This window comes from Akebia trifoliata, chromosome 12, assembly GCF_017979445.1.
Source record: "Akebia trifoliata isolate Shusen 1 chromosome 12, ASM1797944v1, whole genome shotgun sequence".
In the NCBI taxonomy this organism is placed as follows: domain Eukaryota; kingdom Viridiplantae; phylum Streptophyta; class Magnoliopsida; order Ranunculales; family Lardizabalaceae; genus Akebia; species Akebia trifoliata.
In genome coordinates, this window is record NC_141386.1 from 35813811 (window position 1) to 35870169 (window position 56359).

General features: G+C 34.3%; 5 protein-coding genes and 1 non-coding gene across 6 annotated transcripts; 4 read left to right on the forward strand and 2 right to left on the reverse strand.

The window, feature by feature from the left end:
- The first annotated feature begins 5678 nt into the window (after positions 1–5678).
- Positions 5679–12701, forward strand: IQD21 (IQ-domain 21). The gene is given in 6 exon segments (XM_086419209.1): positions 5679–5981; positions 6077–6187; positions 9214–9510; positions 10993–11212; positions 11215–11336; positions 11965–12701. Coding segments are annotated over 5 exon segments (1335 nt in total). The 5' UTR covers positions 5679–5981; positions 6077–6112; the 3' UTR covers positions 12586–12701.
- Positions 12702–23060: 10359 nt separating this feature from the next.
- LOC147389941 (Integrase-type DNA-binding superfamily protein) lies at positions 23061–23728 on the forward strand. Its single transcript, XM_086418770.1, has one exon. The coding sequence runs from the start codon at positions 23078–23080 to the stop codon at positions 23660–23662; it is 585 nt and encodes a 194-aa protein (XP_086274896.1). The 5' UTR covers positions 23061–23077; the 3' UTR covers positions 23663–23728.
- Positions 23729–28945: 5217 nt separating this feature from the next.
- On the reverse strand, positions 28946–29017 carry TRNAQ-CUG (transfer RNA glutamine (anticodon CUG)). The gene has a single exon. It is a non-coding gene; the product is annotated as a tRNA-Gln (tRNA).
- Positions 29018–35044: 6027 nt separating this feature from the next.
- On the forward strand, positions 35045–39438 carry LOC147389943 (auxin response factor 9-like). The gene is made up of 14 exons (XM_086417575.1): positions 35045–35514; positions 35600–35715; positions 35848–35943; positions 36028–36084; positions 36169–36321; positions 36403–36487; positions 36883–36973; positions 37067–37231; positions 37332–37445; positions 37550–37622; positions 37710–37863; positions 37957–38537; positions 38636–38823; positions 38940–39438. Exons 1-14 carry the CDS (start codon positions 35472–35474, stop codon positions 39085–39087), a joined length of 2064 nt encoding a protein of 687 aa, XP_086273701.1. The 5' UTR covers positions 35045–35471; the 3' UTR covers positions 39088–39438.
- Positions 39439–39745: 307 nt separating this feature from the next.
- On the reverse strand, positions 39746–42598 carry LOC147389944 (putative E3 ubiquitin-protein ligase RHA4A). The gene is made up of 3 exons (XM_086417576.1): positions 42262–42598; positions 41623–41708; positions 39746–40334 (listed from the first exon to the last, which is right to left on the reverse strand). The coding sequence occupies exons 1-3, from the start codon at positions 42481–42483 to the stop codon at positions 39878–39880; spliced, it is 765 nt and encodes a 254-aa protein (XP_086273702.1). The 5' UTR covers positions 42484–42598; the 3' UTR covers positions 39746–39877.
- A 9255-nt stretch (positions 42599–51853) lies between these two features.
- Positions 51854–55893, forward strand: LOC147389945 (Translation elongation factor EF1B/ribosomal protein S6 family protein). Its single transcript, XM_086419016.1, has 2 exons — positions 51854–52383; positions 55459–55893. Exons 1-2 carry the CDS (start codon positions 51988–51990, stop codon positions 55696–55698), a joined length of 636 nt encoding a protein of 211 aa, XP_086275142.1. The 5' UTR covers positions 51854–51987; the 3' UTR covers positions 55699–55893.
- Positions 55894–56359: the final 466 nt, after the last annotated feature.

Consider the following 56359-nt stretch of genomic DNA (forward strand, 5'->3'; position numbering starts at 1 on the left):
AAAAAAGAAAATATAAAGAAAAATTTCATTCGAGGGATATTGAACCTCGTAAACAATCAATTCGAGATGATGAATATCAAAATCCAATAAGATTTTTAATAATAATTTCTCTATTTAATTTCATCAATCTCAAACGGAATTTAAATACAAAACACATACTATCATAACTACCCTCTAGCTCATCCATTCAAGTAACTACATCCATAACCCACATAACTCAACTTCACCCCTAAAAAAAGGTTATGATCCCATGCATCCAACTTAATTTAAACTATTCTACTACTATAAGGAATTAATTCTATACATTGTAGTTACTTTAAATTATTCAACTACCACTCCTACAATTAGGCACGTAACACATATGAAGAATTGAAACTCGAAACTTATGTATAGCCAGTAGGGGTGCACGTTGGATTGGGTAAATCCGAGATCCGAACCAATCCGAAGCTTTTGGATTAGATTGGTTCGGACTAAACACACCCACGGTTCGAGTACGGATCGAAGAAAAAAAAATCCGATTAATTTGGTTCGATTTCGGATTAGGATATAATAGAACCGAACCAATCCGAAAACTGAACCAATTATATATATATATAGGGAGCGGTTCAACAGCCCCTTATGGTGCCCCATATGGTGCCATGCAGTTTTTGTAAATCACTTTTGATGGGGTTACAAGTTTTGGAATAGGCTGATTTTTTGTGAAGATGATCTCTACGGTGAAGAGCATCCTCACAAAAAATCAGCTCATTTTGAAACTTCTAACCCTAGTTTACAAGTTGAAGAATCGTGGACCGTCCAATTTTTGTAATTCACTTTTGACGGGGTTAGAAGTCTTGGAATGAGCTGATTTTTGATGAGGATGATCTCCTCATCATAGAGATCATCCTCACAAAAAATCAGCTCATTCCAAAGCCTGTAACCCATGTTTTGAAAAATGCATGGCACCATATGGGGCACCACAATGGGGCTGCTGAACCGCTCCCATATATATATATATAAAATTATTTAAAAAATAAAAATTTCGACTTTTTATTTCTTTCTTCTTCTTCCTTTTAATTTTTTTAGTATCCCAAAGTTCACGTTTAAAAAAAGTCCTACTTGTTTTTAAGGTTTGAATATTGGAGGAGATAGAATGCTTGGATTGAGGAATAAGGTATCTATCTTCAATAAGTATGAGAACCGAGAACCGATCCGAACCAATCCGAATCAAGATTGGATTGGATTGGTTCGGTTCTATAGGGTAATTGGATTGGTTCGATTTTAAATTTGTAGAACTGATCATGTTTGGTTCGATTCCAATTTTGCCAAAATCCAAATCAATCCGAACCATGTGCACCCCTAATAGCCGGGACTAGGGTGGAACATTTATAGGGATTCTCATTTATGCGTTTCGATGGGATGATCGTTAGGAATCTTTTTTCCACCCATTTCTTTTCAACTGTGCGTTTGACATAGTTTACCTCAAACCATCGTTTATTTGAGATATGACCGAAAGTGAGAGGTCGGTTCGTCATTTTGGACATTGTTGGGTATGGTGTCGGTGACGTGACAGACGAACAAAATAATTAGGACTAATTAATAAACGTGAAGGACATTAAATCCCTATTTATTCTAATTTTAGGTGTATAATGCCCTCGTTTGACGTTTGTTAGTTGATTTGACATCCTTTTTCTTCAAAGTCAAGATCGAGATGATCATCTTCAATAATGGGGCAGACTCAACCACAATATCTTTCACATGAGCTGCTATTGACACCTCATAATTTACTTATTACACACCAACTTAAAAACTAAGTATATAATCATAAATAAGCAAAAGTTGGGGTGCCAATGGTAACTCTCTTTTTAGATTTCTATCTTTTTTTTTAGGTTTAAGACTTTATATGAGCCTAATCATAATTATAAACAATTATTGACATTTTTTTTTTGTTGATAAACGAGTATCCTTATAGACAACATATCAGACTTATATTTGGGCTTTATTTAATCCATAAACCATGGTCTTGTCCAAGATCTAGTCCCAGGGCATGTGCAACGCCCGCACATCATGTGCACCAGGTAAGTGAAGGTGGCAACAACTACTGACATTGTTTAAATGAGTGTTATAATGTTCTGCATTGTTGATTAATAACTTGAGCCAAATCTTTATAATGTTTGAATTGTCTGTTTTAATCTTTAAATGGGGTGTGATAAATAATTTAATAAATTGAGATGTGATGTAAAACTTGATAAGCCAATAGCAGCTCTTAAATATTAGGGTCGACCAAATTTTAATTTTTGAAAAGATATCTTACAAAATATTTCCATTCTTAGCAAGTCACATAATATACAATAATGTACATAAAAAGTCCGATATCTTAAATTGATTTAGATATCTCAACTCCCCCAAGCGAGAGCGCAAAGTTTCAATCTATTGGTAGTAGATAGAACACGTGACCTCAAAGTTGCTAGCTAATTTATTAACCAACTGAGCTATAGATTTAAATCCGAGTGCGACAAAGTGATTGAAAGATTTTCTCAACGAAGTAGAAATTACGTAATTTTCGAAGGGCTAGCATGGTTGGACAATGGGTACTGCCCCATATTTGTAGTCGATCCAACAGAGTAGCCATCTTCATATCACAACAGGTGGGTTGGCTAAGTCATCCATGGAAACTGGAATTGGCATAAGGTTGTCGATGAGTCAGGTCTTGGCTTGTGTCGTTATGGACCCAAGTTGGGTTTGTTAAGGTCCAATTATATTTAGGTTTGGGCTAGTCTCAGACTTGGGGGCTAGACCTAGACACGTTGTGTGGCCATTCTTCCGCTTATTTCTTTGGAAAATGCTGAATTGGCTTATTTGGACACTGTGCTGATGTGGCAAATCCGTAGAGAACCATAGATTTTTCACCTGGTATGATTCTCTGCACATTGCCACATCAGCACATTGTTGAACCCAATGTCCAAGGAAGTCAACACAGGACGACTCCTCTTTTTTTTTTTTTTTAAAGTTTATACTTACAATGTATTATAGTTGGCTAGTGATAAATCGACTTGTTAAAAAATACGTGGCCTGTATGCAAATGACATGCCAAGGGCATAGAACCGTAGACTGTGTATCTCGAAGAAAATGATCTATGGTTCTGTGCCCTTGCCATGTCATAGAATATCTTTAGCGCATTGATTTATCACAACTCATTATAGTTATATTTTAATCATTTATATAATAAAATAATGTTGGTTAATTTCTCCGAGCACATTGGGCTCAATGTTGATTTGGTTGGGCTTGGTTAGTGTCCGTTCATGTTCTTTTGGATCGTCTCTTAATCTATTAGGATCTTCAAGTTGAATATTTCTTTTAATTGGATTTTGTATTTAGCATTCGTAATTGAACCCGTGACCTCTAAGTTTCATTACTGACTTATGGATCCTCAAATTGAATTTATATATATAGAAAATAACAATAAATATCCTTAACCAATTAGGGTTAGCCCGACATGTGGAAGCTCTGGCTTGATCACCAGTACATCCCTGTACAGGACTCCACCAAATATAGCACCCCCATGGTGCAGAATTTGGTTGATCAATTAATAAGAAATTCTGTAATTGAGTGATATTGGTTTTGAAATCAACATCATTCATAATGTGAGAGGCAAGGATTTTATGTGGTATCTCATGATTACACGAAGTAGCTGACATCTCTACATTAAGATGATGGACCCCTTCATGATTTATTTTCTTATTTTATATTAGATTGATGGTTGTTGCTTATAACCATATCTTACCTTAAAAAGAATAAAATGATTTTTAATACATAATTTTTTTTTTGTTAATTGTAAGAGGGGACAGAGGGCTCAATGGGCTTTAAGACCCATCCATGAGTAGAGAGCTTTTCTTGGGTAATACCAAGACAACTATTCTTATAAGAGCAACTCTAAGGCACTTGGGCTCTCGCTCCATATTCTCCTCTCAATTGTTGTTATATATATAAAGCCAAAGCCTTCCAAAAGAGTTCCAATGCATTTAGGTTTTGATTTTTTACTTCAAAATTTTCTGGAGAATGAAAAAGGGTGAGAGGCAAAAGAAAATAGTGGATTTCTCTCTCTCTCTACTTGTTTGCAATAAAAAATGATGGTAGTTGTAACACATATTACTATAATTGAATTGGTAGAGTCATTTAGAGTGAAGATCTCTTAAATAGGTAAAATGACTCTCCACAATAAAATACCTAAGAGAGACGCCTCACAAATATGCCACTTTGTGTTGTAGTTGCTCTAACAATCTAATTATGGAATTAAATAAATGTCTAGGAGTTGGGGCTTCACCAGCAATCCCTTTCTTATAACAATCCAATCAAGAGTAAGGTTAAGAGGTGTGGTTTTGGTGTTCTAAGAGATGTAATTTCCTTCATTTTAAAAGAAGTTAGGTCCACTTCAGTAACACATCTTGTCTTGACAAGCAAAGGAGGTAGATTAAATATGAAGAAAGGTGGCTTCACCAACCTTATCAAAAGAAATTAAACTCTAAAAGACTCCTCCCTCTCCTAATACACCTTTCCTTGCTTTATTTTCCCTTTGAATACAAGCAACAACCCCTCTTAAATCTTAACACATCTACCCAACTTAAATCTTCCCCTTTCTCCTAAACCTAGACTGATTAATAGCCGTAGGATCTTAGAAGCTTGGGGAAGACTTAAATTCACAGCTTAGCTAGCACATAAGTATTTTTGTGGTGGTCCTCTATTGCCTTCAATGGAGGGCTCCAATAAATTGACTACACTCACTTTGTATTTGTATGGTTTTTTACTAAAGATAAAAAATAAAAATAAAAAGAATTAATCATTTTCTGACACCCCCTCTGGCATACACCCCCATCATAGAATTGTAGATCATTTGCTTTAGGATACGTAGAACCATAACTCTTTTTCTTGTGTATCCCAAGGCAAATGATTTACGATTTTGTGATGGGGGCATCATATTATCGTGCCTCAAAATAAAATGTTACCTTAACGTAGAATCATATATCTTTTTTTTTTGTGTATCTCGAGGTAAACAATCTATGATTATGTGATGGGAATGTATGTTAGAGGGGGACTTCAGATTATCACGACTCAAAATAAAATGTTAACCCCTCCCCTCCTCCCCCTTTCGGATTTTGAGTTATTTAGTTTTGTACCTAAGCATATAGATTCAAGCTACAACTTCTTACAATAATTACGTCACACCAAATAATTTTAACCCCTCCTATACATATATCGCCCATTGGATATAAAAAATGGTTCATATTCAATGCACCAACTTTTTTGAAACAACGCACCCAATTGATAACAAGTTATTGAGAAAAAGAATTTGAAGGTTCAATAACTAGTTACAGATTGAAAATCAATCGGTTTGATAAGAGATCATTGAATGGACCCATTAAGTATTATTATTATTTTTTCGTTTAAGTAGGGTTCTTTAGAGAACATGTGGGGACAAGAGTGTAAAGTCATAAATTACTTATCAACAGGTCCACAAAAAAGTCATTTGATCAGACGGTTGGGGTGTTCCAATCTCGACCGTTCATTATATGATAAAGAGAGGCAGAGGCTAATGTTTTTGGAAATATAACAAAAGATTGGGGGGTGGTTTATGTGGTCATTTTTTAGTAAAATTTACCCAAAAACCGAAAACAGAACACTCCTTTGGTGAAAGAGCTGAGAAGCCGATAAATAAATAAGACAAGTGTCAAATAATGATTGGTCAAAGCCAACTGTAACTTGTAGGAGGTTGAAGCTCCGTGACTACGATAAATTCGTTCGGCGACTGTACAGGGTTGCAGTTACTACCTCCCCAACACTCCCACCTCCCACCTCCCATCCCCATTTTGCTCACAAACTCTCTCTCTCTCTCTCTCCTCTCTCGCTCTGTCTCTCTCATTTTATTTCACAAACCGATTTCAAGTTTTAATTCCAAAATAAGAGATCAAAAAGATGTAAAAGGCATCTTAAATTTCTTCTCTGAGGTTAGTTCGCTTTGGGTTTTTTTTTTTTTCTTTCTCTTTATTTTTCTGAGATTTTTTCTTGATCTATTTTAACAATTTTTTCGTGAATTATGCAGATACTCTTAGAGATTTTGTTTTGTTTTTGGGCACAAATGGGGAAGAAAGGGAGCTGGTTCACGTCGGTGAAGAAAGTTTTCAAGTCATCTTCTAAGGATTTGGACAAAAAGGTAATTTCTTAGAAACAATCTTCTTTGTGCTTTGTCCCTACATTTAATCCAAATAGTTTTTTTTTTCCCCCCAAAAATTACTAATAATTAAAAAAAATTTAATTTTGGATCATTAATTAATCAACTGTATTAGTATTAGTACATTGATACCTCGAGATTAAGTACATTTTACTGGCATTACGTGGATGGCACGTGTTACACATTTGGAGGACACGTACCAAGTGATGGTGTGGAAAGGTGGGTGCGATAAACTCATTTTAATGAATTAAGGTAATTTTAGTACAAATAGTTTCTATAAGGATCTATAATTGGAGTCCAAATTTTTAAAAGGTTCATAAATTTGCAATTCGATGGTTCTTTAGGAAAAATTCCTTAAAAGAAGTTCTACTACTTTTTAAAAAATTAAAAATATTTCAAAAGAAATTTTTTTCCTTAGAAAATTAATATTTCCATATTTGACCTTTTTAAGGTAGTACTCAACACCACGGGGAATAGTAGGATTGAGCCCTGTATGATCACATGCAAGCCCATTCATAATGTTTGACCACCAAAATTCAATTTATTGATGATTAGGTTAATTTGATTAAAATGATTTTTTTTTTCTCCTTCAATAGAGGTCTGCCTATGTGCACTAAATGTTCAATATTAATATCTTAGTGACCATATCTTTGTATTATAGGTGACGCTTCCTTCCCCGAACTTATGTGTCAAAATCTTTAGGAGCCATTACTTTCTCAAACCGAATCCATATTTGGGCTTTGCCCAATCCATAGACCATAGTCTTGTCCAAGGACTAGTCTCTAGACACGTGCAATGCCCGCACATCACACACACTAGTTAAGTGAGGATGCACCCTGTAGGTGGCCCCAGAGGAATTAATGCTCGTATTGGGTATCGAACTCATGATCTAATACTTTGCCCATCTTGTTAATTACTTTTTTTTTCTTTTTTTAATTAGATTTTGAATTTTATGTTGGATTATAATAAATTTTGAGTGATTATTGTAATGAGGATGCAATGTTTATAATTTTTTTGGAGTTATAAAATTCATTGAAAACCTTTTGCACAATAAAATTTTAAGTGTGGATACAATGCATTAAATATCAATTTAAGAAATACCACGAGGACTATGATATCATTAAATAAATGTACATAGATTTGATCGGTACAATTTGTTGGAATTAATTCTGGGATCAATAGATGAGTTTGTTGACATATTGAAATGCAATATTTAGGGAACAAGTTCAATTCCAGCTTTACGATATCATATCGTAGTAATTTTGATTTAGATTCACTAAATACTTATGAATGGGGACATCATAATCATTTCGGCCCACTGGTTGATGAATCTTCGGCTGTACAAAGATGGTTTGATTGGTGATTTTAAGCTGTAATCCGACATTTTCATCGAGAACTTTGTCTGATGCTCATAAGTCAATTACGATCCAAGCGAGAAAATAAAAATATCTGGAATCTAACTGGTATAATTCATCAAATAGGCTGGTTTTTGTTGTGTAGTTGGCCAAATGTTCATTTGTATCAGTGGGCCCAAAAGAAATGTGCATCTTAACTATCTGGGGTACAGGACCTTCAGTCCCCTCGTAAATAATTCAATTGATGTGATCTCCACCTATTGTGTGGGGGAACAAAAACAAAAAAAAAAAAGAGGTAAAAGCTGATGGTCCCCGATCTAATGATCCAACTTGGTGGACAGTTGAGTAACAAAAGATTTACAAGATATATCACATCATTGGTCTTGGATCAACATGTGCATCCTAATGTTTGTTCTCTATCATAGCCAAGCTGGACACACATAAGGCTAGGGAACGAGGGGAATTTTTTTTTGTAAAATTATTAAAAATAACTACTTATCTTTAGGGAGATTTAGAGATGCACCCTCCATTTTTGTTCAATATTGATATATCCCCATATTTTGAAGCTGATTATACGCCCCTTGACGTTCGTCTTCTCTAAACTATTAGAAAATGACTTCATCATCAATCATTAGTCAAAAACCCTTTCTCAACTTCAACCTCTTTAGTAAAATCTTTTATCCTAGCCTTCTACTTTAATATTTCATCTTTTATAATGTTCGAATCTCAAGAAAGTAGAAATGATTTTTGGGGAAGTCTTTAAGATGAATGAAATTTTGGATAAAAATTTCATGGGTTTTTTTTATTGAAGATTAAGAGATGAGATTGAAAACTATGGATTGAAGACAAGATTGAATAGGGTAAAGATAATTTACCATAGAGATTGAAGAGCATGAAGATGGTGGATTTTCTATAGAAAAAAGAAATCAAGGATTAGGATGAAGATGAGGGTACGTAAGTAATTTTACACTAGTCTTTCATATTAGATAGAGGTTAAGGGGGTGTGCCATCAGTTCAAAAACATGAAAGAGGGGTATCTCTAACATTCACCAAAATGTGGAGGGGCATGTCTAAATCACCCTCATATGTCTTTAACTCTTAAATAGTTGTATAATAGAGAGATCTTATTGGCACTAATAACACACCAATCCTTTTGAAATTTAGCAGTTGTGAACATTAGATTAGTGTGTTATAAGTAAAAGTTGGTGTGATAATATAAATTCTCTAATAACAATAAGAAGGGAAAATTAAAGAAAGAGGGTTAAATATTTTAATATTAAAAAAAAAAAAAATCTATTTTTCCAAAAATTACCAAAAGCGATTTAAGTCATTGGACAGTCCAGCGTTTTAATATGTTTTATGCATTACTTTACCAAAAATGCCCTTCAAATGATTAAAGCGCTGGACTGTTCAACATTTTAATGTGTTTTATTACTCCCATGGACAGTTAAGCAAATTATTAAAACGCTGGACTGTCCATCGGCTTAAATTGTTCTTGGTAATTTTTTTTAAAATAGATTTTTTTGTAATGAAAATAAAAATATTTAACCCTCTTAATAATTTTCCCTTTTAATAATAATATTCTATTGATATTATTATTATTAAAGATGATACATTGTACTAAGTGACAAGAACAAATTATGTGATTAGCAGAAAGAAAATGAAGAGATATGGCAGCATGACATGCCGGAGATAGTGTCATTCGAACATTATCCAACCGTGGAAACTTCTCCAGACCCAACAAATGAAGAGAGCACCGTGCAGTCTCCGGTGACAGAAGAAGATAGAAACCATGCAATTGCGGTTGCGGTTGCAACAGCAGCGGCGGCAGAAGCAGCGGTAGCAGCTGCTCAGGCGGCGGCCAAAGTGGTGCTTCTTGCTGGTTATGGACACCACTCCAAAGAAGAGAGAGCTGCTACTTTCATACAATCCTATTACAGGGGATACCTTGTGAGTCTTTTTTCTATGTTACAACCTAGTCTGCATTGCTCACATTGCCCATTGTTTAATCCATTTGGACAATTTAGTTGGTGCATTAGTTGACTACACTTAAGGATTTTGGTGGAGTGGAGCATCGATGCCATGCCAAAATGGGAGATCAACCAGTCAAAATTACCTTAATTCTTCGTAGATATCAAATGATTAGAATTTGTCCGTGCCCACAACAAGGGCATCCTCTTTGGGATTAAGGGGGTAAAAGATGAAAAATAATAAAATGGGTTAAAAGATGATTATCGAAAAGTTAGAGGGGGTGAAAAGGAAAGTCAATAATGTAAACCCTACAAAAATTGTAGTTAGATGAGATGTTTATCCTAACTGGATGAAAGTTTATCCCCACAAAAAAGTGGACCCTAAGTTGTGTTTTATTATAAGGAGAATGACTTTGAATGACTTTTTATTGAGAATATGTATCGAACAATCCCCTAGTAAAGAATTCGGACCATTTAAGTCCCACTTAATAAAATATTAGTCTATTAAGGATCTTTTGAAGAATTTTTTAAGTAAAATACCCGAAATACCCTTTTAACAACTTTACAAAGTGTTTGATCTAAAAAATATAGGGAGTCAAATAAAAAACTTGACCAATTTATTTAGTTATTAATATTTTTGTGAAAACTAAAAATAAATATTTTATTTATTAAAAATTAAATTCAATATAATTTTATTGACTTATTTGTGTTGACTTGCTAATGTTTGAGTTGAATTAATTCGATGAACATTCCAGTTGGGTTTTAAAATTATGTTTTAATTATTTAAAATTATTTATATATTTTAATAAATCTAATAGACATAGACCAAATCAGTTTGATAATAATCATACTCATCTCCATCATCTATGTGATTTAAAGATTACTAGTTTTTATAAGTGAAACAAATTTTTATTTATTTAAATTTATCTATAAGAGATGACCATAGTTAAGGGTATGTCATTAAATATAAAACATAAGAGTAGCTCAAATATTCTCAAATAAACATGTTTCTTTAAACTTAAAAAAACATTGATAGTGTAATTATGGTATTTTCATTTCAAAAATCCTTTTTAAACTAATATTTGATAATTTGGGTACTAAAGAGTCCATATTTTTTTAGAAGGGACTTTTTGGTACATATTTTCAAAAAATAGGTCTTTGCGGTCATTGTCCCTTTATGATATAGATTTGGGTGCTCTAGGTAAAAGTTGATGTGGCAATATAGTTCAATTGATTCTAATGATAATTTTCCCAAGTAGTTCTCATTAGGAAATGTCTTTTCATCTCAACCTTACTTTGACACTTTTGTGTCCATTGTCTTTAGACCCTAAAACAGTCATTTACCATTATATTGGAGATCAAAGTTGGAGGTTGAGGAGTATATTTTTTTTTATAAATAAAAATAAAAATTGAGGGATTAAATTAAGTGATAATATATGTAATTAGAGGTGATAATATGTAGGCCAGAAGAGCATTGCGAGCATTGAAGGGACTGGTGAGACTACAGGCATTAGTGCGGGGACATAACGTGCGGAAGCAAGCCCAGATGACTATGCGGTGCATGCAAGCCCTTGTACGCGTGCAGACCCGAGTTAAGGCACGGAGACTTCAGCTAGCTCACCAAAAGCTACAACAACAAAAGAAACTAGTTGTTGAACAAGATGACGACGAAGAAGAAACTAAGGGACGATGGAGAGTTGGGATGGGAGACACCAGAGCTTGGACACTATCAAGGAAATTTCACAGCGGAAACATGATGCCATCATCAAACGCGAGAGAGCCCTTGCTTATGCTTACGCCTACCAGGTTAGTTTCTCTCTATTAACTAACTGAGAGATTTTTGCTTACAAAAAAGTCAGTCTAGAATTTTACAAAATTCAGGATATTTACCAATCATTCCTAATATAGAGATGCTAGTTGATGTATTCTAAATGAGCACGGATCCTAGGCACCCAGGGTGGAGGATTGAAACCCTCCCACACCTCAACACATGCCACGTAAGCCACAATCCAAAGGATTGATGCCTAAAATATCTTGATTTTTAATTTTATTGTGGCTTACATGGCATGTGCTGAGGTGTGGGAGGAGGGTTTCAATTCTCCACCTTGGGTGCATACGATCTGGACTCATTCTACACATATCAATCTCCATCACAATCTTTCATGTAATGATACAGTGTATCTCATGCACCTCAATACAATGCATCCCTTAGTACACACATGTAGGTGTGATTTGTCAATCCTAGATTTTGGGAAAGAATAATGCTGAAGTGACCTCAAATTGGACCTCACATTGCACACTCTGACATGAAAGTGTATGGGAACCATCTCATTATGAAATCCCGAATTGACTTTAGAGAAAAAGAATTTCTACTTGTTATCTCATCTGTTAAGTGGTAACGTTAAACTGTCATTTTGATATTTTTTTCATACAGCAACATCAACAACAGCATCAGCAGCACTTGCAATTGGATGCAAATGATACCAATAAGCCTCAATGGGGATGGAACTGGCTTGAGCGTTGGATGGCATCACAACCATGGCAAGCCCGACACTTGGCATCACTTGAGGGCTCTTACGTCGCCCTTACCAACACAGACGACATGTCCGAAAAGACAGTGGAGATGGATATGATCACACCAACTGCTTCAGACCCAATCAACATGGCCCAACTAGGCAGGAACCCAGTGGACTCAGTCCATTATGAGACCTTGCAACAGCGACAAGTTGGCTCAGAAACTGTCCCAAGTTACATGGCCCCAACACAGTCGGCAAAAGCAAAGGTACGGAGTCAGGGTTTAGCCAGGCAACGTGCATCACCAGTCCAGTGGAACCCATCGACTCGGAAGGGAACAGCTACTATGTCGGGTGGTGACTCGTCGAGTTCAGGTGGAGGAACAGCCGTTTACCAGGCACCAAGGAGCCCAAATCCAAAAAGTAATGGGGTGGTGCGCACGCACACGAGGAGGCTTACGGGCTATAGCCCTGATTCAAGTGGTGGAGAGGACTGGACTTCACGTTTGATGGGCCATGGACTAAGGCAGGATTTGGGATAATCTTGTATGGTTTGATTGTTAACCAATCAATTACCATTAATAATGTTTGATAATTTATTTTTAATGGTTTTATACATTATATGTTATTATAATTTCCTGTATTACTTGTTGTTTTAGCATACTTTTTCATCCATGCAAGTTTTGCTCTCTGAGGATTGAGGAGTAGTGTTGTGCTTCCATGTCACTGGACTTGGGCTGACGGTTCTGTTGATCGAAATGGTTTTGGTTTGAAGTAACACCAGATATGTTAGGGAGTTGATTTACTCAAGAATGAACTTAAAGTTGAAGATTAATTTTGGTGGTCTTCAAAAACAATATTAAAGAAAAGAAAAAGAAAAAATACAATAGAAATATAAAAGTATTATACTTAGATACATAAATTTATCAAGAAGGGCCACCAAAAGACGACTTTTTCTTGTTTTAATTGAAAAAGGGGTGGGTGTTGGATGGGGAGATTAGGTAAGGTTGTGTTATCAATGTCAATGGACACACTCAATTGATGAGTGATTGAAGTCGAGATGTGGCCACTAATGCATGAGAAGGCTGGATACATGTTGTATTATTAATGTCAATGGACACTCAATTGATGACTGGTTTAAGTCGAGATGTGGACACTCATGCATGAGAAGGTTAAGTTAGGATGGACGCATGTTGTATTATCAAGGTCAGTGTGGAGTCACTCAGCTGATTAATAGTTTAAGTCGAGACCCTCACTTGTCAACTCCCCTGGATCCTAGAAAGGACTCAAGTAGAATGACGGATGAGACTTTTGCATTAAGGAGAAATCCCAGAAATAGTAAGAGAATCCACACATATCTTAATAGAAGTTTTTCAAAAAACCCCTAGAAGTCTAATTACAGTCAAATTCTTAAATCAAATTAAAAAGTGCCTAATTTAAGGAAGAATTGTAATTCCATGTTGAATCACTAAGGATGAGGATATAAAATTCCCAATTAGAGAAGGGCATTTAAAATAAAGGAGAATTGACAAGATTCTTGTAGGAAGAATTACTAATACGATGGACTCTTTGTCTCTATGAATAGAAGAATTGACACATAGGTGAAAGATCTTTTTTCGACTCATTCTCTAACTTAACACTTTTTAGATTCTTGCTAACTTGATCGTTGGAAGGTCTTGATTTAGGAATCTATCCCAAATTTAAGATTTTTTTTCAAAAATCAGGAGGAAGATCTTCATTGTAATTCGAGTCTTGGGTGAGGTACTCTTTTTTACCTAAAATTCTCACAATTTTATGAAGGTTCTCATTTTAATTGAGAAAGTTACTAAAATAACTATATATTTTGCTTAAATTACTAAATCAACTGTTTTTTTATTATTTAATATTTATGAAAATGGACAAATACCCTATTTCGTAATTTTTATTTTTTATTTTACAAAAAAATGTTTATTTTCTGTAGGTCGTTGTACATATGATTTATCTTTATTCCTTCAGTTGATTGTAGGTTCATAGGGAGGGAATGTTCTAGTAAAAAATAATAATTACAAAATCAGGCATACGATCATTTTCATAATATTCAGTTTAAAAGAAAAAAAAAAAAGAAGAAGATTGATTTAATAATTTTTTGTAAAATAATCGACCATTATCGCAAAAAATGCTCTTTTTCAATTATTAATTTTATCTTTCTTAATCGTTCCATTCATTCACATCAACATTAATTCCCCATCTCTTCTATGCTTAGTTAGTAAATTTAAAACTTGTTTATTATTATAATAGCTTTTCAGTGTTTTTTATTACCTTCCAAAAATTATGAAAATTAAAACTTCAGAAATTATATAGGAAATAATAATAATATTTTTTCCCACCGACAATTATTTTGTCACACTTCCCACACAAATGCATTTGAAATGACAAAGAAGATGCCAACAGAAAATATATGTTATTTGTTTATTTTTATTTTTTTAAGATTTTCACCAATAAATATTTATTTTGGCCTCCTGTTAAATGGAATGAAAATGAACGTTTAAAACGGGCAGAAATTGCATTTCCCCAGAAAATTTATTTTCTCTCCATTTTCCAAACTCAATCATACACACCTTTATATCCTATTAACCAGGCTACTCTTACTAACTTTGTAAGATTTTAAATTTTACTAAGGATTTTTGGACTCACATGGATTATCGCATTGAAAATCCAACACTACAGCCTTCTAGATTTTAAGGAAAAACTCATACTCAAAAGACAAAATAAAAAATATATATAAATTAACACAAAAATATTTTTGAACTCGATCTAAGGCGTAAAAAATGGATGGCTATCAAACTCATTTAAAATTAGAATAAAATGGTGAAATGACCTTAATTTTTTTGAAATTTTTTTCAAAATTCTTAGAATTTTGTCCTCACCACCCCTCTAGCATCAGATCATGTCTTTGGTTGCCACAAGATGATGTAATCCGAAAATTTTCTTACTCAGTAAATAAAGTGTTTTTCTATTCTATTTTATTTTATTTTATTTTTTATTTTTTAAAAGTGATACACTGAATGCTCAAGTGACACACTCAATTGACACAAGTTCGCGAATTGTAGGTATGTACATCTCAGGATATAAAATTGTACATCCTCGTAAAATGTGTATCCCGAGGGAGGTGTATATCCCAAGATGTACAGATCTATGGTTTTGAACTTGTCAAGTCATGAGTGTCGATTAAGTGTGCCAAGTGGGATAGTCAGATCATCACGACTTTTTATTTTTTATCCTTAAAATGGCAATCGTGGTAGAGTAGAACATTTCTCTTTGAAACAACGAAAAGACGACAATCTTCTAAGAAGAAACAAAGAGAATCCAATAAGTCCAATCAGGATTCAATGTAATTTTTATGGGCCTCTCCATTAGTCCCTCTTGTATACGACAATTTTATATATTATCATACATTTGAAAATTACCTCATGAAGTAGGATGTCTCTCCCGTACTCCTTAACTTGGTGGTCCATTTAGTCCCACCACCCCCTCCTCTTCAATAATTGATAACATCGATGATTCATATTGTCAAGGTCAACATTTTAAATCATTGAGATCAACCTTTGATCCAATCATCGAGATTGACCTTTTATAACTATTAAGAACAACTAGTTTAAATCATTTCTCTCTGTATTCAAAGATGAATCATTTAGATCAATGATTCCAATAGTCAAGATCGATGATCAAAATGGTTGATGTCAATGATTTGAATCATCAATCGCGATTATTTGAGTTCAACATTTTAAAAACTTGACATATGACCTTCTCTCGTAATCCTTTCTCTCTCCATTAAAAATGAAAGCGTGCTTAGGATTTTAAAAAGAACTTATATAATGCTAACTGAATCTAAAACATAGTGACAAAGTTGTAACTTGAGAATAATTTGGCAAAGAAAAACTTTAAAAAAGTCGATAAAATCGAAAAAAGCATTAGTAGTAGTGTAAAAAATAAAATTAAAAGAATTATAGAAACATGCATATTATATATATGGGAGCGGTTCGGCAGCCCTAAAGTTTGCCAAGTTTAGTGCCAAACATTTTTTGTAAATCACTTTTGATGGGGTTAGAAGTTTTGGAATAGGCTGATTTTTTGTGAGGATGATCTCTACCTATATGGGAGCGGTTTGGCAGCCCTAAAGTTTGCCAAGTTTGGTGCCAAACATTTTTTGTAAATCACATTTAATGGGGTTAGAAGTTTTGGAATAGGCTGATTTTTTGTGAGGATGATCTCTACGGTGAAGAGATCATCCTCACAAAAAATCAGCTCATTTTGAAACTTCTAAGCCTAGTTTACAAGTTGAAGAATCGTGGACCGTCCAATTTTTGTAAATCACTTTTAATGGGGTTAGAAGTTTTAGAATAGACTGATTTTTGGTGAGGATGATCTTCTCATCATAGAGATCATCCTCACAAAAAATCAGCTCATTCCAAATCTTCTAACCCATATTTTGAAAAATGTTTGGCACCAAACTTGGCAAACTTTAGGGCTGCTGAACCGTCCCATATATATATATATATATAGGGTCCCGTTCGCCACCCTTAGTTTTACCACACACTTTAACAAACGCGTTTTGTCTTACATGGGTTAGAAGTTTCGGAATGAGCTGATTTTTGGTGAGGATGATCTCTATGGTGAGGAGATCATCCTCACCAAAAATCAGCTCATTCCAAAACTTCTAACCCCATCAAAAATGGTTTATAAAAAATGGACGGTCCACGATTTTTCAACGTGTAAACATGGGGCTAAACATTTCGGAATGGGCTGATTTTTGGGGAGGATGATCTTCTATGATTAGAAGATCATCCTCCCCAAAAATCAGCCCATTCCGAAATGTTTAGCCCCATGTTTACACGTTGAAAAATCGTGGACCGTCCATTTTTTATAAACCATTTTTGATGGGGTTAGAAGTTTTGGAATGAGCTGATTTTTGGTGAGGATGATCTCCTCACCATAGAGATCATCCTCACCAAAAATCAGCCCATTCCAAAACTTCTAACCCATGTAAGACAAACACGTTTGTTAAAGTGTGTGGTAAAACTTAGGGTGCTGAACGGGACCCTATATATATATATATATATATGTGGGAAATGTTCAGCACCCTAAGTTTTACCACACACTTTAACAAACGTGTTTTGTCTTACATGGGTTAGAAGTTTTGGAATGGGCTGATTTTTGGTGAGGATGATCTCTATGATTAGAAGATCATCCTCCCCAAAAATCAGCCCATTCCGAAATGTTTAGCCCCATGTTTACAAGTTGAAAAATCGTGGACCGTCCATTTTTTGTAAATCATCTTTGATGGGGTTAGAAGTTTTGGAATGAGCTGATTTTTGATGAGGATGATCTCCTCACCATAGAGATCATCCTCACCAAAAATCAGCCCATTCTGAAACTTCTAACCCATGTAGGACAAAACGCGTTTGTTAAAATGTGTGGTAAAACTTAGGGTGCCGAACGGGACCCTATATATGTATATATGTAGAGAGAGAGAGATTTTTTTTTCTTATTAAGGGTCGTTGAGCTCACCTTGTGGTGTCCAAAAACATGATATGATTCCACAAGGATGTAGAGGAAAAATCATATAAACTATTAATCGTAAGTTTGGGAATTCAATAACCGTCCATTTTTAAAACCTTAGATGAAGCCTGAGAGGAATTGTTTCTCTGAATTTTTTTAAATCTAACTTTCCCATGAAATCTAGAGGAATGTAGTGTTGGATTGCCAATGTGGTAATTCATTTGAGCTCAACTACCTTTAGTAAGAAAATAGTTTTTCTAATTAAAAAGAAATCTTTCTAAGTTGCGTGAAAATTGAATAGTAAACTTGCTATTTTGAAAAAGAGTCGTGATAATCTAACTACCCCACGTGACATACTCAATTGACTACCTGACGTGACAAGTTTGGGAATTGTAGATCTGCACTCCTCAGGACACAAGATTCTCTCAAGATACATTTTTTTATTGGGAAGTGCAACCCTGTATCTCGAGGAGCGCAGATCTACAATTCCTGAATTTGTCACATAAGGATAGTCGATTGAGTTTGCCACATGGACGATTCCTTGAAAAACTATAAGGCATCACGATTATTCGCGTTTTCTTATAAAAATCGTCGCTTAAACTTGTCGATTTTTTTTTTTTTTTATAAAAAAAAAAAAAAAACGTGATTTAATTAACTAATGAAAATATCGCGATTTTTGTCACTATGGGCTAGGGGTGTCAATGGGTCGGTTCAGGTTTGGTTCCTAAGGAACTTAGAATCCTAACTATTATATTAGTTCGATTCTGGTTTTTGTCAATTATGGGTCCGATTCAAAATAAATGGAATCGGAATCGAAATTATCAAAAATCATGAGTATCCATCGGTTCTAGTTTTCAAGAATATCAAATGAGGAAAAAAGTATTTCAAATCATTATTTTTCCTTTCAAAAAATAAACATATTATCAGCAAAATTGTTAAAGTTAGTTATAACTTGTTATAGTTAAGATACAAATTAATGATTTTTTTTTTTTCAAAAATAGAAATTTATCTTTGTTAAAAGCAATAAAATTTTAGAAGAATAATTCATTTTAAGTTCTAATCAATAATTTATATGAAAAATTGAATAATTTTATATATTATACATTTATTTTAAAATAAAATAAAATCTTAAATAATCTATAGTATAGAAAGAAATGACAAAATAAATTGGTTCTAGATACCCACATGTACCCATTGGATAGAAAGAACCTAATCGTTCCGATTTCTATCAAATCGATTCCAATAAAAAGGGATCCAGAGCCGAATCGGTTCGGATTCTAGTTTCGATTAAATGAGTAATCATTGACACTCCTACTATGGGCTAAAGTACAAAAAAAAAAATAATAATAATAATTGATATACACGTCATCAATTGTCCTCTTTCCTTTTCAACGGTTGTGATCTACCCACAGAAGCAGAGATAAACGGTAGATGAGAACGGTCGAATCGAGATCACAACCAACACGAGCAGATTCTTCGCTCGCATAAAAGCGATAATAACTTAACAAGAGGGGAAAACGTGGGCCCAATCCCACGTGAACTTATTAAAAAACACACTCGAAACGTGGCACAGTTCAGTCCTGTAAATCTAAAACATCATTTTTGCTTGTGTGTTATATGCCCCCACTTCATAAATTACATGGGCCCCCACTTAATTGAAAATTGACGTGCGCTTTAAAACCATGCAAGTGGACAAGTAATGAGCACATCTTCATATGTGACATGTGGTTGCTGGAGGGTGCCATTCAAGGACGAAGTGCTTCACTGTGTTTTCTGTGGTTTGTGTGAGGAGGTACACATTGGTTTTGTCCGATGATCTTGTCCACTATCCCTCCTTTTTTATTCTAAAGATTTTGTCGATGGTCTTGATTTTATCATGTTTCACATTAAAATTACTTCGATGATCAAGTTAAGAGAGAATTTGATTGACTTTCGATTTATGATTATGTTAATAATGTATTTTTATCTTTAATTATTATTTATTTATACAAAATTTAAAATATTTGACTATGATGGATGTTGACTTTGTTATATATTTTATGAAAAGATTGATTCTTTTTTTTTCGTATGATTTACGATACTGGTCGGTGAGTTTCTGTAAAGTCAACCTATAGGATATTAGGTTATATATATGAGCTCAATAAATTACGCTACATATGGGTGGGATAGGTGCTTTGAAAAAAATGTCTATCGATTTTACATTTAGGACTTTAAATCTCTTTTTGAATATTTTATTTGATTTGTGTCTGTTCGTTTGAAGGGATGAATCTGCTAGTCGTATCTCCTAATAGTCTTTTTTTTTCTTTCTCTACTTTATATGCCTCTAAATGATTGCGATTTTCTTTAATCCCCACACATATTATTTTATTTATTTATTATTCAGTTACGTCACAATCAAGGTATTGAACTACCTATAAATTGATCGAGTTGAATTATGACAATTGAGTCATTTCTCATCATGATAATCAATGCCAAAAAAAATTCCATTGTAATAATATTAATTTTTTTTTTTTTTAAATCGATAAACTAAACTAATTGTTAAATAAATAATTCCTACCTTTCAATTTCTCAATTCCTTCCGATGTGGATTTTTTTTTTTAAAGTTGGGAAAAAGTAGAACCTATAATGTATATCTTGATTATAAAGATAGCTTGTCGGAAAAAAATCAGAACTTATGGTGGATCTAAATTTTATTGGCAACTTAAAGCTTCTTTCTTCGGCCCACATACATTGTTGTTGAGAAATATGATTGTGATCAATGGGTGAGAGTCTAAAGAAGTGGGTTGTATCTTAGACTGACCCTAATCTTCTATTAGGCCTAAGACGACTAATCTCAAACTTGAACCTAATGGGCTTGATCTAATTTGGGTTGATTTCGAACTTAAAAAAAAATACGTAGTCATTAGGAGTTGTTTGGTATTACTTTCATTAAAATAGGGCTCCAATCTCATCTTAATTGAAAATAATTAAAAACGAAAGTAAATTTATTATTTAAAAAATTATTGTAATTTTCTTTTAGAGTCGCGCTGGAGTGACCTCAAGCTAGAACCTCATATCACAGCCCTTGACGTGAAAGTGGATAGGAATCATAGATATTTTTCACTCGTATCTCGATGAAACACATCTAAGGTTCTCATATACTTTCACGTCAAGAAGTGCGATATGAGGTTCCAGGCTGAGGTCACTTCATCATTATTGTACCTTTTATTACGAAATCGTATATCCATGTATAATATACATACATTCAGTGGGCCTGATTGGGCAGACCCTGATTTACTGGGATGAACAATTTTGAATCCGACACATCCATTGATGGTCCATCGCTGAGGAAAGAAAGAGCACCATATCTTCTATTCCTTGAAAGGAAACTGACCTTTCTAACGCCCACTTATTGGATCACCACTTATTTTAGAAAAGAGGAAATCTCAAGTGTTGGACACAAATACCAAAGATAGGCATGTGGAGGGGGGAACTACACTACTTTTAACTTTCGCATTATGGTGATCTTCATCATGTTTTCCATATTGAACAAGAATCATGGATGAAAATATTTTAATCCAATTACCAAATATAGTCACTACTTTTAAGCCAATACCATGACTTTTCAAGAATGTCTTTATCAACAGAATCATGATATTCTGATTCGAAAAGACTCACTCGATCTGTACACAGCGTGGCAAGGGCACAGAATCATAGATCTTTTTTTTTTCAGGATACACAAGAAAAAGATCAACGGTTCTAAGTCCTTGTCACGTCAATTGTATATAGGACGAGTGAGTTTTTTATTTAGAGTAAAAAAAATTCATTATGTGGAGGCACGCACATAACTATCATAGTAAGGCTTTTATTCTTTTGCCTTTTTCAATTTTTTTTTTTTTTTTCATTTCTTTACAATTATAATAAATAATGAGTAGAATTTTTTTTTTTCCCATTTTATCATGGAAAATGTTGGAATGACACAAACGAAGACACAAGGATGACAAAAATGATGTGGAGGCACGCACATAACCGTATATGCTTTTTACTCGTAATTCATGATCAAAGATAGACGAAAATGATTACAATCGCCATTGAAAACCTTAACTAAATAAAGAAGATGAGAAAATGATAATTTGAGTATTTTAAAGACATTACAAATGTGGGATGAAGTCTAGGGACAATAAAGAAAAGAAAATTTTATTAAATGTACTATTAAGAGATCGCCTAAAATTTAGGGATTATTTAAAAAAAAAATCACTCCATCTGGGTCCTTCAAATAATTTTCCTAATTTATTATCACACTTCCAATTTTTGAGTTGGACGAAGGTCTACTACACAATCATCTCCTTTATATAAGACTTATACACTATACAGTCCTCAAAAATTTTAAGCAAAAATAAAAAAATATCACCAAAATCTCGTGTTACCGCAGCGCACGTGAATCAAAAGTTTCAGGTCGCGAATAGCCCACAAATTTTTTTTGTCTCCATTATTTAACAGCAACTATCGATGTCTCAACTTTGTATTTACGAAACCTAAAAGTATCCTCAGTAGCCCACCATCACACACAGTGTTAATGGGACAAAAAGAAATGCTGATCCAATGCGAACCTGTGGAGGATTGAATCCCTCTTGCACTTCAACACATGCCTACAAGCTACAATCCTTGGAATGATGTCTAAAATATCTTTTCTTAGGCATCAATCAAAGGATTGTGACTTATAGGTAATGTGTCGAGGTGTGAGATGAGGGTTTGAATCCTCTATATTAAGTGTATACTATTCGATTGAAGTTCGAATTAAGAGTAAAAGCTGAATTAAAGGAAACTTAATTGATTCTATAAATTTTTAGAATCGACTATTTTTAGAATCGAATCAATCCAAATGAATTTTAATTCAATTTGATTTAATTCAATTAATTATAGATATCAATTATCAAATCTTATGACTAAAAAATTCACGATCATCAACGTTTTCAATCAAAATGTGCAATAGAGAAAATGATATTGACAATGTAACATTAGTATCTCAATTATCTACTGAATAAGATGAGTGATTTTGCAAAATCGAAACTCATTAAATGATTAGGGTCATGTCATTTGTGGACCATTCAGATTGGTGACTAAATTTATTAAAATATAGAAAATAAATAATGAGAACTCTTTTTTATTATATTTAATTTTATTTGTTAAGAATCAAATCGAATCAATTGGATTTTCAAAATTGCAAATTATATCATAATCGAAGAGCTAAAAATTCGAATCAAACCAATCTAAAATGCTTTGATTCGGTTTGATTCTCAGTTTGATCCAATCCAATGTGCAACCCTAATAGGCTTTGGAGTAAGACAAAAAAAGAATATGTCCGTAGGTGGGTGGTATCAAACACACATCTACCATAGTTATAGCAAAAACATAATTCCTTACTACTACTGGCCCACCCTTGAAGGGCATTTCTGTAACTTCATCTGGGCTTAAAAATCTTATAAATCTTGAAACACGAACTACGCAAGTATTCAGATGAGAATGGAGCAACCACCACCATGTACAGAAGATGACCACATAAAAACGTCGACCGGAAAGGGTGAACAGAAATCTGAAATCACAGGCGGAGGTACAAGGCATCCAACATACAGAGGTGTCAGAAAACGACGGTGGGGAAAATGGGTGTCAGAAATCCGGGAGCCGAGAAAGAAATCGAGAATATGGCTTGGCTCCTTCCCAACACCAGAAATGGCGGCTAAGGCTTATGATGTGGCAGCTTATTGTCTTAAAGGGTGTAAAGCTTTATTAAATTTTCCTGAAGAGATTGACATGCTTCCTCGTCCGTCCACGTGTACGGCTAGGGATATTCAGGCAGCAGCAGCGGAGGCGGCGATGTCGGTAATGCCGGAAAAGAAAATTGAGAATTTGAATGGTGATGATTTCTGGGATGAGATTGAATTGCCGGAATTGATGGACGGAAAGAGAGAAATTTGGTCGGAGACCATGTTGGAGGATTCGCCGGAATTGTGTTATGGTGATTGGACATGTTCTAGTGATGCAGCAGAGGATGAGGACGAGTTCAACTGCAGGTCATGGCTCTGCTCTAATGTGCGCCACTGAGTGCTCTTTATATAAAATGCACCATATTATATACTTAATTAATTATAATTTGCTGTTTTCGTATTATTTATTCATTATTATTATTATTATTTAGCTACGTGTATTTAGTCTACATTGTTTTGGGACGTATAAAAAACTACCAGTATCGGGTAAGGATAGCTGTAGTGTCACAAATCATCTGACACCAATAAGTTCATGCCACGTGTTTAGATTACATTATTATTACATCTACCTTTGGCATTTTTTATTTATTTTTTGTTATTCTTTTATACTATATATAATTAAAAATAGGAAAATATTGAATATTTGAGTAATTAATCTTTCCAACTAAATTAGAATGGCTATTATAGGTGCTACAAATGCACGTGGCTTATAAGAGAATCTTGTCTTCCTGCCACACGTACACCTATCTAATTAATTTACTGGTAGGCCCAAACTTAATTATAATTAAGTAATGCTCTCCTAATTTTATCTACCATTTTAGGCCCATTAATTTTGTAAGACAATCGTTTGGTGGTCATTTATACAAAAGAATCAAACCTTTTGTATCAATGGATACAATAATAAATTCGACTTTTACAGAGGCTCCAACTTGTATCAAGTTCGTCGTCATCGCGGGAAAGACGATTCATTGGGATTGATGGATTCAAAAGATTTTAGAATAATGATTTTCTTATGCCTCCTTCTAACATATGTTCCCATACGCTATCTAATGTGACATGTGTTAGAACTATAGCTTTTTTTTCTCTCAACATACACAATTGCACATATTTATGGAGATGTACAATTGCATCCCGAGAAAATCTGTGATTTTAACCCATGCCACTTGAGGGAATGTATGCCAAAGGGTGCGTAAGAAAATCATGACTCAAGATTTTAATGACTAAAATATAAGAGTACTAATAATTTGATGTACTTTGACGTACACACCGTGATGTGAAATCATATAACTTATTAAAAAAAAAAGTTCTCTCTATTACACATGTTGAAAAAAAGAAACTTTAAGATCTAATCACCTTGTCACATTCAAAATCATGATTTAATGAAATGGGGTTGTAGAAGATAAAATTATATGAACTTAAAATATATATATATATATATATATATATATATATATATATATATATATAGTTATTCTGCACCGTTGAATTTTATTTTTAAATTTGGGTACTTAGTAGCCATCCGTTTTAAACACCTTGGATCAAGCTCGAAAAACAATTTTTATTTTTTGAATATGAATATTATCATGAAATTTAGGTGGTTGTGTTGTTCAATTGTCAATGTGATAATCAATGTGGGCCCAACGATCATTTTTTAAGATTTGAAATCTAAAAAAAATAAATATGTGGGGAGAGATCAGGTAAGAGAGAGAAATTGTCTTTAAAAAAAAAATATTATGTGTTTTCACATCAGTGTGTGTCAAGTGCATGCGCCAAAAGTACATCAATTTATTAGTACTCAAAATATAAAACTGCTAGGTTTAGAGATATTTTTGTAGATTTTATTTTTAAAAAAAAAATTGGGATCACATCTTTTAAAGCTCAAAAATTTGACTCGAGTAGAGTCATTTTGAAAATTTGGGAGCTGATTAGGTCGTGTTAAATTTAGATATGTAATGACTTAAAGTGCCCTTGCTTCCTTGCTTTTTCTTGCCCAAAATCAATCATTTTAAAACCTATTACTCCTCTTCAACCTTAAAATCTATTTATACAATCTTTCCAACTCACAAAGAAGATGGAATTTTTGGAAGAAGTAGAAGATGGTTTTTGGTGCAAAAAATGAACTTTTACAAGAAGTTGAAGTAGATGGATTGAAGATGAAGTTGAATGAATTGAAGAACTCAAAGATGATGGATTTTTCATTAGGATAATCAAGGATTTTATTGTAGAGGTTTAAGTTAATGGATTGAAGACAAAGTTTAACAAGTTATCTTGAAGACGGTGAATTTATCAATATAAAATTCAAAATGATTTTCTTCAAGAGGTTGAAATCAATGATTTGGATTTTGAAGATGAGATGGATTAGATTAGAGAGCTTGAAAATGGTGGATATAGGACAAATTTTTTTTTTTTTTTTTTTTTAAATCTAACTTGAACATTAATATAGGGCCTTTGTATTTTTAGAATAAATATTATTATATATAAGTAGTAGTTGGATTTGGACTTGTCACATTTAACACATTGTTTTATGGTTTCTGAGGGATAAACAATCCAATGCTAAATAGATATTTACTTTTAAAAACAAGAATAATGTTGGAGTTACTGTAAGATTGACATTGATTTTCACTTTACATAAAAGCAGTTATGGTTATGTGCGCACCTCCACATCAGCAAAGTGTGAATCTACGTCAATCCTGTGATTACTCTAAACTGGCTGTAGCGACCTCATTTTGTACTGTTCCCGACGTGGAGGTGCACACAGACTAATCGAACATGATTAAACAATTAATGGTTTCTACTCTTTATTTGTGCATGTAACATCACACTGTTGTGCGTGTGATATGCGAGAGTTGCACGTGCCCCAAGATTAGTCCTTAGATAAGACTATATTCTATGGATTGGACAAAGCTCAGATACAGGTCCGATCCGTCGTCTAGGGGATACCCATTGGGTAGCGATATAAATGCATGTGTTTAAGGATAAAACCAAAGGGATTGAAAGGATTTTTTTTTTTTTTTTTCTTTTTTTGGTGTGTGTAATTTTTACAATACAAAGGTATTAATTTTGGTGCGAAAATAAAATCTTATATGTGCCTTGGTTTCATTTTTTCTTAGAAAAATTTAGTCCCACATTAGATGGTGGAAGTAACATAAATATAATATAAAATCAGTTATAGTTATTGAAGCTCAAGCCTGTCCCTGAACATGAATGGAGCATGATTCAGTTTGGACTAATAATTAAATGGGCCCAGAAACACTGTGCAAATCTCGTCCCTAACGGGCTGAATTGGGTCAAAGAGTGGCTCATTGACAGCCCTAGCTAACTGGACCATTCTTTCAAATCCTTCTACTAAAAAAAGCTCTTCTCATTTAACCATTATTATTATTTTTTTTTAAATCTTTGTATTAGAGTTCAGCATGGGCATCTTCTTTGGGGTTAAGGGTGTAAATACGAAAAAAAATAAGGTTAGAAGAGTATTATTAAAAAAATTGAGATTAAAGAGGTAAAAGATGAAATAATTAAGTAGGCTAAAAGGGTAAAAGAAGAAAACAAATAAAATTAAAGGGGGTGAAAAAAAAGATTATAAAGTGGACATTACAAGAATAATAATTTGATGCCTTGATGGACTTTTTGTCATGCACAAAATTGTAGTTGATAGGACGTTTATCCTTACAAAATTGTAACTAAAGATGAATCTTACAGTTATGTTTTATTGTATATATATTCGATGCCTTCTAAGATTAAAGATGTACTTGCAGTTCCTTGACTTCTCTAGCAGGTAATCTATGAGCAATTTTTTAGGTCTCTCTCCTATATCGCGAAATGATCCCCCTATTTGTACAATGCTATATTTACATTTAAGTTCCAACTTACCCCTTCTTCCCGATGATTTGTATGTTTTATTTGTGAGCAAATGCCATGAAATCTTCTAGATCACAAAAAATTGTTTGCAATTTTTCCTCAAATTTTCCCCCAAATCCTATTGTTGGAGTACTCGTAAGTATGTGTTCGAGAAAAAATGAAGCCCTAGAGAGATCACACACAAACATAAGAATTTACGTGGTTTGACATTGTGTTTATGTCCATGGAACAAATTAAATTCGACCAAACTATACTCTTTCAAGTCAATAGTCCTAGAGATTTCTAGCAAAAACGAGAACAAAGAAAAATGTGATTCCCTTTTCAATATATGAACCCTAAATGACTTTCCCTCTTTGCTTCGGAAAATGTACCATTTGATTTTACCTCTTCAAGACGAAGCCCAAGCAAGAATACAAGACATCCAACATAACAAGGCTCTACTGAGGTGCCACTTGATGGGTGCCAGAAGATGTGTGTGTGTGTGTGCACGCGGGCGCACGCGTGCGCGTGCGCGTGTGAGACAGTTTGGCCTCTAGAATGCCTTATTTCCGGCATTCCATAACTCTAATTAGGCATCAATACACATAGTGCTTGAGGGATGATGTGCCAAGGAAGGGAGTTGAGTTGCTTAAAAAAAAAAATATTTAGGATATTTTACAAAAATGGACTTTCAGATTTCTAAAATTACAGTTTCAGTTCCATATATATTTTTAAAACTTATGAAAATGACTCATATAGATTATTTAATAAATAATATTTTTACAACAAAAGGACATACCTTAAATGTATTCAATATGTGTAAAGTACAAAATTACTATAATACCCAGATTTTGAAGCATTAAGGACATGTCTCATTCTAAGAAACGTGACAACTCAGCTCGGACAAGTTTAGTTGAAAATGCACCTAGTCAAGTCAGAAATTCAAGTTCCAAAACCCTCCATTTTTCATTAAAAAAACTTTTGATTTTTCACTTAAAAATTCAGGATCATCGAGTTCTTTAATCTATTCAACAGGTTGTCTTTTATCCATTGACTTCAACCTTTTGGAAAGAAAGAAAAAAAAAAATCTTGATTTTTTAAATTCAAAATTCATCATTTTTTAATTTTTAAACCTTTTCAACTTCGTCTCTAATTCATCACCTCTGATTTTCCTACAAAATCCATCTTTAAGCCTACGAATTTATTGAAGTTTGTCTTCAATTAACCTCTTTAAGAAAATCCATTTCTAACTAAAAATCCATCATATTTTATTTATCCGAAAAATGTAACTTATCAGTGGTGTGTCAAGGTTGAACAAGATTATCGTAAGGTTGAAGAGGAAAGTAGATTGAAGATGACTGGTCTTGAGGAGAAAATTCAATGGTAATTGGCCTGATTTTGAAGATGAGGGCAATTTAGATCATTTAATTTTTAATTTGATTTGTCCAAGTGACTTGAGAGTTTTTATTAATTTTTTTTCTCTAAATATTTAGATTAAAAAATAATTTGAAAAAGTTATAAATACGTTTATACCTCTTTCAAATATTATTTAATTGGTTGAAATTAACTGGGAGTGTTCTAGGCCCTTTACACTTGTAATCTTAAAAAGAAAATTATGAAAAAAAAAAAAAAAAAAAATCACCCCTACAGAAGAAATTAGAGCTAATTGTAGTAAAGAGAGTTAAACATACGTAAAGTCGTAAATGGTCCACCATTTGCCAAAAGAAGACGCTTTATTAAAGGTTGCCTATTGGAATAAAACGATGTAAACAAGTAAAAAGAAAGGTTCCACCGAGACTTGAACTCGGGTTACTGGATTCAGAGTCCAATGTCCTAACCACTAGACCATGGAACCACTTTGCAACAATATTCTAATTATTTATTATTTAAAGTAAACTCAAATAGTATAGAATTCAGAATAATATATTTACTCTTTAGTCTTCACCACCTCACCCTCCTCCACTTGTTCTCAAAACTTCCCCTTTAGCAGAAAGTGGAAAAAGAAAATCCCTAATGAGTCCATTCGGTAGTTTCTTACCGAACCCATTTAAACCCAATCGGCCTGGGTTGCCGAGTGGATCTCATTTTTTTTCTCAATAATCTCTTACTGATTGGTGTACACTTTGAGAAAATAGGGCATCAAGTGTTGATTAAATAGTCAATGATGTTTTTCACGGCATAATAAAAAATTATTTGCTCTTTTCACACGTGTCTACCCCTGACTACCATCATGTTAATGGAATGAATGCTTAATTATAATCTTTCGATCAATCAATCATCAATCGTGTTCCAACATCTCAATCATCCATTGATCTCTCATTTAGATTTTTCTTTTCCTCCTTTCTTTTTATTTTTTTATTTTTTATCAAATAGAGCAAAGGAAAAAAAATGTTCATTTATACATTTGTGTTTATAGCATATATGAAGTGTTCATGGACAACTAATCACTTATACACATCTTAGTCAATTAAGAAAGTTATCGATGGTGATAAATCGTGTGTGACATTAAATGAATTGTGCTGGTAGTACTATTTCAACCACTCGATATAATTTAAATTAAGATGTGTATCCGGTCCCCACGCCCACTTCGATAAACCTACCACTTTAGCACTAAATTGGTTTTCTGATAGGATTTTGACAACCCAACTAGAGGAAGATAACATGGTTGTTGACTTGATGGATTAGTGATAATTAGTTAGCACTTTTACCAATCATCTACTTTACATATGGCTTGCAATGAATCATAATTAAGACAGTTAATCCAATAGGAATCTTGTTTGGTTAAATAATTTCTATATTTATTTTATGAGAGATTCCCTAATTGTTTACTTTTGATCTCCTAATTGAAAAGCAAACCCTAGACCATATAAATCACTTTGTATAGGACAGTCACAAGAATCAAGAATGTGAGGTGGTCAGGCCCCAAATGAATGTTACATAAGATTTTTTATGTGTCCTTTTCTTATTATCTTATTCATTGGGTGATAATATATTGCACTAAAATGGGAAGAAGAGCTGAGGAAGTGAGGGACCATTGGATCTTAGTTTGTTAGACTAAGATCAGATCCATGGGCAGTAAAAGAAGGTCACACTCAAGGCTTAAAAATTCCAGTTGCCCATCATTGTCTTCACATGTCTTAACATGGGCACTCTATAACCCCAAATGCATGTTTTCTTTAATGTTTTTAATGATACCCCATCAAATAAACTGATCCTAAATCCTTAAATTTTTTATTGTTTTGGAGGACCCTTATTTTATAAAGTCACATATGCAGATTAAAGGTAACAAAGGAACACCAGCCAAATTGGACTCCACATGGGTGTGCATTCAAAATCACTGGTGACATAACACAATATAAAAAAGAGGAGTTCAATTTATATATATATATATAAGGGAGCGTTCGGAGGCTCTAAAGAGAGACTCAGAAAAAAAATCAGCCAATTCTGAAACTTCTAACCCTAGTTTATAATTTGAAGAATCGTTGGCTGTCATTCATTTTTAAAACACTTTTAATGGGGTTAGAAGTCTCAGAATTGGCTGATTTTTTGTAAGGATATGATTTTCTCACCAAAGAGATTATCCTCACAAAAAATCAGCCTATTCTAAAACTTCTAGTCCATGTATTGAAACGAGTCATGCTGGGGTGACACAAGATTTACTACGTTTCTCACAATTCTGACGTGGAGGTGCGCACATAACCATAGATGATTTTTACTCGTAACATGAGGAAACACATTTACGGTTATGTGCGCACCTCCACGTCAGAATTGTGAGAATCACAATAAATTCTGTCACCCCAACATTTGTGTAGTTAAAAATGTTTAGCACAATGCTTGACTTTCTTTATGTCCTCTGAATGCTTATATATATATATATGGGGATCTCTTATGTTCAAAGAACAAAATAGTTGTTAAACAATCTAAAGTGATAAAAGAATTCTCAAAGATTATTTAGATACCAAAGCTCTACGTTGTGTTTGGATTGAGAGAAATGGAGAGAAGAGAAGAGAAAATAAATGAATTTTTCTCCATTTCTCTTGTTTGGATTGTTAAGTGGGGAGAGAAGAGAAAAGAATTGGAGAGAAGAGGAGAGAAAAAAAGATGAGTTTTCTTTCTCTCTAAAAGTGGAGAGAAGAGGACAGAAACCCTTTTAAAATATTTTATAATTTCAATTATTTCTCTAGATTTCTTTTAAGATATTTTAAAATTTCAAAATTGTCCCAAGTTCTCTTCTGTCAATCCAAACATGGTGGAAAGATATTGAGTTTCTCTTCTCTCCACTTCTCTCAATCCAAACGTAGTCTTAAGCAAAAAAGAAAGAATTCATGATTAGTTTGTCATTCCTCATGTCCATGTTCTTCTTCTCACAAAAAACTAAATATAGGTTAACACATAAACATAAAATCCATATCCAAATCACAAGTTAAACTTCTTTAGAGAATTTATACATCACTTTCAAGCTATCTAGTTTCACACTAATAAGGACTTATATGCCTATTTATAGACATAAAGTAAAATTTTAATAATCTGAATTGGCTACTTTATTAAAATGCTCCAATATTATCAACTAATTATGATTTAATTATTTACGACTCATAATCTATGGAGGTATCTTTATTCCAATTTTATCTCTTCTTTCACTTTTTGTTTTTTGAAGTTTAATTTTTTTTGTTTGGATTATCTTTAAATAGATCTAACTTATAAGTTAGTATGCAATGAATAGTTCCATTAGCACTAAGGACATTTACTACTATATTAATATTAATTATAAAAATATTAGTGATAAATTGACTCGAAAATAATCACTCGTTGATGTGGATGTGTATGGAACCATAGATCTTTTTTTGCTTGTTTATCCCGATGAAAAATATCTATGGTTATGTGTGCATGCCAAGTAAGCGAGTGAATTTCGAATGGCTTTTTCGAGTCAGTTTATTGCGATTCTTATAAAAAAAAAATCTATACACAATGAAAGAAGGTAGAGTATTGTTGGCGCTAATCGACATTAAATAAATTTTAAAATTACTAAATTACCCATACTATTAAGTGAGAGAAGAGAGAGTGAGCATTGTCGGTGCAAATCAATACTAAATATTTTTTAAATGACAAAATTCTTATTATGTACTCTTTTTGTATTATAATGATAGAACTATAAATCTACAATAATAAATAAATTTTAAAATTACCAAAGTACACTTAAATAGATCCATTAATATGATTAAAATATACAATATTTATACTATCATACTAAGTAAAATGTTAGTATGGTTGACGCAAATTCAGATTAAATAATTTTTTAAAATAATCAATATTTACAAAGTTATACTTTGATATTCTACATGATTTTAATGAGAGAAGAGTACTATTTTTACAACAGTTCACATTAAATAAAATTTTAATTAAAAATTACTCTTTGATAAACTTATAAATAATTATAAAAGTTTTCAGTATTTTCGAAGTATTGCTAATGTTGACAAAATTATTACGTAATATTGACAATTTGATAACATTTTGTCAATATTATGTGGTAGTTGTATTAACATATGTAACACTTTCGATAATAACTTAATATTTATGAGGACGTGTGTGCCCTTTTAACATATTTTATTTTACTTTATTTGTACCTAAATAATTCTTATTATTCTAAAACCTTTACAATTATAAAAATAAAAACAACCAGCTATCAGTCATGAAACACGTGTCATCAAATATGCAATCTTCTTAGTCACTCATCTTGGTGGCACCTTCTAACATCCTTGTTGACTTGAAATTCTTCTAATAGAAATCGGACTAAATTTTTTTTAACTAAATCCAAAGAATATTTCAAAACCATTGGGGTAAGGCTTTGAGCAGATTTGGACATGATTTGGTCAAATTTGTACATAATAAATAAGAGTCGTGATAATTTGAAGCTGTCTTTTGACATACACCCCCTACACCCCATCACAGAATTATAGATCATTTGCCTTGTGATACACAATAAAAGATTTGTGATTATACATATCCCGAGGCAAATGATCTATGGCTCAATGATGGGGCATATGTCAGAGGGGGCCATCAATAAATTATTAATTAATAAATAATATTAAAAAAATTTATCAACAACAAAAGGGTAGTGTTATTTGCACATTTAATATAAAAATGTAAAAAATGCAAATTATGAGTTTATCTTTTTCAATTTACTCTTTATACACACTATAACATACCAAAGAAAATTGAACCGGTTGATAAAAAAAACCATCGATTGAAAAATATTCTTCTTCTTCTCTCTTTCTCTCTCTTCATATTCACCTAATTTTTAATTTTGTGAGAAATTAAATCAATAGAGATTAGTGTTTTACGTTTTTTTAATATATTAAATTATCTTATTATTTTTTATTTTAAATTTCTCTTACTCTTAGCATTTAATCAGTAGGGTAGATGGAAAAAAAATTATTATTGAAATCTCTAAAATGACAATTTTAGATGAAGAACTCAAAGATTTTTGTTCAGTAGTTTCAGACCAAATATGTTTTAGTTGATTTGTTAGGTAGCTATCGAAATTGATTTGGTAGGAACCTATTGAACAAAACTTTTTCATGTAATCTTGTTTCAATATCTTTCTATGTATATAATCGCTATATATTATTGCAAAAATGATTTGGTACTGACATATCAAACTAAAAAAATTCTCATATGAATAACTTTGATTCTATTAAATTTTGAGATGTTTGGGTAAAAAAAAAAAAGTAAGATAACAACTTTTAAGAGTCTCGTAGAAATTTTTTTAAGTATAAAGAAGAGAGTAGGAGTAGAACTAGAAAGGAGTCAATGGGGGTAATTACCCACACATAACTTTGAGATACCTTTGTATTTGTAACTAATTACATGTCCCATTTGCCTCTATTCCTTCACCTCCCCCCAATTTTTGTCTCCGTTCAAATTTTTGAAAATAACATTGTCTCTTGATTGAAATTTCTCTCATAGAATAATTAAAAATTACTTAAATATCATTTTTTTAAGTTTTAATAAAAAATCTTTAAATTTCTTCACTAAGTCATTCATCATCTTCAAGTTCTTCAATTATTATCATTAATTATAGTTTAGCCCCATTACAAGAAGATCCTGGCTCCACCTGACAAGTAGGAGGTTTGGTGGGTGCATAGAAAATACAACAACAAAATTTTTTGATTAAGTGCCTAAAGAGAAAATTCAATTCTTTAATAATATACAAAAAGTAAGTGGGTATGGTGAGCATTTTAACTGTGTACAACTAGCGCCACCCACAAGCAACAAAGTCCTATCTTAAAGATTTTAACAAACTTTTACTTGACTTGGACCCGTAACCAATCTATTGTGAACATCCCAGATATCTCAACTCTCTGTTAAAAGTCCAAAAAAAACACCGTTATTCTCAATATGGTATGGTCGACCCTCTTAAGTTTAAGGGCATTGATGTACATCACAAGGGTATATTTGTCCAAATAACGTATGCGAAAGGTTACTTTCAGTCATTTTCACAACAAGAGAGAATCAGACCCATTGGACGTGGTCCTAGTGCGAACAACAGCGCCGCATGAACGACACGTTGGCATCATCTATATTAACAAAACCAAACCACGTGTCTTGTTATCATGAGATAGTGGACCAGTTAACTCTTTATCGTATAGGACAATCTAATAAAGGCAGAAGAAATAACAAGTTAACACGTGTTATAATGGACCCTCCTTGAGGTTAAAATGGGAAATATAAAAAAAAAAAAAAAACACGAAAGTTCCTGCCGGGTTTACTCCAGCCAATCATATCTGCCTGCTTCGAAGCAGACAAAGAAACTAGACGGCAAGTAACGATAACGGCAACAAAACAAATCAGGATCTGAGAACGCATCTCTAGGCGCTGGGTTGTCTTCTTCAACTTCTTTCAGACATTTAAAGGACAGCGCCGTTATCAGACTGTAGCCTTAAATTGCTTCACTCGATGTGCCGTACTGAGGTTATAGAAAGCAGTTTCAGGATTCTGGTTTTCTGGCAGAGTGTGCGAGAGAGAGAGAGATTCAAACTTTTAACGAGGTTGAAGAAAAAGGTGTTTTAGAGCTCCAGAAGCGGATTTAGAGGAGACTTTTGTGACTAAAGCAGAGCACATTTAGGGTTTTGTCTTCAATTGCAATCATCGAGAGAAATTGAAGAGTCAGAGTTTTCAATTCATGGGGAAGCGGTTTCAGTTTTATTGATCTTAATTGGATTTTATTAATATAAAATGGGGTGAATTAGGGTTTTTATGTTATATTTGTACTTCGATTACTGGTCTTTTGGACTTAGTAGAGTAGTTTCATGGCGTATGGTGATAATTTCAATATGGAACATCCAGAGACAGGTGAAATGATGGTCAATTTCTGAATTTTTGGTGAATTTTAGTGGTTTTCTTGTGAAAAGTTGCGATTTTGGGGGGTTTTTGGTAGGTTTCGGAGGCGACGATCTTTATACGGAGTTATGGAGAGCTTGTGCGGGCTCTCTTGTCGATGTTCCTCGATCTGGAGAGAGGGTTTTCTACTTCCCCCAAGGTCACATGGAGCAAGTAAGCATTTTTTTTCTTCAAATATTGAACTTGATTCCTCTTTTCTTCTCATAAAGAGATCAACGTCAGATTTTTGGTCATTGTTCTCTAATTTTCTTTCATTCTTTTGTGTTTTTGTTGTTGATTTCATAGTTAGAAGCTTCTACAAACCAGGAGTTGAGTCAGAGGAATCCTTCGTTCAATCTTCCTTCGAAGATCCTTTGTCGTGTGGTTCATATACAGTTACTGGTATTCTTTTTTTGCCGGTCCGAGTTTCGTTTTAAGTTCTTTAGTTTATTTATGCAAATTTGCTAATGTTTCTTAGATTTCTAGGCTGAACAAGAAACTGATGAGGTTTATGCACAAATAACCTTACAACCAGAACCAGATGTAAGAATTTGTTCACACTCTTGTGATTCAAAGTCAATTCAAGACAACTGCTTTTTTTATTCTGATTCTTCTTTTGTTCTGTAGCAAAATGAGCCTAAGAGTCCTGATTCATGTCCTCCACTCCCGTCTAGCCCAACTGTTTACTCGTTCTGTAAGATTTTAACTGCCTCTGATACTAGCACTCATGGCGGATTCTCCGTTCTTAGGAAACACGCCAATGAATGCCTCCCTCCATTGGTAATTTCTCTCTTTTTTCCATTGGATTTACTATTTTATATGCTAAGTGATTTTTGGGTGTAACGGTTCTTTGTTCTTTAGGACATGACCCAATCAACCCCAACTCAAGAATTAATTGCTAAGGATCTTCATGGGTACGAGTGGCGATTTAAGCATATCTTTAGAGGTAAATTGTTTACACCATAAAAGGAAGGATATTTTCTTAAGATCGCGAGATCATCATTGACATTTTGGGTCTCTTATTCCACTGGAGTTCGGTTTTTACTGAAGCAAAAGGGATCCCCTTTGAGGATCTTTTGGGGAGGTGGGATTACGTTTGTAATGGATAGCTCTTGTTTTTGTTTTCCTTCCTTTTTTATTTTTTGTACTCTTTTCTCTGGGTTGGTCATCTCGACCTCCCCCAATTTTTATAAAGTTCCTTTATTCATAAAAAAAAATAAAATAAAATACATTGAAGGGTTACAACACAAATTGATATTAGAACCAAACAGTTGTGCTAATTTTGAGCATTGTATTTGGTTACATGGCGGGGCTCTTCATTTTCTTCTGATCAATGAACAGGTCAACCCCGGAGGCATTTGCTTACAACAGGTTGGAGTACGTTCACCACTTCTAAGCGATTGGTTGCGGGAGATGTCTTTATTTTTCTAAGGTATGTGAACTTCTTCTGTTTTAGTTTTTGTTGTTCTAAGTTTTTGTAGATTGGGTGTTAGAATGGTTGATGAATCATATGCCACTTGTGTAGAGGGGAAAATGGAGACTTGCGTGTGGGAATAAGGCGTCTGGCTCACCAACAGTGCAGTATGCCACCATCTGTGATATCCAGCCAGAGCATGCATCTTGGAGTTCTTGCCACAGCATCTCATGCAGTAGCAACCCAAACCCTCTTCACTGTTTACTATAAGCCAAGGTTCGGTATATTTTTGCTGATATACTTGAACATCATGATTTAGTTCAATAAATGTCGCTTGATTTCTTCCATGCATTTACTTCGTTTTTTCTTCTTTCAGGGCAAGCCAATTCATTGTAAGCTTGAACAAGTATTTGGAAGCTGTTAATAATAGATTTTCAGTTGGGATGAGATTCAAGATGAGATTTGAAGGAGAATATTCTCCTGAGAGAAGGTTTTTGTAGTTGTAGATACTTGGAAAGTTCATTGAAATCATTCCTCTGAGTTTGATTTTGTCCTTTTTCTTAACTTATGCAATTATGGGTTTTGATTGATCAGGTTTACAGGCACAATAGTTGGGACTGGAGACATTTCTCCCCAGTGGAAAGATTCTAAATGGAGATCGTTCAAGGTTGAAGTTTCTTTCCACCAATACAGTTTCATAATTTCTTGTTTTGTTTGTTATGCTTCCATTCTCATGCTGTCCATATATTTTCAGGTTCAATGGGATGATCCCTCTTCAATTCACAGGATGGAAAGAGTTTCTCCATGGGAGATAGAGCCCTTTGTTTCTTCTCCTGCTCCGAACTTGACTCAACCAGCGGTAATAATAAACAAAAAGCCTCGACCATCAGTAGATCTCCCAGTACTTGGTAAGAGAGATCTCCTTTTGTTCTTTCATTCTGCACCATGCGTTGGATAGTTTTTAATATATCTCATTTCTTCTATCTTTAATTGGAATATAGAAACTACTACAAGTTCTGCAGCTTCGGCTTTCTGGTATCCTGGGTCAACCCAAGCCCATGATCTGACTACTTTGAGTGGTCCTGAAGTCCAAATCAGTGAAACCCAAGTTTTCTGGCCTCCTAAGCAGAAAGAAATAAAGGGCAATCTCATCAACAACAACAACAACAGCAGCTGTAGATCGAGGACTGAGACAAAGGGGGGATGGTTTTCTCCACCACTCATGAATGTTTCTCTTACTTTGTTTCAGGATACAGCTGAAGACGATAAAACTGTTAATGCATGGGTAGGGCCCTCAGGTTATTCAATCCCTGATCACTCGTCAAAGCCAAGTAATTTCTCAATGTGTGACCCAGTTGAAAAGGGGAAAAAGCCTGAGGCGTCAAGTGGGCACCGTTTGTTTGGTTTTGAGTTAATTGATAACTCACATACCATTGCCGAAAGGACCATATCTGGAGCTGATTCAGATGAACAGTTGAGCTTTTCAAAGGCCTCAAAAAAACTGAAACAAGGTTTATGGCAGGTAACACCAAAGGAGATCCAGTGTAAGAGCTCCTCAATTTCTACCAGAAGTTGCACCAAGGTATAGAAAACCTCAAAGTTTCTAGTGGTTTTAATTAAACACCACTCTTTACTCAATGTCACTGAAGCACGAAATTTTGTTCCTTTGTTTTTGAGAAGGTGCACATGCAAGGGATTGCAGTTGGCCGGGCTGTGGACCTGACCATGTTAGAAGGCTACAACCAACTTATAAATGAGTTGGAGGAGATGTTTGAAATAAAAGGAGAGCTTCGTGCTCGGAACAAATGGGAAGTTGTCTTCACTGATGATGAAGGGGATATGATGCTCGTGGGCGACGATCCATGGCCGTAAATAAACTTCTTTACCACATTCACCATCCCACAATCAATTTTCTTTTATCTAATTTAAAAAGCCACTGCTTCAATTTTTCTTTCATCTGTTAATTCTAAATGATCTTTTGCAGGGAATTCTGTAAGATGGTGAGGAAGATCTTTATCTATTCAAGCGAAGAAATGAAAAAAATGAGTACAAGAAGCAATCTTTCAGTATCGTCTTTAGAGGGTGAAGCAACTGTTGTAAGCTTGGATTCAGAACTAAAACCACAAGCATAAAACTACAATTTTCTTTCAATTTTTTTTGTCTTTTCCTTTTTGGGTCTTTTTAAGTAAGTGTCTAACTTGGATGGAAGAACAGTACTGGCTAATTGGTAGCTCGGTTTTTTAGAGCTTAGTATTAACGTGGTTGGGGTGAATGGGAAAAACGATTGGGGTTTGATGAACTGGGCGGAATAGAGTTGGTTATATAGGATTGGAAGCTGTGAATATTGTTGTTTTAGTGATTTTAACTTGTGTGGTGGTGATTTATCTGCTTTGTTTATTATGTAAAGAAGTTTTGTAAATATGCGTATCTGGTTAGTTCAGGGCATGGTTTTCCTTCTGTTAATAATGAGCTACTTTGCTTTATCTTTGTTGTGTAAAAAAGTAGGATGCTCTCTTGAGACATCGATGATGGTTCTTTTCAAAATTAGATACCTTGGTATGGAACAATTGTGGTGATGCATCATACCTCTTGATTGGGGTAATTGTCCTTCGTAGTTTGCCTTTCTAATATCCTTGGACTATGCACCCTCGTATTGTCTGTGTTATTGACATCCCACTCATGATGAGTTAATATGGAATACATGTGAATTGGTTAATTCTGAACCATCTACAAATATTTTAAAGCTCTAAAACTTAGTTGAATGAAGTCCATGACATACATTTGACTCAGTTATGTTCTAAAGAAGGGATATTTGAGTTGGTTTTCCTAACTAGTCAAAATGGTTTAGCTCAACAATTATGACCCTCGGCATTTTTACATGTAAATATACAGTATTTCTTATTTCAACTTGTGATACTAGGCTCATGAAGAATGCATCTGAATCTCGATAACAACTGAGTCTTGTTGGGAATAATCCTCTTCTTGACACTCCATGGAAGTAGATGACTCTTGTGAATTGCTTGACACCGTTAAACATGTTCTCCCACTGCTTGATCCTTCAATGTGATTTGAATTCTCCTCCCTTGAATAATCACTAAGGTTCGAACTGGTTCTACCTACAAGATCACCAAGCACTTGCTCCGAAGAAACCAATTGTGTGTGGTGGCTTGAGTTTGAATCACTTGGTTGGAACAAGTCAGGTGTAACAGGTGGCTCTGAACTAACTTTTTTAGTTGGAAGAATGGAGCATCTGCAAAGTGGACAAGAGAAGTTCGCTTGGAGCCAATGTCGAATGCAATCGATGTGAAACATATGTTGGCACGATGGGATCTGGTGCAGCTGCTCCTCTAGCTCAAAATCTCCAAGGCACACGCAACATCTGCAAATTTAGTAAACGTGTCAAAGATCGTTTAAAATGCACACCAAAATTAGCACCTAAAACACATCTTTGATCCATATCTAGAGTGTGTAGAGTCAAACAGATGTGTTTCATCCCCCTTGAGCAGGACATTACGGAACCACACTTATCAAGATTTACATGGTTCGAGCACTGAAACCCTAGGCTTTCACCATTAACCTAAACGAGTTTTGTTTAAGGTTTATATTTATCATACATCATCCCTAGACCTCACCGACTAAGTTCAAAACATGTCACAACAGACCATTACTGTAGTATATAAACCACGTAAATTACACATAAGGGGGCAACACCCTCCATTAGAAGTATGCCATATGGTGGGGTCTCTTTAGCCAAAAAATTCGACACAGTTAGTGGATGCACAACCATTTATTCCATCGGATTATCTTTCAATTGGTCAACTAAATTGAATTGACTTTCAACACTATTCAGTTTATAAAAGCTATAGAGTCTATAAAAATCAGTAAAAAAATATCTTATATATGTGGGGAAAATCAATTTCGATTTGTCTGATTCCCACCTCTGTTTCTTTCTTAAGATGCTGACCTATTTAGACCATTGAATTTAATTTTTGTGCACTTCTGTAAAGATTCCCTGTTCAGTCCTTTTTGTGAGCTCTGCATCTAAAGGTGCTTTTGAGAAAACTAGTGGCTGTCAATATATATTCTACATTGACTGAGTGATGGTGAAAAAAAGAAGCAGATTGCCATAGTATCCTACAATAGGGTTTGCAAGCTCATTGATTCTATTTGATCAGAGCCGTTTGATCATCGGACCCACCTAGTAGATCGCATGTCATAAATTAATCACAAAAGTTGGGTGCTAAATATTTCTCATTTTCATTCTCCATGTACATTGTATTTTGTATAATTTTTCTTTCCCCAAACACTATGTTTGGTCCAAGACACATAAACCATAATTATTAGTCTATTGAAGTGGTCGAAGCTCGAAAGTAGTACTAACTTGAAACCTTTATACCTAGGCATTCCTTCATTTAAAGGCGCTCTAGGAAATGGAGACAGAGTTGAATGGTGAAAAAGGATTTATGTTGCCGATATCAATATTTAGAATACGGCACAAACTATGATTCGAAAAGAGGGTGACGTATCCGATGGTTATCATCATGCAACTTGTTTAACCCTTGGAGCAAAAATATCTCATGTAGGCTATGATACTTGTGAATAATAATAATAATAGGGATGATGGTGATGATAACGAACTTAAGTTGAATGAATTATGTGTCACTTACTGTGAGTCCTTAGCACTTAAATCCTCATTAAACATGATAATTGGAAGTTTCTCTTTTAGTTCCTCCTTCAAGCACACCTCAAAAGGCTGAAAACAGAACACCAAAAAAGATAAGTTAGATAAACCCATATATTCTAATACGACAAGAAACAAGCTGTTTTACTATTGTGGGACTCTCTCTCTCTCTCTTTCTCACACACACACACACACACACACACACACACACACAAAACAACAACAAAAGAAAAAAAGACAAGACAGATTGCTTCTATGTTTTATGGTTTTTAGAGTATGGGCCATTATTGAAAGATGAAGATAAGGTGTTGCATCTCTAGGGTGCTATGCCCGATGCATATCGGATGGTGTGTAACACTTGGAACTATGGTTAGGAATACTGATTGATCACATAAACAAAGTTCAGTTATCTTCCTTTACTTTTTTGCTAGAATTAAAATGAATATATAAAAAATATGTGTGAGAGAGGAAACTTGGAGCTATGATAAGGAATACTATTTGATTACTGATTTTACATAAACAAAGTTTTGTTATCTTCCAATTTATTTATTTTTTGGGTGGTTAAAATGAAACATAGAAAATGTGTGTGTGAGAGAGAGAGAGAGAGAGAGAGAGAGGAGATTACCAAAGGGACATGTGATGTAGCTTGATTTAAGGTCCTTGGAAGTGTTAAAGATTGGGAAGAGTGATTGGAGTCTCTTCTTCTCTTGAGGTAAAAGAGGTAAAACAAGAGAAAAAGAATTATAGAAAAGAGAATTGGCACTGAAAATATGAAAGCCTGGTAGAGTTTGAGTTGGAGTGCTTGGGGATAGAGGTTTGGAGGGCTTGGTCTTTCAGGAACACCCATTTTTACCCTCCAAGCTTCTCTAATATCTAACCAAAAAAGATGGGGAAACAAAGCTTCTCTACAAAAAATATATAGAAAATATCTTATAAATTCCCAGTGATAGGAGAAATTTTGGAGTCATCGGTTGTATTTATGGGCAATTTTTGTGTGTTGTGTTAGAGAGAGAGAGAGAGAGAGAGTTAAGGTTTAGTTAGATCGGAGAGAATGGACCCACTAATACCCACTAAAAAAGAATGGGACCATTAATGATAGAGCTTTCTTTTTCATTATTAATCTTACTTTTTTCTTTGATAATCACTAAAATTGTACCATTTTTGAACAATTTTTATTTATTTATTAATATTGTAACTTTATAAATACAAAATATGTTTTTCTTATCTTCAATAATGATGATATTCTCACCTTTTTCATGACGAGACAAACCCACACCTCTCCACTAAAACATTGGCCCCTACCCCCCAAATACGGCCCATTCATTTTAATTTCCATGGGTCATAAGATTGATCTAATAATCATACATTATACTTGATTTCGACACAAATAAAACTATACTAAGGAATTCTAACCGGACACGTGGTCGGTGTCATATATCACTTAGCCCATCATGGGCACATATGGATGGCATTATGAGCATATGTACGACGATATGAAAGGGTGAATGCAACTAAAATCAGACTAATCATGAATATTGTGGATTTATAAATTTGATATGGGCAGTATGATTGCCAAGAATTCATTTTCAAGGGGATATGATTTTTCAGGAATATCATCATGAGAAAATTGAAATAAAAAAAATGATTTTTCAAAGAAGTTATGCAAACATCTACCTAAATATCACATTTGTTAAGAAAAATCGTTTTCCTTAACTAATCATATGGGAGAATTTATAACTAGTGGGATGCATGTGAGATGGGATGAGATGTGTTGTCGTTTTAGATTAAGCCTATGTGTTTATAGTTTGATGGCCCATGTACTTGATTGATACACTAAACGATGAGTCCGACTTTGAAGTAGGCAGGCCGTTTCAAAATTTGAAAGAACCGTCCTCGTTACAAGACACATGATGTTTTGAATTTATTTCACACCTTTATATTTTTGTCAAAATTTAAAATACCTCCTTGAAAATACCACATGTAATCTAATGGAAAGGCTCCTTCAATATTTTGAAGCGGGGGTTGCCCGCTTCGAAGTTTTTTTCCCCTAACGACTGGTAGGCAAAAGTATGGCCCAGCCATCCTCCACTAATTGACACATTACTACCTTTGGTAGGTTGCTTTTCTAGTGTTGAGCACTAGTAGGTCTATTCATATGATAGCTTTCCTTGTCATTTAATGGGTTTAATAAAATTTGGATTAATGACCCAAGAATTTTTTTTATAACTGGGGTGTCCGTACCGGATTAGCCAGGGCCGGAGCTAAGGCATATGGGTCCGTCCCCCAACATGTGCAACGCCTGTACATTATGCGTCTGATAAGTGAGGGAGCACCCTCATGGGTGACCCTGAGGAAATATTGCTCATATTGGGTATTGAACACACAACCTACGGACTCTCATTGCTTACCTAAGAATTTATTTTTCTTTACCTTTCCCCACTTTGCCCAAAAAATAAAAAAACTTATCTTCTTCAACAAATGGTAGGATTGCTAGAATTAATTAATGTAAAAAGAACTTATTGATTTTTCATTTTGTGAAGGGGTGTGACATTATGGTGGGGGTAACATCATGACTCTTTGTAAATCGTGGCTTGTGTTTCACACGATTTCCTAAAGTATGATGTTGAATAGCCCATGTGTATGAATATCTTATTCTAATCTTCAAAGATATGCTTCTTTGATCATGTGTTGACCGAGAAGTCTTGCGAGCTGATACCCTTTATACTACCGATGGAGAATTTTTCAAAACCGAGCTCCTAGTATCTTTTTCCATTCGTTGTTCTGGTTTTTCTGTTACAAAGTAATAAAGAGAACACATCCTACAACTGGTGCGTACATGCCATCCATGGTCTTAGACATGTAAAACACATTCTCAAGACCCATTGATTCCACAATCTTAGACATGTAAACACGTTCTTAGGACCCATTGAATGTTATATAGCGACTCCTAAAAGTTTACATAAAATTTGAACAAAAACGTACACGTCATTTAACTATTAGACGAAGTCCTCAGTCTTAGACATGTAAACACATTCTTAGGACTCATTAAATGTTAAATAGCGACTCCTAAAAATTTAGACAAATTTGACAAAAAACATATAAGTCATTTAATGATTAGACAAAGTTCACATGTAGATCATGCAATTCCGTGGTCCAAGGAATGCATAAATGTGATTTTTCTACAATTTTCTTCTAAATGCTTTTACGAAACTATCATTCATTATTGCATGTGAGGTTCTCTCAAGTTTAATACCTAGTTAAGGGGCCAAAAACTGTCAAGTGAGCCATTTTGATTTTAAAAAAATCAAAATAAAGAGTCCAGAGGAAATACACCCAGAATTGAATGAAGGTTGAAACCCCACACCCACTCCTTAAATCTTGCCACAAAATTTCTTATTGGAAAAAGAATCTCCTTTTATCCCATTAATTGAAGTAGGGTTTGAACCCTCCTCCCTTGGTGTATGCGATCTGGTTAAAAAAAATAAATTCATAATTCTAAAAATAAATAAGTAAATAATTAAAATAAAATAATTGGATTTTAAAATCCTCACTTTGATCAGCTAGTGAGATACTCTCAAAAGATTGACAACCCACTAAAAGTGGGTCGCAACACACCCATGTGAGCACTACAAACCCAAATTTTTTTGGGTGTACATGTTATTAAAAGAGTCACCATCGACATCCTCAAAGTCTTATCCCAAAGATTTGGAATCAGTTAGACTAAATCTATTCTAACATTCCTCTTTGTCCATAACCACACTTTTTTCTTTTTGATTATAAGACTTTCATACAATTTAAACCTGATCTCATATATGCTTTTAATTTAGTTAAGATCTTGTTAAGGCCCCTTTCCCATTTTCCTAAATTCTCAATTTTTAGTGCAAGAAAGAGTGGTAGATATATCCTACACATCAAGGGATGATAAGGGTTTAATCCGTTCTTTGAAAATTAATATAGGTGCCGATGCATCAATGGTCTAAACTAAAACCTTCACAATCAACATAGAGGATTTCAATCTAATGTGGTCAAACCGTCGAGAAACGAAGGAGACAATCATTGTAGTCCTCTTTGGACTGAAATTTGAACCTCAAAGTAGCAAACCTAAACGATTTGTTTTGATCTATGATAGAGAGAAACAGCCTGATTTTTCCAATTTAATTTTCCTTATAATATATATTTGGTAATTATGAGTTAACCAATAACTAATTGGGTCTCTTTTTGTATCTATAATTTAGTGTTTATCGTGATCTACATGATTTCTGACTCACAATCACTTTTCTACACTTGTTTCCATTAGTTTTGTTGCTCTAGGTCCTACATACTGCAACTTATTTTGTTCCTTCTTAGCATATAAATACTTTTCTTTTAATGGTGCAATTTCACGTGCCCATTGCTTCTTGTACTTCAAATGAAAAGATCTTCTCACTATTGATGGTGGGCTGATGTCTCTCCCCCTATCTTAGTGGATGGATACTTGGATAGAGATAAGATCTTATATACTTCACCACTAGCTTAGATTCTCAAGATATGGAGTGTTATTAATACTTTTCTTTTCTTCTCCTTTTGCACTTTAATTTTAAAAGTGATATTGGAGTGACTTCAAGATTGTACATCATATCTCATTTTCTTGATGTGGAAGTGTGAAGGAACCATAGATGCTTTTTCACTCGTTCGATATGAGGTACAATTTTGAGGTCACTTTCGCATTGGTGTTATTTTAATTGAACAAAGTGCTTATCTTTTGCCTTTCTAATCATAGGAAATGGACTACTAAATGATTTTGTAAAATATAAATATTACTTAAATCCTAACCTTTCTCCTCCTTTAGTGTGAAAGCTACATGGATAATCACAAATAATATGACACAAAAATAAAAATATAACTTCACCCCTAACCCTAGCGTTAACTCTAGTCATCCTTTAGTGTGAAAGCTACTAAATCACTAATTTGTAATCATTAGGACTCATATATATATATATATATATATATATATATATATATAGGGTCAGGTTCAAGGGCCGTCTGAGAAACCGTCTAAGAAAACTTTCGACGGTAAATAAAATTTTAAAATATGGGTTAGAAATTTTGGATTGAGCTGATTTTTTGTGAGGATGATCTCTATGATGGGAAGATCATCCAAAAAAAAAATCAGCTCAATCTGAAACTTCTAACCCCGTTAAAAGTGATTTAGAATGTGGACCGTCGATTTTTTACCACTTTTTATCACTAATTTGTAAATCACTTTTGATGGATTTACAAGTTTCTGATTGAGCTGATTTTTTGTGAGGATGATCTTCTCATCATAGTGACCATCCTTGCAAAAAATCAGCTCAATCCAAAACCTCTAACCCTTATTTTGAAAAACGAAAGTTTTCTTAGACGGTTTCTCAAATGGCCCTTGAACCGCCCCCATATATATATATATATATATATATATGGGGGCGGTTCGTGGGACGTCCCATAAACCAGCTGAGAAACAGATGATTGAGAATCGTTGGATATGAGGAAATCAATGGTCTGGATTGCATGAGAGGTCAAATCATTTTTTTTATAATAAATATAACGAATTTCAAATACCTCCTCCCATTTTTTAATTGTTCTTTTTTTAAACCCTCTTCTCTCTCTCACTGTGTAACACGAATGACGAAGCCCTCTCATACCCCTCTCTCTCTCTCTCTCTCTCTCTCACTGTGTAACACGAATTGACGAAGCCCTCTCTCTCTCTCTCTCTCTTTCTCTCTCTCTTGTTTGTTTAATGTTTATGTGAGCAGATTTACTTAGCAGCTTCTGTTCAACTATCCAAAAAGCACACCCTTCTTAGAACATCAACAGCTTCATTTTCCTATTTTGCTTTCTTCAATGGATGAGAGGGGAGTCAAGTATGAGGAACTTCTACAGTATTAAGATAGGACGCATTGCCTATCATCTCCTTATCTTGTACTCAATATAGCCTCTTTACTCTGCCCTCCCACGCCATAGCTTTTTTTTTTTTTTTTTCTTTCTTTCTTTCTTTCTGGTTTTTTAGTTTTATCTTTTATTGGGTCCCCACTTATATGATCTAAAATTTTGGCAACTTTGTTCTTTGATTAAGCAAGCTTGAGACCCCCCAATGAGGAACATCTATGCTTAAAGTCATTTTATATAGTCTACATGATTTCAGCACTTTTTTCTTCTGAATGGGTTAAATTAAGTTCAAAGGTTTTTTATTAACTGTAATTGTTTAGTAAGATTAGTTTCAAATCATTTGTTTAAGAATTAAAATAAATTTTAAGTGTTCTTGCTTTTTATAAACAAGGAGACAGACCAAATGCTATCATACGCAACCTCGTCCACGTGCTAACATACACCCTGTGTTCACTTTTTACATGATAACATCGTAAATAAAGTGAGGTATTTTGTTTGGATGGAGAGGAACCGTGAATGAAATATTGTTTGATAGAGGGAATAAAGGATGAAGATTGAAAGAGATCAGTAGAGAAGAGAAGGAGGAATGAGAGGGCTTCGTCATTTGTGTTACACAGTGAGACAGTGAGAGAGAGAGAAGAGGGTTTAAAAAAAGAACACTTAAAAAATAGAAGGAGGTATTTGAAAGTCGTTATATTGTTATAAAAGAAATGATTTGACGTTCCATGCAATCCAGACCATTGATTTCCTCATATCCAACGATTCTCAATCATCTGTTTCTCAGCTGGTTTGTGGGACGTCCCATGAACCGCCCCCTATATATATATATATATATATTCTATGAAACACTTAATGATTAGTGCTCTCTAAGAAAGATTAATAAGCATTAATATCTATCATTAGCATTTTAATTTTAATTTTCTTTTGAACTAATTTGCTAAGTGAGACTAAGGGGGTGTTTGGTACAGTGATAATAATTGTTTAATAGAGTAATTCAATCACAAAATCATTTATTGCTTGACTTGTGAGATGTGGGAGTGTATCCACTTCTCTGCAGGAGTAGATCATGATGACATCGCTGTCATCCTTCTCTTATAGATTTTATGTCATAAAATTGGGATGGCAACATGAATCCCATTAGCCATTCAACATAGTATACTTTACAAGTAGATCTTAAGATATTATTTTGGAAAATGCTGAAGTGACTGCAAAATTCACTGAGTTTCACACTGCAAGACTGACGTGGAGTGTGTGTGGAACCATAGATACTCGAGTGAAAAATGATTTTGTGTGCACCTCCACATCAGCACAGTGTGAAACACAGTCACTCCCACGACTCCATTCTTTTGAGTCTTGACTGCACTGGTCCAGCCAAGCTTTTAAAATATTTATCAAAATGGTCATGTATCCATTATGGTAGTTATTTATTTTACCAAAATGGTTATCCAATTGAATTGATTTTGTCGAGAGGAACTTGTATAGCTGACTTTACCTTTATATTGGAATCTTCTATTTGCTCAATCCCCTGTTTTTGCTCTTTCCTTCTTGAAGTGCAAGAACTCCTTGATTCACACGATTCTTGTGAAAATCGTTTCGACAATCAAATAAGCAGGCAACCCAACATAGTTTCGACTTCAAATGATGAAAGTTACGTACTTTAGCTTTCAATTTTTTTCTAATTATAGTTCTTGGGTCTTTGATAGAAATGAATGCAAGCCTAGTCATATCGTTGGTAGGAGGCTAACATGTGATTTTGTGCCAGGTCGCATGGAAACTTTGTTCCCATCCAAGCCATTAAATGCCAGGTCGCATGTGATTTTGGTTTGTATGCCCAAGACAATAGGTGGGCCAATCTCTTTTCAACATGTGGGAGATTGGTGGTATAACCTCAACAAATCATTGTGTATATGGGTGAATTGGTATCTTAAACTTGACACTAATCAACTTTGCAGACGAGATTTTTTGTTCTCCCACACTCTCCAAACTTCTCGATCATTCTCTATTAGATGATCCTTGTAACCTATCGATTCTAGTAAATACATGTACCTCCACCGTATGTTTGCTTTGGATTATGAATTCGGGTCTACTTTATCTAACTCCACAATACTCTTATTTTCAACTTGAAACATAGACTCTGATTTGAGGCTCACAAAGAAAGCTAAAAAAGTAAGTTGGCAAATGTAAGTATGGTGGGTACACATTTTGGTAAAAATTAGTAAATGTAAAACTGAATATATGGCTTTTGGTTAAATATTTTAAAAACATGATTACACGTAGTAATTTTGGCTTCATACTTATCTTGTTTCGGTACTTTCTGCTATTTTAGTCGTGTCTTCGAACTCATGAACAAGCACATAGAATGTTAAACTTCACCATTTGACCAGACCTCAAAATTTTTTAAATCATGATAATCTGGCGCTCTTTTTTCCGACCCCCTGTCACAAAACCATACATCCTTTGCTTCGGGATACACAAGAAAAAGATTTATGATTTTATAACTGTCAGGGGAGCGCATGGGGGCATCTGAAAAAAGAGCGTCAGATTTTCATTATTATTATTTATTTTTTTGAATGTTGACGACAAGGGGTTAGGAAGACCCCAAACCAGAAACTATACTCAAATACATTTTACCCATCTTATCCTCCTCTAGGATCCCATGGAGTTCTGGGTTGTGCTCATCTAAGGATTTGGAGCACTACAAGTATTTGAAATAGACCTAGTGATGAAGTAACTTAAATTTGGAGCAATAGAGAGTGATTTTTAATAATAAACATAACCAGCATAAAAGTATTAGAAATAGATGATAAAGTGAGAGATTCAAATATGAATATTTTTAATAGATAATAAACAATGATAAAGTCTACTGAAATGGTTTGGAAATGTTCAACTGAAGATCAATTACAATCTCAATTAGAAGAAATGCTCAAGTCGAACATCCTAAAAAAATGACAGAGATACTAAAGAAGAATTGGATAGAGATAGTGAAAGCAAGTATGAACTGTCATAATAATAAAAGACTTGACTTTGGAAAAAAGAAAAATGGCAAAGTGAACCCGAGGAGGTGGCTCAATGGCAATTTTGGATCTAATAAGTGGTGAGAGTCCGTAGATTGTGAATTCAATACCCAGTATGAGCAATATTTCCTCAAGGGCCAACTGTGAGGGTGAACTCTCACTAACTCGGTGCATTTCATGTGTGGGCACTGCAAGTGCTCGGGGAAGGGGCCCATATGTCTTGGTTCTTTCGGTCCCCCTAGTTGTAAGTAAGTTCGAACACCCTGTCATAAAAAATAAAAAAAAATAAAAAAAAAAAAAAAAAAAAAAAAAAATTGGTAAAGTGACTTCCTACGATATTGCGTTCAACACTGCGCTAACATGGAGGTGTGCTCATAATCATAAATGTTTTTTTCTCAAATCTCAAGGAAAAACTTCTATGGTTCTAAACACACCTCCATATCAGTGCATTGCTCTGCATAGTCACTCTAGCATTATTCTTTGAAAAATTGAAATGAAGAATCCGATTCCTCTAGAAGGAGTTCGACTTTGAAACGTCTAAGCTACTTCAAAATTTTGGTGAAACCCTCCTCGTTACCAACAAGTGGCTTTTGTACTTATTTCACAACCCTACATTTTGATTAGAATAATGTTGAAGTGACCTTAGGCTGGAACCTCGTATCGCACTTGTTGACGTGAAAATGGATAGGAACCTCATATCTTGATGAAAAACATCCATTATTTCCATGCATTTTCACCTCAAGAAGTGCAATATGAGGTTCCAACTTGAGGTCACTCTAGCACGATTCTTTTGATTAATATTTGAGATACCTCCTTAGAAAGGTCACATTTAGTCCAAAGGGGAGGGTTCTATCAACATTTTGAAGCAGGATGATGGCTTCAAAGGTTTTTCCCATTATCTTTAAGACAATGATGAATGCACACTGGCTATGTGCAGTTGATGTGGTAAGGGCATATAATCACAGATATTTTTCTGTGTATCCCCAAGAAAAAGATTTATGATCCTGTGTCCTAGCCAGGTTAACCGCATCCGAAAGTGTGAACATGCATTACGATTCGTTTACAAATACATTTTTTTTTATTGATAATATCAATAAATAAAAAAATTGCTCTTAATATCATCAAATTAAAAATATATATATATATATATATATATAAACCCTCAAAAGAGACATTAAAATCAACTAATCCCCTATCACAAATTTTGGACAATAAAAAATCATCCATGAATTTAATCATTAAGACTTTTCTAACCTTCAAACGGATGACATTTCCTGATACATTCTAGGCTGGAATCCCTAGGAATATATTTCCATCTCAGCCGTAAGTTAGCTCAACTAAAGGCCGCCTGGTGCCTACTCTTCAAACTCCTTATCCATGTCCAAGACTCCATAGTCGCACATTTAGTGTGTGAGTAAGCTTCCTCATCAGTCATGGCGTCTGCTTCATTGGCTTCAACCTTCACACCCTCTCCCTTCTCTCTCAAACTCCTCTGCAACTCCTCCACCTCTTCTTCTTCTCCATCTCAATCGGCTCTCTCTGTCTATCGAAGCTTCAGATCTTTCCCTACTAGAAAAATCGACCACCATAGAAGAACCAATTATGGTTCATCTGTAAAAGCCCTAACCCTAGATTTCTCAGGTTCGTTCTTCGAAGGAGGAATGGGAGAGGAAGAGCCCCCAGCATCAACTGGTTCGGCCATTTCAGTGGCAGAGGACAAGGAGGAGCCTCAGTGCCCACCTGGTCTGCGCCAGTACGAGACCATGGCCGTCTTGAGGCCCGACATGTCCGAAGATGAACGTCTCGCTCTCACCCAGAAATATGAAGAGGTATATATAAATAATCGAATCATAAAAATGTTTCCTTTGTCTTCAATTCCCCTTGTAATGGTAATTTAGTAGCAATAGCAGTTGAATACTTGAATTGGCTGTTTTAGTGTCACCTCTGTAATTTTCTAGTGTGCTATGGTGGGTTGCAGTGTTTAATTGCTAATTATTATGTAATTCTGATTGTTTTTGGGGTTTCAATGCTGAATTTAGTATTTTAGTTGGCATTGTGGTTCAGCAGCAGTAACAAAAGTAGTGCATTTTGAGGATTTTATACTGTTGTTGTGATTCCAACATGTGTCGTGGCAGTACAAGTGATTAGTTTCTAACCAAATGGCGCAGAGTTTATTGTAACTTTTTATACACTTTATGAGTTTGAGTAGAATTCTTGATCATGGATGGTGCAGAGGATATTTTCCGACTCCCCTTAACACCTCGAGATCCTTAACCTTGAGATTGATAACAATGTCAATCCTCTTTGAAAATCCTGTTCTAAGCACCGGTGTGGTACGGGATCATGGTAAATTACATGGTACCCTTCCACTCTAATCCCAAGGAATATCCAAGAGTCGCATGGGGTTCCTGTTTATTACCCACACTGGTGGATTTAACAAGTTGTGATGAATTTGTAAATGTGTGCACGCGCCCATGTGTGTGCATGTTAGGTCCCTTTGACCTCCATTCAGTTATGTCTAGAACTATCTCAATCCATGTTCTTTTGATCCTTTTTTTTTTCATTCCTTTAGAATCTTCAACTAGTATATTTCTTCGTACTAGGACTATAATCAGCCTTCGTTGAACGCGCATAATACATCAATCAACCTTCTCTTAGTGTATTGCTTATTGGGGATACTCTTACATTTTCTCGAATGCATTCATTTATAATTTTACCTTTTATTGTCTTTCTAGTCATCCATTTTAACAGCCTGAGTTATATTATTCTTAATTTATTAATATGATGCTTCTTGACCACCTAACATTCATTTCCATATAACATTATGGTCTTAATGCCACCTTAATACACTTTTTTCTTTTAGTTTGATTCATAAACGTCGGTCACATAGCACTCCAGAAGTGTATCTCCACTCTAACCATCCAACTTTGATTTTATGGGTAGCATCTTCCTCAATTTCTCCATCCTTATGTACAATAGACCCAAGTTAAAATGATCATTTTAGGGTATTTCTAGACCATTAATTTTCATTGGACATTCTTTTCATGGGTTTAGTACTAAATTTACACTCCGCGTCTAGGTCTTGGTTCTACTTATTCTAAAGTCCTTGAGCTCCAACGCCTCTTTCCATAATTCTAGTTTTGTATTGACTCCATCGTTAGTTTCATCAACTAATAATACAGCATCTCAGAATAACACACTCCAAGGTATGTGCTCTTGAAAATGAGCAGTTACTTTATTTATAATTAGAGCAACCAAATATAATTCAAAGTCAATCCCTTATGTAAACCAATTGCTATTGAGAACTCATTTATCTCCTCGTCATTTACTCTTATTCTAATCAAAACCTGGTCAACCATGTCGTTGATTATGTTAATATACATCCATTCGAGACTCCTTATACTCATCCAACAAATAAGTTTCTCCCATGTATGTGGACCACTAAGCTACAATACAAAGTTTTATTGTTGTCTATACGCGTTAATAGTGCTTTCTTTGGTCCCTTTTTCATGGAATACCTTTTTTTTATTTATGAAAATCTTCCCTCTAATGAAGTGGCAGTCTGATTCAATATCCTGCTTGCGCTTAGGGAGGAGAGGACTTGTATAAATGTGGACAAAAGTCTGATGCCACAGTATATTTCCATGAGTCGATCAATACAGTATCCCTTTAGTCGCCTTTTTGTGAGATGGTAAGACCTTTCAATGCAGCTTTTTTCTCACCTTCCATCGAACATATTTTTTTCCTTCTGAGAACAACACAACAGGAGTTTTTTGTTGTTCGAATTTGCAAGATAGAAGAATCCCGACTCTTTAGCTGAGAATGTAAGTAATAGAGAGAGCAGATATCTCACTCGAGTAAAAGAATGAACATCCATTTCTTTAATTCAAGGAGCTTGAAAATCCAAGTAATGAGTATCTCACACTTTTATGTGCATTATTTAAGTTTGAGAGTCTCTGAATCAGGATCTGTGTGGGTCATTAATTAGCTTACTGTTTGTTGCCGTGCTCCTGCTCCCACTTTTGCCATTAGTGCTAAAAGAATATCTCATCATGGTTTCTCCTTGAGAAACACAAGTGTCAAGTGCATAGTCCCGTTACCATACAGTTGGTTGAAGAATGACTTTTTGCAATTGGCGCTTGTAAAGTTCATGTCTAAAGCAATTTTCCTTTTTTATTGGGGTAACTATTGTGGATTTCTCTTTTCAGTTTTTCTTCTTTACTACATCTGGACGAGAATGAACTTCTTGCACAAAATTCCTGCAGTTCAATTGATATATACACAAACAAATATTGACTTGTTTAAATAAAATTAGAATATTCATAGTGGGTCCCCTTTTGTCAACCCCAATAGTTGGGATAAGCTGAAATGATGACAGTGGTTCTTGTTCTATGAATTTGTTTGAGCAGAACAACTCGTTAAAAAACTGAAATTTCACTGGCTTCTGACCTTAAATTAGGTCTTACTCACAAAATTGGAGAACCCTTAACTCAAAACTTACTTTGCCCAGCAATTTATAGGAATTTACTTCTTTAAGCACGAAATGAGTTAATGAATTTATAGTAATTATTGCTGCTTCTATCATGTACTCACATATACTCACAACACATCCAAAATTCTGTTCATTGTATTCCTTCATCTTCATCATCAAGCAGATTGTATTTCTTCTAAAAAAAACAAAAGAAGAAAAGAAGGACATGACTTGGGTGTGCTTTTTTGTGATGCAAAAAGTTGGGAAAGCTTCGTCAGATTTAGGACTCAGGGTTACACTCTGCCAAAAGATATCTACATGCTGTGTTATTAAACTTTGCTAATTCATTTCAAATTGTTTTTTTTTTTTTTTGGATAATTCAAATTGTTTTTTTATGTAACTAAGGGTCTTTTCAAATGTCATTCTTTTACAGTTGATTGTGGCTGGGGGCGGCATGTACGTTGAGGTATTTAACAGAGGGGTTATTCCCCTGGCATACAGCATTAAGAAGAAGAACAGGGCTGGAGAGACCAACACTTACTTGGATGGTATCTATCTCCTCTTTACCTATTTCACTAAACCTGAGTCCATTGGCACTCTCGAGTCTCGACTCAAGGCCGATGATGATGTTATCCGATCATCTAGCTTCAAGATAAGGAAGAGGAAGTATTAGAATTAGAATTCGATGTCTCCTTCAAGAAGAGTGTATCCTGAAAAACGAGGATGTTAATGCTTATGAGCTCATATGTGATGTTTGTTTTCCTAGTCACATAAATTTCATTTGTTGTTATGTAGCTTATGAGCTCATGTGAGATGATCTAAGATCTGTATCTTTTGGATTGCTTTAGCCATAGATGCATGAGCCCCATCTTCTAGATCTATGAAAAGGTTGACCTGATTGGATGATAGGAAGCCAACTACATAAGTTTCTTGCACAATTATTTGTTGGGTCTCACTCTTGTCCTTAGGACTTGTAAATTCCCACTCTTGCCATAACCCTGGAAGTTTAGAGCACCTACCATCACTAGCACTTCTTCTAGGTCCCAACCTGGCTGATAGGTTATGTAAATTTGAATTCTTGTCTTGAGTTTGGTCTGGGATTTGAATTTCAACCAAGGCCACGAAACAGAATTTAGGAGTCTTCTTTGGAGATTTTGATGGTTTGTTGGTGTTTTATTTGAATTGTTTTCTGGTTTTGATCTTACTTGTATGAGAGGTTTTGGTGGCCTCTCCCCCTTTTTTCCAGTGATTTTGTTCTATATTCATCATAAAGAACCAAAGTTTAAAAAAAAAATTATTTTAAAGAGTGATCCTCGCTAGGAAAACCAAAATGT

Coding starts and splice junctions, on each gene's coding strand:
- LOC147389941 (XM_086418770.1), top strand. CDS start 23,078: ATGAGAATGGAGCAACCACCACCATGTACAGAAGATGACCACATAAAA.
- LOC147389943 (XM_086417575.1), top strand. CDS start 35,472: ATGGCGTATGGTGATAATTTCAATATGGAACATCCAGAGACAG. Junction 35,515..35,599: donor TATGGAACATCCAGAGACAG/GTGAAATGATGG, acceptor GGTTTTTGGTAG/GTTTCGGAGGCGACGATCTT. Junction 37,864..37,956: donor AGTAGATCTCCCAGTACTTG/GTAAGAGAGATC, acceptor ATTGGAATATAG/AAACTACTACAAGTTCTGCA.
- LOC147389945 (XM_086419016.1), top strand. CDS start 51,988: ATGGCGTCTGCTTCATTGGCTTCAACCTTCACACCCTCTCCCTTCTCT. Junction 52,384..55,458: donor TCACCCAGAAATATGAAGAG/GTATATATAAAT, acceptor ATTCTTTTACAG/TTGATTGTGGCTGGGGGCGG.
- LOC147389944 (XM_086417576.1), bottom strand. CDS start 42,483: ATGGGTGTTCCTGAAAGACCAAGCCCTCCAAACCTCTATCCCCAAGCA. Junction 41,709..42,261: donor CTACATCACATGTCCCTTTG/GTAATCTCCTCT, acceptor TTCTGTTTTCAG/CCTTTTGAGGTGTGCTTGAA. Junction 40,335..41,622: donor TTAAGTGCTAAGGACTCACA/GTAAGTGACACA, acceptor CTAAATTTGCAG/ATGTTGCGTGTGCCTTGGAG.